A 70,969-nucleotide genomic window follows, 5' to 3' on the forward strand; every position below is an offset into this window, starting at 1 on the left:
TCGGAGGTTGTGGGATTTTAACCCCTTCAGGACTGGCATTCTTGTACTGCGTCTTCGCTTGAAGACCGCAGTTTTAAGATATTTAAATCCCGTGCTCGTGATTCGCTTCAAAGCGATCACGTGCACGGAACTGAGGGGGAGTGGCTGCTACGGATCGCTGGGGACGCCTGGGGACGCTGGTGAAACCCAACCAGGAAGTACCAGGTACGTCATCGGTACGGAAGGGGTTAAAATAAACTATTTTTTTCCTCCTAAAATAGCTGGAAATGGGAAATCTCACCAGAATTGCGCGGAACACGGTGGAGCTGATCCCTTCGGCCACCTCGAACTCCCCCTTGTCGTTGGGCCGCGTGAAGTTATGTTCTCTGCCCGACCCAAACATCCTGCGGAGCCAGCAAAAGCAGACGAGATTTCAATATTTACCCCCAAGTCTAAAATAAATGCCCCGCGGGGCAGCTCTTTACACGACTCGCACCCACTGACTGTTAGAGGGGGCCGCAGTGTGGCCCCCCACCAGGTGGAATTAAACACTAGAGAGCAGCGAGCGAAGGGTTCTACACGCACCTCCCCAGCATCGTGTTTGGCTGCGCCGTGAAAATAGACGGGTCGACGACAAATCTGGTGTTGTCCACGATGAGCGTGACCCGTTCGGACGTGCGCAGGCTGCGGCCGCCCTCCTTCGCGTTTTCGTACACAAACACCATCTCGCCGGCCGCCTTGCAGTTGCCGTCGGGACCGGACTGGCTGCCGGTTCTGCCGCTCAGGCCATTTGGAGAGATTTTCTGGGGACGGGGGCTGCCCGGCCGCGACGAACAGCATTCCTTCTCCCGATCTGAAAAAGGCAGGCAGAGCGTTGTTACTCGGGGTGTCCGGAGAGCTCGCCGGACGGACGGACGGACGGACAGAGAGGTTCCGGAAACATCTCTAAAGAAATTAGGTTTACAAAAACTAATCATGAAGAACACGAATCCGTCTGAAATGTGACGCAGCCGACAACATCCCCGACCCCCGCGTCACAACCCTGCCCCCGACCCACCCTTCTCTGTCACCGACTTACCCTTCTGTTACAGCCCCCTCCCCGTAAGACTTACCCCTGGTCTCTGCTCCAGTAACCCCCTATTCCCATAACCCCAGGCACTGCGCCGGGGGGGGGGCACACACAGGGGCGCGCAGGGACTTACCACCATGATTTTGCCGGGTAGGTGAGGTCACGTTCCGGATACATGGGGTCAGCTGGCTCTCGCCTCGTTCGTGGGAAGAATCTCGAGAGCGGTCGCTGGAACGGCGTCTGTCTCTGGAGCGCTCGTGGCCCCCGCTCGCTCCGTGCGTACTCATTTTCACCCGAACGCTTCCTGATCTAGGGCAACGGGAAGCACTACTGGAAAACAGAATGATCCGGGTTAGAACCAGAGCGGACAGAGAGACAGACGGACGCCGGGCACACGGGGCGGGGGGTCGAGGGGGTGGACGACTAGAGAGCGCCGGACCGAGACGGCTGCCGAGACATTCAGACACAAAGCGAACGCTGTCTCTGTGCGAGTGTCACATAATAGCACCGCGGGAGTTAAACCATACACTGCATGCGCATATTACACGTGTAATATTACTGTGATAACAAAGGGTTAAAACACCCCGACGACCGCCAAACATGGCACCACGATCACCCGGAACCGGCAGAACAAACAGCGGGCAAAGTTAGCGAAGACTCGCCCCGAATCTACACGCAAACACCCCGGCGACAGCACACGCGTAACCTTTTCAGTACCGAGGGCACGCAACACGCACCAATCCACACAGCATGGGTTAAAACGGGAACAAAAACACGCAGAACAAAAACGGTTCAACTTAAAACTGGGAATAAACCGCAGAGGACGTCGACCTCGGGCGGGCGGCCCCCCCCCCGGTACAGCTCGGGTAAGCGGGCACACAGCTCGGGTAAGCGGGCACACAGCTCGGGTAAGCGGGCACACGATGTCGTCTGGAGCGCAGGCTCTGTGGCCCTCAGCATCCCCGGCAAAATTCAGCATTTCTGCATCTTACCCTCGCCGGCCGGACGCTGCAGCTTCCACACAATCAGACGCCGGACCCCCCGGCTGACGTCTCCAGCCGCACCACCTGGCAGGGGCCACCGGCGCGCAGCCATTGGCGTGTCCTGCAGTGACAGCCAGCGGGGGAGGGGGCCGCCGCTCGGCAGGCTTTCCAGGACTACGGCGGCTACAAATTATCAGATTTCAGCCCAGAACAGAACAGCTGCCCTCGTAACTGGCAGATAAAAGCTGCGCTCATCTCCCACGGACCCCCGTACAGCGCTGTATAAATAACACAATATACAGCGCTATATAAATAATAACACCCTGTACAGCGCTGCGGAGTATGACGGTGATATATAAATAATAATAACACACATTGTACAGCGCTGCGGAGTATGACGGCGATATATAAATAATAATAACACACATTGTACAGCGCTGCGGAGTATGACGGCGATATATAAATAATAATAACACACATTGTACAGCGCTGCGGAGTATGACGGCGATATATAAATAATAATAACACACATTGTACAGCGCTGCGGCGTATGACAGCGATATAGAAATAATAATAACACACATTGTACAGCGCTGCGGAGTATGACGGCGATATATAAATAATAATAACACACATTGTACAGCGCTGCGGAGTATGACGGCGATATATAAATAATAATAACACACATTGTACAGCGCTGCGGAGTATGACGGCGATATATAAATAACATTGTACAGCGCTGCGGAGTATGATGGTGATATATAAATAATAACATTGTACAGCGCTGCGGAGTATGACGGCGATATATAAATAATAATAACATTGTACAGCGCTGCGGAGTATGACGGTGATATATAAATAACACACATTGTACAGCGCTGCGGAGTATGAGGGCGATATAAATAATAATAATAACACACATTGTACAGCGCTGTGGAGTATGACGGCGATATATAAATAATAATAACACATTGTACAGCGCTGCGGAGTATGACGGCGATATATAAATAATAACATTGTACAGCGCTGCGGAGTATGACGGCGACATATAAATAATAACACACATTGTACAGCGCTGAGGAGTATGACGGCGATATATAAATAATAATAATAACACACATTGTACAGCGCTGCGGAGTATGACGGCGATATATAAATAATAACACATTGTACAGCGCTGCGGAGTATGACGGCGATATATAAATAATAACACACATTGTACAGCGCTGAGGAGTATGACGGTGATATATAAATAATAATAAACACACATTGTACAGCGCTGCGGAGTATGACGGCGATATATAAATAATAATAATAACACACATTGTACAGCGCTGCAGAGTATGACGGCGATATATAAATAATAACACATTGTACAGCGCTGCGGAGTATGACGGCGATATATAAATAATAATAACATTGTACAGCGCTGCGGAGTATGACGGCGATATATATATAATAATAACACATTGTACAGCGCTGCGGAGTATGACGGCGATATATAAATAACATTGTACAGCGCTGCGGAGTATGACGGCGATATATAAATAATAACACATTGTACAGCGCTGCGGAGTATGAGTGCGATATATAAATAATAATAACATTGTACAGCGCTGCGGAGTATGACGGCGATATATAAATAATAATAACAACATTGTACAGCGCTGCGGAGTATGACGGCGATATATAAATAACACATTGTACAGCGCTGCGGAGTATGACGGAGATATATAAATAATAACATTGTACAGCGCTGCGGAGTATGACGGCGATATATAAATAATAATAACACATTGTACAGCGCTGCGGAGTATGACGGCGATATATAAATAATAATAATAATAATAACACATTGTACAGCGCTGCGGAGTATGACGGCGATATATAAATAATAATAACACATTGTACAGCGCTGCGGAGTATGACGGCGATATATAAATAATAACACATTGTACAGCACTGCGGAGTATGACGGCGATATATAAATAATAATAATAACACATTGTACAGCGCTGCGGAGTATGACGGCGATATATAAATAATAATAACATTGTACAGCGCTGCGGAGTATGACGCCGATATATAAATAATAATAACACACATTGTACAGCGCTGCGGAGTATGACGGCGATATATAAATAATAATAACATTGTACAGCGCTGCGGAGTATGAGGGCGATATATAAATAATAATAATAATAACATATTGTACAGCGCTGCGGAGTATGACACGACAAGCCCCCTCACCCCGACAGCCTAAAACACGTCATATCCGCTTAGGTGTGAATAGACTTAACTTCACGTTAGAGTGCCAGCTCCGCAGCCAACACTCTCCCCGTTCAGCGGCCCGCATTTTACACAAGCAGATCTGACAGCAATCAACTGGTCGTACGGCAGAGCCATCAATCACCGCCATGCCAGGCTTAATGCCCCGCTGACAGCGGACGCCCGATACACACCAGTCGCCAAGGAAACGGTTCAGTATAGCCAACCAGAAGGGATTTTATACTGAATGAGGTTGTCAGGAAACACGTGCCGCCCGGCAACCCCTCCGCTGTGTAAATGAAATACGTGCCAAGGGGCAGCCAATAACAAGATGAAGTATGAGGCGTACAGATGATGTCACAGACTCCGGGCACCTACCTTGAGTGTTTATACAGTTTACGGGGCCTATGAGACAATTTGCGATCGCAGTTCTCGGGATCACTGGAGTTACTGTCATAAGGATGAAGACGTCCAGCCATTCCACATCACCTACACGACACAGCGGGATGGAGCGTAAGTACGGGGCCAGGCGCGATCAGAAAAGCCAATCAACCCCTCCACCTTACCAGCCCCCCGCCATATTTAGCAGATCAGGGCCTAGTGGGTGTGAGGTTCAATCCCATGCGAGGAATCTCATGAAAAAATAAGCGCCCCCCCGGCGTCTCCATATCACCCGATCTATAGGCTCCCTGCCCGCTGTCAGACTCTGCTCTACCTAATCTAGTGCTTAGCGCTCGGTAGAAAGGATAGTAATAGCGCTCTATACATATAATACGATGTAACACCGGAGCGGATTCACTCCAAGGAGCCCAGAATGGATCAGTCCTGGCGGCCGGGAACTCCTGTGCTGCAGACATGGAGCGTCACACGTATCTCGCGTGAACCTTAGTGTGTGACGGCTGCCTGTCTCGCCTTCCCTTCCTTATTCACACAAAGAATAAGCGAGACCACCCCTTATCACCCCCAAGCCCCAGAGACACCGATCAGAAACGGGACGGATACCGATAACCGACACCACAGAGGGCCCCATGCCACAGAGGGCCCCACGCCACAGAGGGCCCGCATCCTTGCTGTAGGTGCTGACTCTCCTAGCAACAGGGGCGGGATACCAGCGGATCGGACCCCCCAGCTACAGGGCGGAGTCTCGGCGGATCAGACCCCCCACCAGCGTCTCCGCGACTAATACCCTTGTATATGTGCGATCTATTACAGTAATTATGGGAGAGGCAGATTCCGCTGTCCCTTCTCTGGTTAATACCGTAGCCCCCCCCCCCCCCACTAATGGCGTCAGACGTGCATCCAAATAACGAGCATTCCCGTACATTACACAGAAAGGTGAAATATTTACACAAACCCTGAACAGAAAGTGACATTTTACCACCAAGGAAAGTCGGCCCACGTGGACCGGCTATTCCCTGAGGGGGGCGGGGACGACTCTGAAAACCCAACCTCTCCTATCACTCCCAGCCAGCATCCTAATGCAGCCATGTGAACGTCCAACAACCTCTACAGATCACAGACCCGATCAGCTCATCCCCATCGCAGCCGTCCTCTCCCGTCTCACCTCCCTCAAACACCGAATAGATTGTAAGCTCCTGGGAGCGAGGCCCCCTTCTCCTTCTGTACCAGATTATCCTGTGACTTTATTCCAGCGCTATAAAAACATAATGTAACTGCAGCCCCCCCGATATTCTAACATTAAACTGCAGCCACCCCCCCCGATATTCTAACATTAAACTGCAGCCACCGCACCCCCCCAATATTCTAACATTAAACTGCAGCCACCGCCCCCCCAATATTCTAACATTAAACTGCAGCCGCCGCTCCCGATATTCTAACATTAAACTGCAGCCACCACTCTGTCCCCCCGATATTCTAACATTAAACTGCAGCCTCCCCCCCGACATTAAACTGCAGCCACCGCTCCCCCCCCAATATCCTAACATTAAACTGCAGCCACCACTCTGTCCCCCCGATATTCTAACATTAAACTGCAGCCTCCCCCCCGACATTAAACTGCAGCCACCGCTCCCCCCCCAATATCCTAACATTAAACTGCAGCCGCCGCTCTCCCCCCATATTCTAACATTAAACTGCAGCCACCACTCTGTCCCCCGATATTCTAACATTAAACTGCAGCCACCACTCTGTCCCCCCGATATTCTAACATTAAACTGCAGCCGCCGCTCCCCCCTGATATTCTAACATTAAACTGCAGCCGCCGTTCCCTACCGATATTCTAATATTAAACTGCAGCCGCTTCCCCCCCGATAGTCTAACATTAAACTGCAGCCGCCGCTCCCGATATTCTAACATTAAACTGCAGCCACTCTGTCCCCCCGATATTCTAACATTAAACTTGAGCCACCCTCCGACATTAAACTGCAGCCACCGCTCCCCCCCAATATTCTAACATTAAACTGCAGCCACCGCTCCCCCCCAATATTCTAACATTAAACTGCAGCCGCCACTCTGTCCCCCGATATTCTAACATTAAACTGCAGCCTCCCAACAACATTAAACTGCAGCCACCACTCTGTCCCCCCGATATTCTAGCATTAAACTGCAGCCACCGCTCCCCCCCATATTCTAACATTAAACTGCAGCCGCCGCTCCCCCCCATATTCTACCATTAAACTGCAGCCGCCGCTCCCGATATTCTAACATTAAACTGCAGCCTCCCCCCAACATTAAACTGCAGCCACCACTCTGCCCCCCCCCCCAATATTCTATGTTGGTTAAATCACTAGGAATTGTGATCCCCGGGAAGGGCCGCCCCTCCGCAGACCCTTATTTGATACTTTGTACCCCACAGGCCCCAACCCCGAGGCCCCAAACCATTAATTCCCTTGAGGGGCAGAATAGAGCGATTTCTACCCCTGGCCGCCTATTGTATTTCCGGCTCTCCCTGCAACCCCTTCCTGTCCCGTTAATGCCCCGCTCTGGGGTCAGGCTTACTGGTCTTCCGGTTTGAACCCTGTCAATAACCTTCCGCGCTTCCTGTCGCCGGTGACCGCTGTGATAATCCCTTTATCGGTGTTACCGGCGTCAGTACTGACAGGACCTGGTCTGACAGAACGCGGAACCGAGAACCACCCCCCCAACCGGCCTGTCACGGACACCCCCGGCCTCCACCTCCCGTACACGGCGTCCCGTTCTCTCCCCGCTGCTCTCACCTCCGCCTCCTCACGTCTCCATACACCGGACACCAAGATCCCGTAGCGGCCGCCGCTGTGACTCCGCCCACCACTCGTCACTACGAACACCGCGCTGGAATCTCGCGAGACTTAGGCGGCGCACGCGCACTTTTGGGCGGGAAACCTCGCGGGGCATAAGAATGTGCACCGACATCTCTGACTGACTGAGTTGTGGTACCGAGACCAATAGTGCCCGTTAATGTAAAGAGTACTAATACCGAGTGATACCCGCAGTAATAATAACTGATGTGAAGGAGTGCAGTATGATAATTATATTATTATTATTACACCATTCAGCGATAATAGCTGCATAAAGTGCTGAGTATTATTACTACACAGTCTGCTTTATGCTCCTTAAATGAAGGTAGTAAGCTGTCTCTTTTACCCCTTGTAGGCGGTGGTAACCTGTCTCCCCTTGTAGGCGGTGGTAACCTGTCTCCCCTTGTAGGCGGTGGTAACCTGTCTCCCCTTGTAGGCGGTGGTAACCTGTCTCCCCTTGTAGGCGGTGGTAACCTGTCTCCCCTTGTAGGCGGTGGTAACCTGTCTCCCCTTGTAGGCGGTGGTAACCTGTCTCCCCTTGTAGGCGGTGGTAACCTGTCTTTTATGTCTCTTGATGGCTTCTGATCTTTAGAGCGTGAGATGAAGTCATGAAATGTATGTATTCATATTTTATGAAATCGGATTAATGTTTTTTACCCGTTAGGACGTGGCGCCTCTTAAAGGGGTTGGAGCCCAACTGGCTGGGAAAAGGTTCTTTCTTTGGAGTATTTCACGGAAGCAGACGGTATGAGAACGTTTTCCTCGTCGTGAGAGAAAAGCTCGGTGTGTAAATTATGGTACATTGTAACAAATATGTGTAATATTACCCCTTATGTATATAACGTAGTCGCTGCACAGCCCCATCCCCCCGTAGAAAGGGCTACACATGGTGGGTTTTGTTTTCTCCAGTCACTCGGTTGGTCCCCGGTTTATGTTATGGAGCAGCCCGGTGGCCCCTGTGATACCAGCAGCCCCTGTGATGCCAGCAGCCCGGTGGCCCCTGTGATGCCAGCAGCCCGGTGGCCCCTGTGATGCCAGCAGCCCGGTGGCCCCTGTGATGCCAGCAGCCCGGTGGCCCCTGTGATGCCAGCAGCCCGGTGGCCCCTGTGATGCCAGCAGCCGGTCCTATCCTGTAATCAGTGATTTGGTGAAATGCCCCACATGCAGATCTCTGACAGCAGGCAGGGGAGGTTAGCTGTTGCCCTCTGCTGGGGTTTCTGTAAATGCCTGAGAATCACGGGACACTGAAAACGCTGCTTTATAATCTGTAGTGAGGAGTTCAAGTGGAGTGAGGCTCCGCGCGTTACAGGAACGCACTCACCTGGCGGGCCCCGGATAGGAATGACAGCTGCCGTTTTTTTGTGGCCCCGCTCGCTCAGATGCTGCCTGTATCGCCCGTTTGGACTTCGATTCTTGGCCCCGCTGTGATCTGCCGTAATCTCGCCTTTCATTCTGCAAGGCCGTATCAGCACCCGCTTATCTCTCTGCTGGAATCTTGCCAAGGCTTCACGTTGTTGGTTTATATGTCATCCAACCAGAAAAATAGTATTTTTGAAGGTCACATCCTAGGAGCCCCAACTCCAACAAGCTGTTACCGCTGATCTAAGGATTTTTTTCCCACCATACATTTATATCCTTCAGTTATTGTCTAGTAACTTTATATTTTATTCCTTTCACACAAGTGCTCACCTGTCCATGATCCTCTGCTGTGCGAGAAATTCGTTCTATTGGAGGTTAAAACACGGTACCGGGTGCAGCTTACTTAAACATGCCACAAATGGCATAAAACGTCCTTAATAAAACGCAAACAAATATAGCAAAATGCATCTTTTTTCGCAACAATACTGCGGCTTCCTGTACGGCGCGGCTGGCACCGGCCCTTAGTGTATGAAGTCCGTCTTAGAAAGGGGACACTCAGCGTTAACCAACACCGAATTTACTGCCTGTAAATAACACAAGCAACACATTTCTCCTGAATTCCAAAGATGCAGATTGCGACCCGGTATTAAGTGGCTGGCTGTTCTCGGTTAAACTGATCTCAAATCCATTTCACACTTTGGGGATCTCTTGATGTCCACCCCAAGTGTGAGTGTAGACGTGGACCTCCTTCCTCACCTGGACGTGAGGGCTGCCGGTTGGATCCCGCTGACAGTGTATGTCTGTATAGTCCTGCAACACAGCAGAGTACTTACTACATATGAGTGTTTTGGTATTATTGGTCGTAGACACATTACGGCTGTATATCTGTCTCTATGAAGCTGTCAATGTTTGTGTTCTGCGGTGCGTTGTAGCATGCCTTGTATATGGAAGGTTGTGTTCTGTGCTGCGTTGCAGAACACAACCTGCGTTGTTTTATATAGCACCATCAAATTCCGTAGCGCTGTACAATAGGTAGACAGGACATAACAAGTAGTATGTAACATAAATTGACTTACAGAGACCACAGGTGAGGAGGGCTCTGCTCAAAGGAGCTTACAATCTAGGTTGTTGGTTCTTTCGTGCAGAGGAAACTTGTCTTGCGTGTTGGATCCGGACTGTCCGTGAAGCTGTTAAGCACCTGTCTGTTCTCAGATGCTTTTTGTATGTAATCACACATTAATGTGCATACAACTCCCTCATGATTGTGTTTAGTCCACATGGGTGTCCATACTTGTCACTGATGTACATTACATTGTGTTATTTTGAGAGCAGCAGATTCCCTGTCCACCTAAATGAAGGACGTACTGTGTCACACAACTTCAGGGGTGTGGAATGACAACTATGGATGTTCAGCTAATGATGATCTATTGGCATTCCTCAGGGGCCATTTATCTCCAGGAGGAATGTGTACCCACTGTGTCCTTACAGCGCACAACATGAGCACACATGGACCCGCTGGCCGAACGCAGAATCAGAATGCCATGGAAAGCGACGTGTTTGTGGCCATCGCGGCTCTAATAACAGCAGGTACGGAAATCTTACTGAAGACAAGTTTAAAATGTTAGCAAAGCCATTTCTCCAATCCCTGATTGAATTAACATTTGATCTTGGTGAATTAATCCTGCCATTGGGCTTTTCATGTGTCGTTTTTAATTACTCTACTGGGGTCAGCAAAATCCAGCCTTATTTTCCTCAATATTTGGCTTCGTGCAAAGGGGCATCTGGCATCAGCGGAGGATGTCACCGACACATTTAGTGCGAGAAGCGAGGCTGAAGCAATATAAAGAAAGAAGATACAGCAGCCTCTGCACCCGGAGGGAAGAAGCAAGGACACCCGCGGAAAGGTTAGAAAAGCTCTGCAACTTACTGCTTCACCTAATGCCTACCTGCTAAACACACAACGCTGGGTATCCTACTGACTACATGGCTGCACCACCAAAAAAAACTCACAACCCCCTTTCTCTGATCTGATCCCTTAAACATTCTGTTCCCGCTCGGTCAGCACCCCTCTATATTGCTCCAGAAGACACCAAATAGCACACTGCAGTATGAGACAAAAGGGAATAGCAACCAAGCCACGGAAAACAAGAGCTCCCACCTCAGCGTCAGAGCCAGATACCGCCAATACAAGACACGGTAGCTCTTTGTGAAATAGAAGCGCAGACCTGGTCACGTCCAGCGGCTCAATACAGATTTCATATTGAAAACTTTTTGGGGGAATTTGCCAATAAACGTTCTTGACACAGTTTATTGAGTGCAGAAGATGTAAAAAGTACAAAACAATAAGTTATTTTCAATTATATACATATGAAAAATAAATAGTAAAGTGCTTTGAGAGTTAAAAATACATTAGCAAGCGAGTAGCTCTAACCATTACACGGGCTGAAGGCAGCGGCAGGTTTATACATAACGTCCTTCGTTTTTGGAGCAAAAAAAAAAAAAAGGGAAAATATGCCCACAACCTAAAATAATCACACGGTGTTTGCCCTGTTTATGTCTTCTATGGGCAGATGTGTACGTGAAGGTCTGGATTTTAGGAGGCGTATCCGTAGTTATGTTGTCCTTCAAGATCCAGCACCTAAAAAGCAAAGTTACCGTCTGTGTCCTGATCTCTTTGGTTAATCCGAAATAATCTGCGCTCATGGAACAACTGGCTTTAAAGCAAAGTCTGCATTAGGCTTTGCGTTGTTTCTGTTGGCTTTTCTCTGGTTTGTATGTTGGTTTGGATACGCAAAATGCTTTGTTTTGTTCTCTTTTTTCACTGGCTTTTGAGGCCTGTTTTCTGCCACCTTGGGGGTAGATTCCTGCGGGGTGCTGACAGAGGCCAGGTAGAGATTCTGCAGCTGCAGCTGGAGCCATTCCTGTCTTTGTAAGAAATGCGTCAAATCGCCATAATTGTGCATCAGCTGCACCTCGCTCACTGCGCGTCTCCTGCAGCAGACAACACAGGTTAGGACAGCAGAAAAGCATGCGACAGACACTCAGCCAAGTAACAGTGTGCACTCACTTTATAGGCTTCCCCTCACACTCCGTGAAGAAGGACACTCCACACAGGATCATTCCAATGGTAGTGAGATCTGCTATAAAGGACATAGTGACTGCAAGAAAATAATCAGATAATTCATTCCGGTGCTCTCAAGAAAAAAGCCTAATAACTAATAACATGTAAAGGTTAAGGGTGCATATCGGTCGTCAGTCAGGTGTCTCAGACTATAAAGGCAGAAACACCGAAACGCAGCGATTAGTTACGATCCCCAGCATGCACCTGACACCCTCTTCCCGATTGGTTGCTTATTTTTAAGTGATTTCAAATTATTATTATTGCTTTTTAGATCTTGCTAAACTCCAACTCCCACTGGCTGTAGGGAGCCCGTGTGCATCTGGCCCCAGACAGCCTTTCGGGGTAGGATGTGTTAAATGCGTTATTGGTAACTGCTGTAAGATTTTATTATTAATACTCGGTAAGGTGTGGGCCGTGTCCCTCGTTTCAGTGATTCAAGCTGTTTTTGCTCACAGGTTAGCAGGTATGAGGTTTCAGCGGGACATGGATTTGGGCTCAGTTTCCCAGCAGCAGTTATACCTGTAATGATTATTTTAAGTAACGCTAAAATAGCCTTTTATAGAAAAGAATACAGAAAGAAAAGTGTTACACGTGGATTCTGGGGCTTCCCAACCCTTTCAATGAAAGCATCTTTATAACATATCATTTTTTATATCTATTATATAATATATAATTATTATATGGTTTTAACTTCATCATCAGGTAGCTAAGAACTCAAGACCAAGCTTCACAATAAGTACAAGAGTTTAGATTAAACATACTTTATTAACATTGTAAAATGATAATACTGTGCATTGGTATAAAATGCTCCAAGACAACAGTTCTACTCATTCTACTACACCACTCATTCCAATTTGATTGTAAGCTCTCAGGGACACATTCTGTCCCTTTAATGCCCCACTATTTCTATTACATTTTGTCATGTCTGAATCAAATCCTAGCACCTGCCAGTAGCTTAGTCTGGAAACAACAGACGGTTCAGATCTTTATATTAAATTATTTCTACCCGAAAGGAGCATTTATGAAAGCAGAAAGACCCGTTCCACTCTTACTATCCCTCTGACTGCTAATTATCCGCAGATTAGCGTTAGGACTCTAGTCATGTAGGTAACATAATGGGACTTCACCTTTACAGGTAAAACCTTTAAATACAACATTCTGGTTAGAATATTACATCCTCCTGAATACAGTATCGTGACCCGTTCCAGCCGGTGGACAAACTCACCAGTATTTATGGTGCTGCGGGCAGGTTCCGGGTTTAGGTTAGTCCTGATCCGTGAGATATTGATGGATGGATAGTGCTCCGCATGTATGTGATTTAAAGCCCCATGCTAGCCAATCCAGGCAGCTGTATATTCATCCTGCCCATGTCACGCCCATGGGCTTTGAAGTCTGTACCTTATAGGGGCTAACTTATACACCCACCGGACCCCACAGCCCACCCCTGCAAGCCTTTAACTCATTCCAGTCTATGCAATATGTTCTTATTTCTGTCTCCAGAATGGAATAACATAGCAGGGGCGATAATGGAGTCCGTGGGGGTAAACTGTATATTATACAACAAAAAGCTCACATGAGGTGTGATGTTTGCTAATTAGTATCAGTAATGCCCACCGGACAAGCCCACTGAGTCACCCCACGCGTGGCGACTGAACTGTGATTAAAACGTTCTATTTGTCTGCAGGGTAATACGGGGTCCCTGTTACTCACTGCGTCGCTGGGGGGTTTCTTTTTCCCCTATCCCATCCTGTAATGCCCTTATGCTCCAAGGGTTTTCAATGTTTTCTCTGTGTTTTCTATATCTCCATGGTTTCGTCAATTATACACGCTGTAAAAACATATCGGCTAATATCTATTACATGTATGTTATACAAATGTATGAAGTTATCACGCGGGTGTATACTGTGCATCTTTGCATGGTAAATGTAATTCTCTGGAGACAGACTGCAGTAGTGATGAGTGCAGACACTCGGAGGGAATTGGGGCCTCGATTCGGCCCTCAAGTGTGTTACGTTACAATCCATTAAAGGCTATAATCCTAGCCGAGCACACTCATCTTCTGCCTTCTATTCATGGTGATGATACATCCATTGATGATGACGGTCACCATTGGCCGGTGGATGGTGATAATGTCTTTATGTGTAGGGGCCACGAGCTGTTGCCTGGGGAGATGTTTTGTCTCGGCTCCTGTGTGGTTTCAGACGGTCCTTCAGAACAATCAGGTTTGTAGGGATTATGTGTTTTGGGGGAATTTGGAGATAAATGGCTGGTCCTTTTCATTGTCTGTAATTCCATAATGGAAAAGTCCTTCACGTAGCTGCGTGCCGGTTCCAAGCCTGATTCCCTGAACGTTTCTCTAGGAAGCTGAGATGCTTTTACAACCCACGGCAGCCACATTTTATTCTTTCTACAAGAATTTTTATTGTCAGAGTGTAGATGAGGTCATCTGTCTCAGAAACCAGCACTGAGATCAGACGCGCCAGAAATAGTAACAGCGGTCATTTTTTTTACCATAAAATGTGTAGACTTGTTTGGGAAAAATGCTTTCCTGGCTAAAATGTGTAGCGGTTTGTATCAGGAATATTCACGTTGTGTTAGTTACATTCCTACTTCCAGTCTGAGGTTATTAGAAGGGAAATGACATTGTTGTGACCCCAAATTCAGTGATGATCCTCATTAGGATTCACGTGGAACGGTTTCATCCTCTGTTGGGCTCTTTGAGTTCTCACGTGTCTGGCATTTACTGGGGTCCTCACCGTCTGTCAGTCGAGCTCCGTGTTATATTATGATACATATTATTATGTGAGATTTGGGCCGACTCCTCAGAGCGGGTAAATTCCCTTATTAAGCGGCTGTAGAAGATGCGCCTCTGGTCCTCATCGCATTTTCCAGGACCCCCAGTGCTGATGCTCCTCACAGCATTAATGCCTCTACCTGCCTGCATAGTTGCCTCTTCCAATCCCACATGCCCCCTACTTTACAGTTAGTGCCCTTGATAAAGGGAAGTTAGTAGGATGAAACTGCAGCTCTCCTGCAAACTCGTGAATAAACCCCATTGAGCTCTGTGTGTGGTGTGTTCGTGGAGGGTGGTGGCAATGATGGTAGAATTTGCCCAGGTGTCGGTCCTGGTTGTGCTGTCGGGGTAATTATCGCTGGATGTTTTGTGTTTTTGTCAAGCATTGGCAATAATGGGTATTTCATAAAGAAATACATCCAAGGAACAGCAGCATCACGGAAACGTCATGGGGGCTTCGGACTCCTATCTTATGGGTGGGCTCCTGATGGCTTGAAGTGAGCTGTCCGCCATGTGCTATCCCCTGGTGTTATGGGGTTAATACGACAGACTGGAGCTCTCCAAGGCCTTGAGAGGGTCTGAAATGTTGAGGGATGAGTGCTTGTCGGATCCTCACCGTGTCAGAATGCAAGCATTCTCCGGCCGCATTTAGAAACGTTACATCATAGCAATGCCAGGTATCTCCCAGTGTCACCGCTGACAGCTCGTAAATATTCACCAAACAGGTCGTTTCATCACACGCAACGCCGGCCGAAGCCCAAATCACAGCGATTCCAGCCGCCGAACTTTATTATAACAAATAGCTACCATTCACAGAAACGGCTCACAGTCTCAGGGGGGTTTTACCTCTTTTTTTGTGAAATTCCGCAAATATGATTGAAAACCAACTGGCGTCTTGATAAACATTCCTGTGGTCTTGTCTTTGCAGTATTTGACCCCTGATTCTGTCGCTGACCACGCAGCCCGTGACTTTATATCAATAAATGTTTAGAAGGACACCTTGAGCCGAACATCTGCGCGGTACGAGGAACGGCGATGCCTTGGGACTTGTCCAGCTGTTTCGATAGACGCGTCTGAGACGTAGAGTTTATGGGGTGTTACTCATCTGGTTAATGGCCTCTGTCTTGTCTCTACATGTGAGCTTTAATCTGGCAAGGATTTCCTTGCTGTGTCTCGGTGGTCGTTCTGTGGGTTTGTGGCCGGTATGTATCAGTGAGACGTTCGTGTCACGCGCTTATAACAGGTATCTCCAAATTCCCCATCACATCATCAAAGCACTGGACGGGACATGATGGGCACCTCCCAACATCGTATGATCGCTGACGTGTGGAAACATGCCGCTCACACATCCTCCTGAGTGTGCAAAGGAGAGAGTAGAGGGATTGAGAAAGATTTTAGAGTGCAAGCTTTTGAAGCCACACTGATATGCAGCTTCTGCACCGGCCACTTCATGGATAGGGTTGTGGTGGTGGAGGCCAATATGTAGGGTGAGGAAAGATACGGAGTTCTACTGGACCAAAAAAAGCTACAAGCTACGTAAAACACTGAAAACGTAAAACAGGGCTCAGTAACCATAAAGCAGAAAATGTAATAGTTCACAAGAAATATTTCTCTTAAGTGTACAAGATTGGATTCTTTTAAACGAAACATCACAAGGCATCCAACGGACTTCCTAAAAATCTGAATAGTCGTTACTGCTGCCTAGATCTGCGTAGGAGCCCTGTGGCCCTGTAACGCTGCGTCCGACACGTTTCTGCATTCAGATACACAAAGAGGCAGTGCCTTTCATACGGTGTCGGGAGCTTTGGCTCTGATTTAGAGGTGAAAACCATGTTATTTAATTCCTCCACCCGGCACCTTCATGTTTAAGGCCTTGTTCACTAAGGAGGGTGCGTGCTGGCCCTGGTAAAGCCCCCGGAGGGAGTTAAGTTTAGTGAGGAATGCTGATTCTGATCATTCCTTCTCCATGCCAGCGCTTCCCGTGAATGTTATGTTCACTTACATGTATTTTAAGGATTGAACCCCTGGCACATTCCTCCTGTAAACGGGTGATTTATCCTTTGCTGGATACTGGAGGATGCTGTCACTTTCTATTTGTTGGTGGCCGTGTGACTAGCTCATACATACATGGTAGTGTAAGCACTGCGGCTTGTGGGAATTATCTAATGTGTCTTGGCGTGTCTGCTACGTGCTGTTTGTCTGAAACACGTTGCATCTAGTCCCATGTGCTGAGAATAAATATCTTCCATACACACAGAGTCTGGATCCCGGGGAGAGCTTTATGCGCATCACAGAGGCTCGTATGTGATTTCCGAGTGGTCTAATGAGACCCCCTGGAAGTCTGGCACGAATCAGCACTGGAGCTGGCGGCGCATGTTCACTGGTGAGCAGATGTGTTTGACCAAATACATCTACGAGCCAAGAAGCTTGAGGGGGGGATATTTATGCTTTACGGCCAGACACCAGTATAAGACAGCTCCGGACCCTGCGGCAGCTTTAACAATAACTTTATTCATAGCTGTCAATCTGAGATGGGTGGCAGCCTGTGGCAGAGCCAGCATTATCTGATCAATTTCCCCTCCTTTACAAAGGCTGCCTGGACCACTCAACAATAACCACAGATTCCTAAAGAATGAGGAATAATTTAACCCTGAGAAAAAGAAGTTAAGATGGCTGTATATATAATGTACTGTTTAATCAGTGAGCCGGCCCTGCATAACGTATAGATTATCAGTGAGCCGGCCCCCTGTATAATGTATAGATAAATCAGCCAGCCGGTCTCTGTATAATGTATAGATAAATCAGCCAGCCGGTCCCTGTGTAATGTATAGATAAATCAGCCAGCCGGTCCCTGTGTAATATATAGATAAATCAGCCGACCGGCCCCCTGTATAATGTATAGATAAATCAGCGAGCCGGGCCCCTGTATAATGTATAGATAAATCAGCGAGCCGGGCCCCTGTGTAATGTATAGATAAATCAGCCAGCCGGGCCCCTGTGTAATGTATAGATGAATCAGCCAGCCGGTCCCTGTGTAATGTATATAATGGTTATTTGCCCCCGGTTTCTGTGTTCTAAAACTGATATTGAAGTGGAAGCTCTTGTGTCACCATTTCCAGGGTCTGGAGGGCAGGCTGTGTTACTAGTCGGTTACCTGCCTTTTATTACTATGTTACTAGTCGGTTACCTGCCTTTTATTACTATGGTACTAGTCGGTTACCTTTCTTTTATTACTATGTTACTAGTCGGTTACCTGCCTTTTATTACTATGTTACTAGTCGGTTACCTTTCTTTTATTACTATGTTACTAGTCGGTTACCTTTCTTTTATTACTATGTTACTAGTCGGTTACCTGCCTTTTATTACTATGTTACTAGTCGGTTACCTGCCTTTTATTACTATGTTACTAGTCGGTTACCTTTCTTTTATTACTATGTTACTAGTCGGTTACCTTTCTTTTATTACTATGGTACTAGTCGGTTACCTTTCTTTTATTTCTATGTTACTAGTCGGTTACCTGCCTTTTATTACTATGTTACTAGTCGGTTACCTTTCTTTTATTACTATGTTACTAGTCAGTTACCTTTCTTTTATTACTATGTTACTAGTCGGTTACCTTTCTTTTATTACTATGTTACTAGTCGGTTACCTTTCTTTTATTACTATGGTACTAGTCGGTTACCTGCCTTTTATTACTATGTTACTAGTCGGTTACCTTTCTTTTATTACTATGTTACTAGTCAGTTACCTTTCTTTTATTACTATGGTACTAGTCGGTTACCTTTCTTTTATTACTATGGTACTAGTCGGTTACCTTTCTTTTATTTCTATGTTACTAGTCGGTTACCTGCCTTTTATTACTATGTTACTAGTCGGTTACCTTTCTTTTATTACTGTGGTACTAGTCGGTTACCTTTCTTTTATTACTATGTTACTAGTCGGTTACCTGCCTTTTATTACTATGTTACTAGTCGGTTACCTTTCTTTTATTACTATGGTACTAGTCGGTTACCTTTCTTTTATTACTATGGTACTAGTCGGTTACCTGCCTTTTATTACTATGTTACTAGTCGGTTACCTGCCTTTTATTACTATGTTACTAGTCGGTTACCTTTCTTTTATTACTATGTTACTAGTCGGTTACCTTTCTTTTATTACTATGGTACTATGTGGTGTTGTTTATCTAGGTTGTAAGTTCGTTTGCGGCGGGCCCTCCTCACCTGTGGTCTCTAAGTCAATTTGTTATGTTACATACTACTTGTTATGTCCTGTCTACCTATTGTACAGCGCTACGGAATTTGATGGCGCTATATAGAACAATAAATAATAATAATAATAATAATTGCTGGGCTCCTGTGCTTTCCTTTGCTGTCCCACAGTGGGCTTGTTATGGTGACACCCTGGCCTCAGATGGTGGCTTCAGGGAGCTCCACCAATCCAGCGGCAGCTTAGGCAGTGATGTGGTCTAGAGCACGCATGTGATTGGTGAGCTGCCTGCGTGTGTCACATGAGGGGTGTGAACCAAAGGAAAGGGGAAGGGAGGAATGTGAACGCGGACATCATTCTGCCAGCACAAAGGAGCTGCATGGAGACTGCCAGATAACAGCACAGGTAACAGCAGCTATGGCCCCAGGAGCTTGCAATCTAATCTCATGACTGCTATGCACAGTGAGGATCTTGTTTGCCCAGCTTCGGTAGAAGTGGGGGATATTGAGGTATATGGAATACCGGGGTATCCGGCACCCCCGGTAAAAGCTTTTGTTACATGTTTCATGATACACACATATGAGCTCCACACGTAATGCGTGTGAAAGGGTTCGCATGTGAAAGAGAGTCTGATGGGGGGGATGTCATTGTCATGATGTGTCTCCTGTGGGATGTTGGGAAGATAACCGGTCAGTGGTGGGGTGTGAATTGCTGGATGTGCTCTGCCCCTCCAAATACAGCTGTCCACCTCCGTGGCGGATTGTGCCTGGCGGGTGCTGCCATCAGATATCCAGCGGCATAAGGTACAGCGCATGTGCAGGGGCATTATAACCGCACCATTAGACTGCAAGCTCTGTGCCTCAAGGTCCCACTGTACCTGAAACATTGAGTGGGACGTTGGTGAGCGGTCATTACATGGAGAGGCCGGTGTCGGGGACTGTACGGCTTGAGACCGATGAGCCCTCGCCTCCGAGGCCTGGCGGTTAAACCCACGCCCTATAATGTGCTGATTTAGGTAAATGTTTAGGGAACGGCTTGGAGACCGTGGCCGTCTGACGCTGCATTAGAGGAAGAGAGAGCTTTCGTTCGAGATGACGCCTAATATATCTAAATATTCTACCAAACCTCCCACCGCACACCGGTACCCGTGATACGGGGCATCAGAGCTTGTGGGATGGCAGCAATTATTTGCCCCTGGTTGTGAAAGCACTAGAGATACATTGGTGAGGGCAGATTTGCCATTAATGAGCCGTATTATTTAGATGGGCTTTTATGCAGCATAGAGACTGATGTGCACGTGGATTGCCAGCTCTTCTGCAGAGATACACAATTCCTGTCTAAACTCTTTGCCAAATGGGCCAGAGGACCCTCTCATTGGCCAGCAGGGGGGGGTTGTAGGTGGCCAGAATGTAGCTGAAAAGTATACAGTGCTTTGTAGTGCGTGGAGCGTCAGCTGCAATGTTTATTGCTCTTATCTTGAGAATATTGCATCTTGGGGTCACAGATCACGTTCCAAGGTCTTTTATGCTGATATTTGGGAACGTCAGCGGGGTTCGTACGGCGGATGGTTTTCCCCTTCAGGGAGGTGAACCAGTCGGTAAAAAGACCCATTTTATTTCCTTTTTAGACGTGTTTAGGGCTGCGGGGTGCCGGCCCGTCAGTTATTTCGTCTAGTGGCCAAATTACTAAAGAAGTGTTACAAGCATGAAGGGGAAACGTCCGTGAAAACGCGACCCCCCTGGGATTTATCTATACATTATACCGGGGCCGGCTCACCGATTTAACTATACATTTTTATAGTTTTTATAGACTTCTAGGGGTCCTGCTGAGATGGTTTCAGGAAGCTCTAGCTTCCCTTCGGTACAGCTGCCTCAGGACAGTCCCCTGCTGTTTGTGCCGGGGGAAATATAGGTGGTCTGGGTCTTGTATCTGGATCCCACCCGTCTCCATGCCCCGTGTGAGGCTCTAGAATGTCCTCGGTAATATCAATTCACTCCTTTTTCTTTGCAGAGTAAAATGGGTGAACGCCGGCGAGGAACCGCACCGAAAGGAGGGCCGAAAAAAATCAGCAACGGGCAGAGCAAGGATCAGGGGCAATGGGGGCGAGCCTGGTAAGAGAAACCGAATCAGCCCCAAAGTGCGGATTGTACAGTTCATGTTTGTGATGGACCCTCTCAGGACCGCCGCCATATGTTTAAGGACTTGACGTGATTTTAAATCACCAAGAGGGCCCTGCGATCTCCTGTAGGACCTTAAAACACGTAACCCAATAAAGTGGTACATGTAAAGGGTTAAACACACATGATGTATCTCCCAGCTCTGCAGACAACCGACTGCTGGGTCATTATTCATATTGTTTGCTTAAATGTGTTTTTTCTTGTGTATTAACCCCATGTGTGCTGGCAGGGAAGTGGATTGGTTTTCCTTGGGCAGCGTGGTGTTCCTGCTGATGTTCGCCCCGCTGATCGTGTATTATTTCGTGATGTCATGTGACCAGTACCAGTGCTCCCTGTCCGCCCCTGTCCTGGACATATACTCAGGCAAAGCCCAACTCTCTGACATCTGGCAGAAGACTCCCCGCCTCAGCTGGACGGCAGTCCAGATCTACACCGTCTGGGTTCTATTCCAGGTGAGGATCCGGCACAGGCTGCTGCGGACTTGGAGAGTTAATTGTAAGCCTTTGGGCATCATCGTCGCCATAGAAATAAGTGAGATATTTAGACATTGGCGGCCGGGGTGGTAATGAAGCAGCGAATCTGAATAATATTGCTCTGTGTGCTAGGCGTTCCTTTACATGGCAATCCCTGATGTTTGCCACAAGTTCCTGCCCGGGTATGTTGGAGGCCTACAGGACGGAGCGCGCACCCCCGCCGGTGAGTACAGCGCTACGGAACATGATGGCGCTATATAAAACAAATAATACTATAATATAATACTATATACAGCAATATAGTACTATAATACTATATAATAAGAATATTACTAATCAAGTGCCTCCGGTAACAGGCATTTTACTGAGTAAAAGCCACAATTGGTGGCATTCAGGCCCTGATTGAACCAGAACCATGGTGCAATGCTCTGTCACGCGATTCAGCAACGGTGCAATGCTCTGTCACGCGATTCAGCAACGGTGCAATGCTCTGTCACGCGATTCAGCAACGGTGCAATGCTCTGTCACGCGATTCAGCAACGGCGCAATGCTCTGCTGTTACAGGTATAATTAACAAGTACGAAGTGAACGGTCTGCAGGCCTGGATCCTCACGCACATCCTCTGGTTTGCGAACGTTTATCACTTTCACTGGTTCTCCCCGACCATCATCATCGATAACTGGATCCCGCTGCTGTGGTGCGCCAATATTTTGGGATACGCCGTCTCCAGCTTTGTTCTGGTGAAAGCCTACTTCTTCCCGACATGCGCAGATGACTGGTACGTACCCCCCCGTCTTCTCGTTACACTCTGGTTATGGGGCCGGGTTTATTAGTGAAACATGCGCAGGGTGGCACTAAGCGCTTGTTACTGCAATGTGAGGCCCCTTTATAGGAAGCGCTGGTTTCAGGGGGTCGGTGGTCTTTATAACAACCATTTCTTGTTTTTCTCTGCTTTTAGCAAATTCACTGGAAACTTCTTCTATGACTACATGATGGGCATTGAATTTAACCCCCGCATCGGAAAGTGGTTCGATTTCAAGCTGTTTTTTAATGGCCGCCCTGGGATTGTTGCTTGGACCCTGATTAACCTCTCCTATGCCGCTAAGCAGCAGGATCTGTACGGCCAGGTCACCAACTCCATGATTCTTGTGAACCTTCTCCAGGTGAGCGTCGAGCGTCCAGCACAGAGAAAGCAATAGGAGGGCGTAAAATATATCGGTCTCCAAGTCTACCCCGCGAGTGCCAGACGTCCCCCGTCACTGGTCGGCAAATCCCAGGCTGTGATTAAAGGATATTCCCTAAATCAGTCAGATCCTCTGGACAGTTTACCTGAACTCCTGGCTTTTGGGGTGACCCCTGAGGCAGACCTCTGGGTCATTTTTTGGGGTTATGTATAGAGGTGTAACGAGCTCGCAGTAGAAGCAACGCCTACAATTTTACTGGGATGAATAAACAGAAGCAGCAGCTTTGGTACTAATACTATACTGCGACACACGTCAGTAACACGTCTGCGTCATGGCGTAACGATTACAATGCAGTATTGGGGAGACGCAGGCGCGCATTACGTTCTTGGCCTGGGGCAGTTTTAGGCACCCCGGTGCTTTTATTTTGTGTCGCTGATAATATTAACGCTTCTGATCACCCCATGTTTGCAGGCCATATACGTCGTGGACTTTTTCTGGAATGAGGCCTGGTACCTGAAAACTATAGACATCTGTCACGATCACTTCGGCTGGTATCTCGGATGGGGCGACTGTGTTTGGCTGCCATATCTCTACACTCTCCAGGTAATACGTCTGTCCGTCTACGTAATGAATTTATCAACAGATACAATCATTCTTAAAAGATATTGTGCCGCCATCTACAGAAACTCGACACAGGACTATAAAATACCCTAATAGCAGAGCTCAGGGCAGGGAGCCGAGCACCGCATCACCCACCCTATAAACTACCATAACAGAGCTCAGGGCAGGGAGCAGAGTGCCGCATCACCCACCCTATAAAATACCCTAATAGCAGAGCTCAGGGCAGGGAGCCGAGTGCCCCATCACCCACCCTATAAACTACCATAACAGAGCTCAGGGCAGGGAGCAGAGTGCCGCATCACCCACCCTATAAAATACCCTAATAGCAGAGCTCAGGGCAGGGAGCCGAGTGCCCCATCACCCACCCTATAAACTACCATAACAGAGCTCAGGGCAGGGAGCCGAGTGCTGCATCACCCACCGTATAAAATACCCTAATAGCAGAGCTCAGGGCAGGGGGCCGAGTGCCGCATCACCCACCCTGTAAAATACCCTAATAGCAGAGCTCAGGGCAGGGAGCCGAGCGCCGCATCACCCACCCTATAAAATACCCTAATAGCGGAGCTCAGGGCAGGGAGCCGAGTGGAGCTCCGCATCACCCACCCTATAAAATACCCTAATAGCAGAGCTCAGGGCAGGGGGCCGAGCGCCGCATCACCCACCCTATAAAATACCCTAATAGCGGAGCTGAGGGCAGGGAGCCGAGCGGAGCTCCGCATCACCCACCCTATAAAATACCCTAATAGTGGAGCTCAGGGCAGGGGGCCGAGTGCCACATCACCCACCCTGTAAAATACCCTAATAGCAGAGCTCAGGGCAGGGGGCCGAGCGCCGCATCACCCACCCTATAAAATACCCTAATAGCGGAGCTGAGGGCAGGGAGCCGAGCGGAGCTCCGCATCACCCACCCTATAAAATACCCTAGTAGCAGAGCTCAGGGCAGGGAGCCGAGCGCCGCATCACCCACCCTATAAAATACCCTAATAGCGGAGCTGAGGGCAGGGAGCCGAGCTCCGCATCACCCACCCTATAAAATACCCTAATAGCGGAGCTCAGGGCAGGGAGCCGAGCGGAGCTCCGCATCACCCACCCTATAAAATACCATAATAGCAGAGCCGCTGTGTACTATGGTGGCCGTGTTTTCCAGGCCATGCGTAATTTTCACGCGGTGCGGGTAACATGCTCCCCCTGCAGTGTGTGGGACTCACGGAAGCACTTTATGCGAATCGGTCAGTAATACGTGAAAATGATGTGTCGTGGGAAACGTGGCCGATGTGGTCACCCTAGTGCAAAGGTTTTCACTTACATACGTGTGGATGTGGATCTATGTACATGTTTCTACAATCATCAGAAATTGTGCCAGTAACGGCTTCCTTTCCGCCCGCAGGGTTTATATCTGGTGTATAATCCGGTTCAGCTGTCCATGCCGGCCGCCGTGGGAATTCTTCTCTTTGGTCTGGTCGGATACTATATTTTCCGGATGACGAACCATCAGAAAGACTTGTTCCGACGCACTGACGGCAACTGCAAAATATGGGGCCAGAGACCCAAATACATAGAGTGTTCGTACATGTCGGTGGACGGCAAGCGGCACCACAGCAAGCTGATGATCAGCGGGTTCTGGGGGGTGGCCCGCCACTTCAACTACACGGGGGATCTGATGGGATCCCTGGCCTACTGCCTGGCGTGCGGCTTTGACCACCTCCTGCCGTATTTCTACGTTATATACATGTTCATTTTACTCGCCCACCGCTGTATACGAGACGAGCATCGCTGCTCCAGCAAGTACGGCAAGGACTGGAAGCTGTACACGGACGCTGTGGCCTACAGACTGCTCCCCGGCGTCTTTTAGAGCGGCCTTCCAGAAGAGGCCGGCTTTGTACTTTTTGGACAGATTTGACAAGTTCTGATTTGGAACCCGTTGGCAGCAAATACTTGAATCTGTAACCTGCAGTCAGAGTGCTCGGGTGTCATGCCCATCACTCTCAGCAGTGTCAGGCCCATCACCCTCAGCAGTGTCAGGCCCATCACTCTCAGCTGTATCAGGTGTTTTTTTACCGTCGTATTTCCTCCTTGCCTGAATAAAGTTTTACACCTCCTGATCTGTGCTTCTGATTGGTGCATCGGGGGGTCCGAGCGGCGTGGTGCAGGACTGACCATTGGCTGTGGGGGGAGGGTGTATGTCACATGACCATCTACAGTGAACAACTCCCAATACCCGGCAAAGGAGGTATGATGTAAGACTAACAATCCCATCGGACCCGCTCGGGGCACAAGGGCCAGTCCCCGCAATCTTTAGAGAAAAGGATCTCCTGCAGACGCTCTCCGCTGCTGAACATGGTGTATGCGTTATTTAATGAGGGGCAGGTTGTTAGGGTAACGGGGCAGAATCAGCAACCAGTCCGGATTTTGTTTTTTAAATTGATATAATTTGAATTATTCCAAAATCACCCCGTCAGACACCAGCTGGGGGTGGATCTGCCCCCATACCCCTCCCTGCTGCTGCGGTGGGTGGTTGTAACACAGGCACACTACCCCACACCCCGGCTGCACCGTCACCGTCATTAACCCCTTCGCGACCTTTGCCGGTTCAGGACCGTCATGACATGAAGGTCACTAAATGACCTTTGACGGTCCTGAACCGTCAAAAAGTAAAATAAGCTTAGAAAGTGATCAACGATCACTTTCTTCGCTTAAACGGCGTTACTGTAATGCCTCGATGTCGAGGCATTCAGCAAGGCCGAGATCGGCATCGGGGGCCATGTCTGGCCCCTCCCGGAGGCGTCAACAGCCGCCATACATTGTATGGCGGCCGACGCCCGTTTTAAAAGCGTTTGATCGCCTCCTAAACTTAAATGGTGTCGCTGGAATGCCTCGATCAGGAGGCATCCAGCGACACCACACACTTACCTCTGGGTGGGCTGTGACCGCTCCGGAGAGCGGTCACAGCCGCCGCTGCCGGTGATCTTCGCCATCAAGCAAGATGGCGGCGGCCCGGGAAATAAAACAATAAAGACGAAAAAGTTCGCTAGAGGGTCTCCAGACCCTCTAGAGAACTGGCTCCACTTGCTGGTTGAATACAGGTACTGCATTCAACCATGCAAGTCAATGGAGCCCAGCTTTCTAATCACTATGTGATTAGTAAAATATTCAAAAAAAATAAAAATAAATAAAAAATGGAAAAAAAATTTAAAAAAAAATGTGCTAACATTTAAAAATTATGCAGTGATGTCACTAGATGAACCATCCAGTACCAGAAAAATGTGTAAAAAAAAATATAAAAAAAGTATTAAAAAAATAAAATAAAATTAAAAAATAAAGTTTATTATTTTGAGCAAGTGCTAAAATTTCTCAAAAATCTCAACAAAGAGTTAAAAAAAAGCACTTCAAATACCCAAGGGGTGTCTAATATATAAAAAAAATGGCTGATGGGGTAAATTGGAGTGGCCTAGCTCAAAGATAGGGCATAGGTACAGACTGACCAAAATGGAGAAAAAAAGCGCACTTCCCAAATGTGGCATTTTAAATCTGAAACAACCCGACAAACCCATGCATGTCGGGTATCACTGCACTCAGGAGATGTTCCTGAACACACATTGGGGTGTTGTTTGACAGTGGCATATACCAGGACCTGTATATCTATAACTAAAGTACAATTTGTGTGAAAAAAAAATAAAAAAAATTACTATTACAAAGTTTGACAAAGTGTAGTTCTATAATTGGTGCATGGAAAGGGTTAAAATAACAGCATTTGGAATACCCTGGGGTGTCTAGTTTTCAAAAATATATGGTTTGAATGGGTTAAATTGAGTTAACCGGCTTCAAAGATATTCCAAAGAGGAGAGGGAGGCACAATGACCAAATGACCACCTGAATTACGCATGCCCCAAAAGTAGCCTTTTACCAGCCAAACAATCTGACAAACCCATGCATGTGGGGTATCGCTGTACTCAGGAGATGTTGCTGAACACACATTGGGGTGTTGTTTGACAGTGACATATACCAGCACCTGTATATCTATAACTAAAGTACAATTTGTGTGGAAAAAAAAATAAAAAAAATCACTATTACAAAGTTTGACAAAGTGTAGTTGTATAATTGGTGCATGGAAAGGGTTAAAATAACAGCATTTGGAATACCCTGGGGTGTCTAGTTTTCAAAAATATATGGTTTGAATGGGTTAAATTGAGTTAACCGGCTTCAAAGATATTCCAAAGAGGAGATGGAGGCAGACTGACCAGATTTGTTAAAAAAGATTTGGAAATCATAAAACGCTGCTTGTACTTATTGCCCTATAACTTACAAAAAACAGCAAAAAAACATAAAAACATTGGGTATTTCTAAACTCAGGACAAGTAGTAGAATCTATTTAGCTAGTCTTTTTACTTGCTTTTTTAGGTGAGTAAAAGATTTTTCAAATAAAAGTCATAAAGTTTTTTTTTTCAATTTTTCACCATGTTTTTTTAATTTTTTTATAGTAAATAAGATGATACGATCAAAATAATGGTATCTAAAGAAAGCCCATCTTGTCCTGAAAAAAACAATATATAACTTATGTGGGTACACTAAATGGGTGAGGAGAAAATTACAGCTGAACACAAGCACCACAAAAGTGTCAAAACAGCCTCGGTCCCACAGGGTACAAAACGAAAAATGAGCCCGGTCCTTAAGGGGTTAAATGCTTAATTTTCGATGATTCTTATGAGGGTATAAATAGAAAATTAACCCTTAATATTTAATAAAGGGGTAACAGTTACTTCGCGCAACACACTCCCAATATCCAATCCCCAGAGCCCGCCACATGCGGCAGAATGCCCCGGAATGTGGAATATAACAGCCCCAGCTACTGGAGCTGCTACATCACTGTAACTCCCAGCACCCTCAGCAAACCAGGAACCCCAGAAAGTCTCCACAACTGGCACATCCTTATCTAGCAATCCAACCCCCATAACACTTAGCCAGGAACCCCTAAACACGCCAATTCCCAAATGTGGGGCTCAGGGGCCGCACCCACGAAAGAGCAGGATGATCCCGCCCTATTGGCCGCCTGGCACTAACCGACAGTCTGGAGGCGGGGTTATCCGCACGGATCCACCAATCACAGCGTGGAAGCGCAGTAACCAGGAAGCCGCTCGAGGTACCAGGAAGTGAGACCGTCAGGGATCATGAACTCCCCGGTAAGTGCACCCCATTAACTGCCTCCCGGGACATAGAACCCCAAAATAACAGCTCCACCCGGGAAACAGCCATGCCTTGTAACTGCCCCCCCCGGCCACATCCATAGTTCTTGCCCCATAGAGACAAGCACCAGATACCCCTCTCACCCCCTAGTAATTGCTCGTTTTATAACAAATCCAGGTAACGTGAGAGCCCTATAAACCAGGAGCTGATGCCCTGGCCTTTTATTATTATTGTTTATTGATCTGTATAGCGCCATCATACTCCGCAGCGCTGTACAGCGGCTCAGATTTCACGTTTGGGGCCGTTATCTGTGATTTGTGTTTTTCCAGTCATTTTAAAATACGATCGAAGTGGACGGTCTGATCTGCTCTGTTTGCCGTCACTTTCTGTTTTGGTAACTCCCAGCTCTCTAAGCCAGAACAATAAATCGTAACCCTACCGGCGGGGTCATTGTTCAGTATTTAGCCACAAATGTGGTGTAACAGAAAATAATTACAGCCCTGTTGTGGCAAACAGTAATTACCGGGCAGTTTGCGGGAATCGTTACTCTCCATGGCAATGGCGACCCGGCCGGAGTTTCTCATATAGTCAGGAAGTTGGAAGAGAAAGCGAAGTCCCGAAAAGAAAGCATTGAAACCAGATTTATTAGTGGCTCGCTGTGATGGGAGTGCTCCTGGCACACATGCAGTGGACGTGTGGCCCCCGGGTGCATCTCCTGACTCACAGGCCATGCTTTCGGTTCCGGAGGCTCTCAGAGTCGCTCAGGTTTTCTCTTTTTCCGTTTGTCCCAAACAGTGTAAAATGGCGCATGGACACAGTCACCAGCACGGCTGCCACCACCATGCGGGGAAGGCAGGGGCAGAGCAGAGTGCGGACGCGCAGCAGGACCCCCCGGATTACAGAAGCTGGGACATTGTGAAAGCCACGCAGTGAGTTACCTCAGAAGCTTGGGTATCAGATCTAGAACAGGGGCGGCTGAGATTCATATGAGTTTGGGTATTTCTTCCTTATTTTTTTGATAATTTTTAACCTACAAACATATGAAGGAGATGCGCCTTTTAAATAAAGACGACCCCCTGGGCCTGTCCTGGGAGATCATCTGTGCTGGGTGTGTTTATTCACATGAGAGCGCTAAACACAATCTAATCACCGGAGCAGGACTCGTAAAACCTGCTTCTTGGCCTTAAAAAACACAAGTGCGCCCCGCTTGTCCCTTCGCCCCGCTCTTGCACGATGTAGAAATAGGTAACAGATATAAGGTTAGTGATGCCCCAAAGCCGCCGTGCAAAGCGCTGTTTGCGTGTTGCTGATGTGTCCGTGTGTTTCCGTGAAGACACGGCTTGCTGGACCGGTGTAGGGAGCTGGTGGAGGCCGGATACGACGTGAGGCAGCCGGACGGGGAGAATGTGACCCTCCTGCACTGGGCAGCGATTAACAACAGGCTGGAGCTTGTCAGGTAAGGGCTGTAGGTGACAGAGGGCGCTGCCCGCCGGTACTCTGACTCCTGACGGCAGCTTCTCCTCTCTCTCCGCAGGTATTTTATATCAAAGGGGGCCATCGTCGATCAGTTGGGAGGGACTTTGAACTCCACGCCACTGCACTGGGCAGTCAGGTAACGCCGCGTTCCGCCTCTCTCTGGTGATGTTATTTATACATTTGGCAGGTTCGGAGGCGACTGATCGGGTTTGTGTTCTGCGTTGCAGGCAGGGGCACCTCCAGATGGTGATACTACTGATGAAATGTGGGGGCGACCCGTCTCTGATAGACGGTGAGGGATACGGCTGCATTCACCTGGCTGTGCTTTTCCAGCACCTGCCTGTTATTGCCTATCTGATCGCCAAAGGGCAGGTACGTGGAATGCGTCGGGTTCAGTGCGTCTCGTGCTTCATGTTCCGGGGCTGGGAACTGACTTTTTCCTTATCGCAGAGCATCGACACCCCGGATGTGAACGGAATGACCCCCCTCATGCTGTCGGCTCAAAGAATTATCGGGTACTCTGAGCTGTTCTTCGGGGTTTTTATAAAAACGGGACGTGATTATTTAGGAAATGTGTGTTTCACAGCTAACCGCGGGTGACGCCTCTTTAAGGTCGCTGGTAACCGCGGGTGACGCCTCTTTGAGGTCGCGGGTGACGCCTCTTTGAGGTCGCGGGTGACGCCTCTTTGAGGTCGCGGGTGACGCCTCTTTGAGGTCGCGGGTGACGCCTCTTTGAGGTCGCAGGTTGTACGTTGCACGATTGTCCGTCACGTTCCTGATGACAAACCCCTTTGTTTTCTTAGCGTCGAACCAACGAGTTTCCTGCTGAAGTTTAACCCTTCGCTCGGTGCTGTAGATAAAGCTGAACGAAACACGGCCCTTCACTGGGCCGCCCTGTCCGGGAACGTCAACGCCACGGACCTTCTGCTGGAAGCTGGGGCCGGTCTGGACACTGAGAACGCCAAGGTAAGGAGGGCGTTATATTTCTGCATGCGCCGCGTCGCCAAGCGGTGAATATCCGCCGGGCGCTGCGTGGCTGCTGCACGCGTGTTTTTCGCTGTACACGGCTGTGTCTCCGCAGGGACAAACGCCGCTCGACATCGCGTGTCAGAGCCGGAACCGCATCGTTATCCACATTCTTACAAACGAAACTCGAGCGAAATCCACGAGGAGCTTCGGGATGCTGAAATTTTTTCAGAAATACGAGGTGAGTCGATGCGGCCCCAATCCCTGCTTCAGCTCTCCGCCGTAACTCCCATCATCCTCGGCATTATGCGGGGTGTAGGACGTTAGTGTCGCCCCCTTCCTGCTTCACTGCACTGGATTTGGTTGGCAGATGGCGCTGATCGTCCTGCTCACCGTGTCGGTAATCGGAGCCCTCGGATATATCCTGGATCTGAACACAGACTCGTGGTTGATGAAGGGCGTCCTCGTGGCTCCCGTGGTGGCCGTGTCGCAGCTCCTCAGCAGGTGCGTTCCCCTGTGGCTCTGGGCGGTGATGGGGCGTGGCTCCGGGGACAGTGGGTGGGGATGGGGGGTGGGTACGGGCGTGGCTGTTATCACTGTTTCTGTGTTGCAGGCGGATGATGAATCACCGGAGCCAGCGCTATCTCCCCGCCATCTTTTTTAGCGGCTGTATTTTTTGGGCTTTTATTACGTGGTTCGTCTGCTTCCTGCCTGATATCCTTTTATGTTTTGTGTCCAAGTCGCGCATGCGCTGTTCTGTCACTTTTGACCCACCCCCTGTTTCTGGGCACTGATTGGATGAAAATATTTCATCGTTTATTTAATATCTCCATTTAACCCTTTTATGGGAGGGACCTCCTGGCCCAGCATTCATTTTGCTTGAATAGGGGCGGAGTCTGGGTTTAGGGGCTGCCGGTTTGTTTGGGGCATTTTCAGTTGTTTCTTCTCCTTAACGTGACTGAACATTTGGCACTGACTGCTCGTCAGGTACCGTTTATTCTCAGTGCCATCTCACTTCTTTACTTTTACTACAAGACGTGGAGGTCGGACCCGGGATTCGTGAAATCGTCCGAGGAGGAGACCAAGCAGGTGCAGAGCTGATTCCTGAACATTGTTTAACTATACATTATACAGGGGGCCGGTCACTGATTTATCTATACATTATACAGGGGCCGGGTCACTCATTTATCTATACATTATACAGGGGGCCGGCTCACTGATTTATCTATACATTACACAGGGGGCCGGCTCGCTGATTTATCTATACATTATACAGGGGGCCGGCTCGCTGATTTATCTATACATTATACAGGGGGCCGGCTCTTCATAACGGGGATGTTAGCTCTCCGGTTAGTGAATATGCCCCTACGGCTCTGCCTGTTGGTAATCAAATTCTGTGTTTATTTTCTCTCCAGACCATCATCAGTCTAGCGGAAGCCGGGTGCCTGGATCCCCGGATGTTCTGCGTCTCCTGCTTGGTAAGAACCCCGAATCCCCCCTCCCCCCCACAGGTACTGGGATCCAACCCATTTTGTATCCAGTTCAATAGGAATTAACCCCTGATTTCCCCGCAGGTGAGGAAGCCCGTAAGGTCCATGCACTGCCCTGTGTGCGGCTCCTGCGTGGCGCGGTTTGACCAGCACTGCCTGTGGACGGGTCGCTGCGTGGGTGAGTGGCAGGTGGCTGCGTGGGGGTTTGGGGGTCCGGCTCTTACGATCTCTATCTGCCCCGCCCGGTCACGCTCCGTTTCCCTGTGTTTTACCCCAGGTGCGGGTAATCAGCGTTACTACGTGCTGTTCCTCGGCTCCCTGGTCCTCGTCGGACACGGGCTGATTTTCTACACTTCTGTCTGTAAGTCCCAAAGCTGTAAAATTACCTATTTCCTGGTTGTGTTTTTGTGACAAACGCCGAATGAGTATTTTCTCCCGTTTTTAGACTGGGCTCAGCATTGTACTGCAACTATCCTCAGAGACGGCTTCTGGGCGTTCCTGGGTGCCGTCGTCGACTGCTCCCCGTGGGTTCTCTATATCTTTCTCATTGTTTGCTGCTTCACGATCTGGGCCACGCTCACGCTGTTGGTGCAGGTGTATCAGGTAACACTAACACTCTGGGCCTTAAACGATATCCACCCCACAATTAATATATTTATTGTAACGTGTTACTCAGGCGCAGTACTCGTGGCTCTGGAATGAGATCTGCTGCGCTTAATAATTTCCTGATTTCTATGAGAAACTTAACTGCCTCTTCTTTGCTGTCAGATTGTGTTGCTCGGTCTGACAACCCAGGAGAGACTCAACCTCCAGATACAGAACAGACACTCTCAGCACTGGGTCTCGCTGCGGAAAACGCCTTTCAAGTGAGTGAATGCTCCACGGCCGTCGCAGGCACAGGAATGACATCATACAATGATGTAAAAGTAGGGGAATCCCAGTATTACCCCAGGGTATATCAGATAGCTGGGGTCACCCCGAAATCCCCAATATTTCCAGAGCAGGGGCGCTCAGGTGCAAGTCATGAGATGTGAGTGATGGCGAAGAGTACACACTAACGATGGTGTTTCCCCCCCCCCCAGCCGTGGCTGTGTGCAGAACGTAGCCGATTTCTTCCACTGTCGGTGCTTTGGTTTGATCCGAGTTGATTCTGTGGACTGGACTAAGCAGTGCCATGCGGCCCAGACGAGAAGCGCCCAGTCCGTGTGAGGAAGAGGCGCCCATTATGAGGTTTGAGTTATTGCAGAACTGAGTGTGCGAGCCGGCCGGCAGTAACAGGCCCCCCGTGGACACATGCGGCCGATCTGCTACACGGGCCCCGCGTCTTTCCCACCTGCAGCGGCTCCGCTCTGAACGGGTCATGCGTACAAAACGGCTTTCTGGTGCTGGAGCCGCCGCCAGGATCAAAGATGGTGGCTGCATACTGTGTTTGAACTCAACAGCGCAAAATATCCGTCCTGGACCGGCTGCCTACAGACCTCACAGCCTCCCCGTCAGAGCTGCGTAAATCCCATCTGACGACAAGTCCCATCAGTCCTAAAAACTGCATTAAATGATGCGTTTGTTGTAAGTCTGTTTAATAAATACTTTCCTAAAGCTGTTCGTGACGCGTCACTAATCATCAGAAGGCGAGATATAGAATTCTATCACACTTTTATTTTGTGTAGCTTCTCACAGACGGGCTGCGCATGCAGACACATCATTGCCAATGACAGCATAGCACAGATGGAGCCTGCCGTACTAAGGGCGATGGCTACCGCGTCCAAACTGCACCGTTCCAGGAGGAAATAATTTATACTTTACGCGCTAAGCGGTGATCTCAGGAGAAAAAACATGGCTGACGTCGTCACGGGACCCGGACCCGGCCGCTCATCCTTCTCTCTGCTCCACTTGCGTGAGGCCCCCAAATCCGATGCCCTTTGGCCCAAAATTCTTAGCGTAGCAAACTGCAAAGAGACGGAGATGAGATGAGTAGCGAGTATCAGCAGAAAGCGCCGAGCCCTCCGGGTGAAAAAGCTGACAAACCTTTGCAGTAAATTTCTCCGTCCTTCTCGGTCACGGTCGTGGAATCGAGGCTTTTACCGCAAAACGCGCAGCGGAAGCAAGTTTTATGCCAGGGCTGGAAGAGAGGAACCCCGAGCGTCAGAGACGAGAAGAGGCTGCTATTCTGCAAAATGTCCTGCCGCGGGATAGGATATATACACGCACGCACGCACACATACATACATACATACATATACACGCACACACACTACCACTCACAAGTTTGGGGTCACTCAGCCATTTTTGTGGAAAAACAAGGACATTTCTGGCTGTAACATAATAACGAAAAGGGTTTCTAAAGATCAATTAGCATTTTAAACTTCAACTTGGATCAGCGAACACAACGTGCCATTGGAACACAGGAGTGATGGGAGTGATAAAGGGCCATTGGCACACAGGAGTGATAAAGGGCCATTGGCACACAGGAGTGATGGGAGTGATAAAGGGCCATTGGCACACAGGAGTGATGGGAGTGATAAAGGGCCATTGGCACACAGGAGTGGTAAAGGGCCATTGGAACACAGGAGTGATGGGAGTGATAAAGGGCCATTGGCACACAGGAGTGATGGGAGTGATAAAGGGCCATTGGAACACAGAAGTGATGGGAGTGATAAAGGGCCATTGGAACACAGAAGTGATGGGAGTGATAAAGGGCCATTGGAACACAGAAGTGATGGGAGTGATAAAGGGCCATTGGAACACAGAAGTGATGGGAGTGATAAAGGGCCTCTGTACGCCTATGAAGAGATTCCATTAAAAATCAGCCATTTCCAGCTACAATAGTCATTTACAACATCCAATTCATAATCCGTTTCATGTTATTTTAATGGATCATATATCTATATATCATCTACATTATATATATATTTAGTGTGTACATATAGCATATATATTATATAACTTCCTGCCACGGGGGGGGGTGTGTGTGTGTGTGTGTATATATATATATATATATATATATATATGTGTATGTATGTATGTATGTATGTGTGTGTGTAGCTATATTATATATATATATATATATATATATATATATATATATATATATATATATATATATATATATAATGTATTATACACGTACATCTGGAAGCTCCTGGTTTTGTTGCCTTAAAATGAATAAGTTGCAGAAACCACGCGTGGCGCGTTGGTTAAAATACGGTGCCCTTTATAACGGTTTATAGAGTGTGAGGCTGTACTGCACGTCTCCAGCAGGGGGTGACAGCGAACAGCTTTTATTTGTTGTCTACAAATCATCACCTAAAATGCAGCCGTCCCCAAGATGCTGAAACCCCCCAAATGGAGCAAATAACCCGTGCATTGCTACTGAGGCAGGGACACGTGGGGCAGCACACGGCAAAGACACGGAACAGACATATAACTTACCCTTCCACCTCCCATCACTTTCTCTGCAGCATACACGGATTTGCCACATCTGGGGCATTTCTCTGTGGCTCCAAACTTTTGTGAAAACTTGGAAGAATGGGTGGTTGTGGGGGATCCACGAACCGGGTGGGTTCTGGGAAAACAACGGCGAGAGCGTCCATCACACAGCGAGAGACTCCGCCGGGATCTTCCCTGAAACGGCGGATAAATAGTCCGCACCCCGCGCGGCGTTACCCCGAGACAAACACTTTACTCACTGTGCCACCTCGATGCCGAAGCGCTCGCCCGTGTCCGTGCTCAGACACCCGGCTCCCTGCCCGTGGCCGTACCCTTTGGGTCCGTACTTCCTTCCATAGCAGGACTTGCAGTAGATTTCAGACTCGTGGGCTGCTACGGTGGTGCTGTCCAGCGCTTTCCTGCAAGCCACTAGAGAAGAGAGTTCAGATCAGCCGGGGCCGAGCATCGGCCCCTGCGCTCCGTCACGCAGTTTATTTGCCTCATTTCAGGGCAGTTTTCGGTCCACGTTCTGCACACGGAGTTAACACGCGTGAATTCTGAGGACACGTTGAGACGTCTCCGTGAGCTTCATGGTTTCTGAGACGCCACAAAGCGCAGGTTTTCGCAGCCCAGAGATTCAGACTCTCAGCTAATCGTCTAAACCTGGAACGGCAGATAAAGGGCTTCTATTCCGGGAAATGTGGTTATTGGCCACGCCACATGGATCTGAAGCCTTTGACGGGTTATTGTGTCACCCAACAGCAATAGCTCCTGAATCTCCATCAAGGATCTGATATCGGGGGAACGGCAGCCAACCGGCTGTCAGGGCTGAGATTTGGGGCTAAAGTCCACTTTAATAATAACGTCAGTTGTCTGGGAGACTGTTGTGACAACAGGGCTCTGGTTCAATCATTTTAATTAAGATCCCAAACTCAGAGCATAAGGAGCCTGCGCCTACATCAATTCGTGGCTACTAAAAAGCCTACAGTTTGAAGCGCGATTAGTACAAATTAACGGAACTGAAAGTTTATTTCTTCCTTCATGCTACAGTTTGACCCTCCCACAGTCATGTCAGGAGATCCTGAAAGCCGACATGCTGAGGGCTGCCAAGCTCTGCTCCAGTACTTACTGCACACGAAACACGGCTTGTGGAAGCTTCTGCCATTACACTGGATCTCCTCGGCGTGGTACACGGTCCGCTCACACGCAGCACACTTCGCTCCACCGCCCAGGTTTGGCATAATACCGGCGTAGTCACCAACTAAAGAGCAAAGGAGGACACGGTAAACATGACAGGCGGACACGGGACATAGCGTCGGCCCCCTTTACACCCTGAAGGTTCCCTGGTAACAGCCCCACTTTCCACAGATGATCACCTGGTATTTGCCCCCTGTGATTGACAGACCGGCACAAGCCCCACCGGTCCCATTTCCACTAATTATATATATATATATATATATATATATATATATATATATATATATGAGATAATAAATACTGTATAAGAGAGCTGGAGTAATCCAGTGATCCACCGCCGGGACCAAATCCACCCATATTATACAATTAAAAGCTGGATCATTCTCCAGAATCACTAGTTCAGACCGGGGAGGAATAAACCCCCAGGTTCTACATCCCCATCACTCTTTACAGATAAACAAACACTCTGTTGGCTCCATGGAAAGGACCGGACGCCGTTAGTTTCGGGATGAGAGAACTACTTACCAGCCCAGTGGACAGCTCGGACCGAACGCTCTGCGAGTGTGAGCTCTGGGGGGCTCTCCGGACCCTTTAAATTCCCCAGAAAGGGCATTCCTCGGGCGATGAGTGATGGGCAGGAACATCTCTGAAATCACAGGCCGAAAATAACTCCCTAATACTCACCAAGTGTGAGCGAGATAACAATGCCTGGAATCGGGACCGGCCCTTCCAGACACCGGATCCGGTTTCACGTGCAATGATTAACCCCTACATGCCCAACACCACCAAGTGACAGGTGGCATACTGTTTAACCCCTTAAACCTAGTGCTACAGGAGGCATTGGACAGGCAACAGAAAACAATGTATGCCAGGCTTAATACAGCGGGGGCAATAAAAAGTCAATATCCACTGGGGGGGGGGGCATCTGGGAAATTAACCCTTTACTCTAATCACCGGCACCCTGCTGGACTAAGTCAGTATAAAAAGCTCTGATTACAGAGGGGATCTGTTTATTCCTTCCCACGGGTCTATGAATCATTCCTATAAACCGAACGCACACCGAAGCCTCCGGCCCAGCTGCTCGGTTATAATGAACATGTAATTACAAAGTGCCAACAATGTACTCTGTGCTATACAAAGTAAAAAGTAAAACATCACTTCTGTCCCGTAAATCACACGAGTGACCTTTCTCCCCCCGCTGGAAATAATTACTACATAAACCCCGGACTGCGCAGAGACAAAGCCTTTCTAAATGAGGATTTCGAATAAGGAACGTCCGGGAAAGAACAGAAACACATCCCTGTAACACGCGTGTCTGCGCTTTCATGATGTTCTGACACATTAGTCTTTACTGGTCTTTAATGTACAGCTAGGATGTGACGGGAGCTGCCAGGCGGCGCGGGCACATCACGGGCACAGCCATGAAGTAAACACCAGCCAACTAATTGGGAAAAGAAAATCAAACACAAAACGATCGAATTTACATAAAGTCCATCTCACGTTGGGGGTAAAAGGCGCTCGGTTATCCGGCTCCATGCGCTGGTGAGAATCCTGAGCTCATGGAAACCTCTTATCATTCATTCCACACATTCCAGGCGTCACGCAGATCGGTGGGACCAGACGCTACGGAGCAGCCACCGCAGCCTTAAAGCCAACCCGACGCGGTTACATAAAGCAGAAAATTCCAGCAGCCCCACTTTATTAACTCATTGGGGCCGACAGGCGTTACCGGGGCCGACAGGCGTTACCGGGGCCGACAGGCGTTACCGGGGCCGACAGGCGTTACCGGGGCCGACAGGCGTTACCGGGGCCGACAGGCGTTACCGGGGCCGACGAGTGAAAAAATGTCACCTGCTTCCGCCAGTGGTGTCCAATCGGTAGATATAATCCACCGGCGCCACGCAAGAAAAAAAAAGCAGCTACATTCCTATAAACCCCTCTAATGGCAAACTCAGCCCTTAACGATTTCACAGAAACACCAACCAGTAGCGATTACAGAAGACATCCACACATGATACACGTATGTAATCTGCTGAAGCTCACATAGTTACACCACCCATTAGAGAGAGACAGAGAGCGAGTGAATGTAACAGTCACAGTTTAAAGATTTATTCAAAATATTTTATATAAATAAATTTTTGTCAATCTTGATTAAACGTTAATAGAAACAAAAACAAACATTGGGCAGAAATCATACAAATTAACCCAGGAGCACCCTTTAAATCACCGCACCTATACATCGCTTTAGGTTCATTGTGCAAACGGCTTCCTGTACAGAACAACCTATACAGCCACGTATACCACGAGGAGCGAACCCGGAACGCGTGGCTTATGGATTCCATTCGTGTCGGCAACTTAATCCCTCCGCAGTCAGAACCACCGACTACTGCAATACTCCTGAAAACTTTTCAAGGGATGTTTTATTGAAAAGAAGTCTTTAGAAATGTTAGAGAACCTTAAAGAAAAAACATCCTTCCTCCCCCAACAATTTCACCTTATTTACAGAAAAGATATTGCAGGAACGCGCTAACCTTCTCTTCTCCCATAGCGTCGGCCACATATACCGACACATAGTAACAAGGCAGGCTTATTGCAATTTAACACTTTACTTCCGGTCTCCCCTGGCACTATCACACAACGCTTTGTCCCCGTTCCAGTAGTTAATCCTCGGCCCCCACGTCCAGTTTCCTCTGCGAGTTGAGGATTGTCCCTGCCGGAGCACCGTCTACGGACGGCGGATTGATTGGGGAGGAGGTCACGCCACCCGGGGTCTGAAAGAAGCTGTCTCGTAGTGTCTGAGCGCTTTTGGGTGTCACAGGAACGCCAGGCTGTTAAAGATACAAAGCGTAAGACCGGTTAGTATTTATCAAGCTTCACCTCCGTGCCAAACAACTACTTACGCCCCACTTTATCGGAAATGTAAAATGTGTATGGATTACTGAAAGAATACCGGCAAACCTCAGAAGTTACTGCCATATAATCATTCCTAGACATTTCTTGGTATATACAGGTTAACTCGCCCCATCACAAATCACCAGCAACCGTGCCAAACGCACGTGAGCTGAGCCGTGTTTTGCACATACGGCATTCGCAGGCTTGGGAACCAACGATCTACGCGGTGTCTGCAGAGGGACAGCCGTACCTGCTGCAAAGTTAATAGCGTGAGCGGCTGCCCGCGGTACGGAACCGGCGAGAGATGTTTAAACTGCAGGATTTGCGCAGCAGACAGCTCTTCTGTGCCCTTCCGGCATCTCGGTGACGCGGCGTGAGACTGGGGGCTGAGCGTGGAGATCACATCTTGGTTCTGGAGGGTGAAGTTGAAGGTTGCCGGACTAACACTTTGGGTCGATGTATTTGGACCAGCAGCCGGAGACTGGCGGGCCGGACTTAAAACAGGAAGGGCCGCTACGGAACCCGGAGAAAACACGATCTTCAGCGGTATGACTCCTGCAGGCAGGGACAGAGGGGGGCGTTACTGACAAAGCAGTGACATCACACATAGACCAACCAATGCAGCCTCTGGATTTCCAGGACTTTCTAGTTTGGGGTCTTTGCAACCATCAGTGATTAAGAGACAAACAGACAGATAAGCTCAGCTCCGGCATGCGCATGCTTTTTCCATACCTGCTAACGGAGAGCTAAATACTGATTGTTCGGAGGATGATGCACTCTCTTTTCCTGCCTCTGTGCCGAGGCTCGCCAGCTGCACCGGAATCAGGTAACCGGAGGGATACAATCTCTGGAAGGTAAACCGGAAAACAGGTTATCCCTCACATAAGACCATGAGGTGCCCATCCCTCTGCTCCGTGTTCTTATTGGTTACAATATGTTCACCAATAGCAGCAGTAGTCCTTATATTTTGCATTTATCCAGTCTTTCAATATTTTTTTAATGTGTAATTATTGAGAAATTCAACATTGTACAGATGTCATTTTTAGGAATTCACACTATTTTCACCCTTTTTCTTACACCTCTGCTGACACATTACTCCAGCCCGGCTGTGCACTTATCAGCCCCCCATGACACTTTAACAACGGAGAGAGCGAGAGTGAGAGTGATGCCCACCTCTGGAGAATCCCCCTGAACAGGAGACCCCTTTAGTTTCTTGGACGTGGAACCAGATTCCAGATCCAGGGGTCTCTTGGAGAATTTCTCCTGTGAAGACTCGTTGCGGGCAGGTCGGTGATCAGCTGGCGACATGCTTAACGTTTTAGTCACAATCCTTGGCGACAAGTTACCCTCATCTTCCAAAAACGTTTTATGAGCGCAGAGAACACGATGTCCTTCAGCACTTGGGCTCCGTGTTCCTGCTTGTGTTGGATTTAAATACACTGCGTACGAGCCCTTGGCATTCGGATGGATTAAAGGCAGAGCCTGGCAGAAGGTTGGACGCCAGGAAGGGGACTGCTCTGGTTTGGAGTTCCCTGCTGGATTCACTAAGACTTTCACATTGTTGTTTAACCCGGACATCATCCTATCCTCACTGCAAAAAAACAAATGAAATCAAGTAAATATTACCCGATAATGGTCAATAAACCGCCCGCCGACTACAAAGAACTACATTCGGTCCTCTTCACCAAGGAAAGGGTTTTCTTGACATCCAACAGGTCAGGGCAGTGAAGCACCGAGTATCCTCTCAGTTAACAAGTTTTTGTACCCTCGTTGCAGTTACACAAACGCCCGCAGGGAACACACACACAACCCCAGGGCGTTCACTCACCTCGACTTATCCAACTGACGCTTGCAGATCGCCGCGAGCTGCGCCATCTTGCTGATGCTGGATGCAGAACTCGCATCTACAACTCCTTTCACAAAACACACAGAAAAGGGAGCCTCGGTCAGATACTCAGTATCGATTTATTCTGTCGAAAGTCACAAGGATTTGATAAAATGAAGGAGCCAAACACTCCACTTTCCCAACACCATTAACACTACCACGCAGACACGTCGATGGGTTTAGACCAAAACGTCACTAGAAAGCCAGATGTTCCTTAACCCCTTCATGACAAAGGCTGATTTTACTTTTTGTACCCTTCGTGACAATGGCCGTTTTAACATTTCTGCGCTGCTCGTGTTTAGCTGTAATTTTCTTCTTTCCCGTTTACTGAACCCACACACATTAGATATTGTTTTTTTTTCAGGACAAGAAGGGCTTTCTTTAGATGACATTGTTTTGATTGTATCATATTATTTACTATTAAAAAAAAGTATAAAATATGGTGAAAAATGTAGAAAAAAAATGACTGTTTCTAACTTTTAGTTGAAAAATCTTTTACTCATCTATAAAAGGTAATAAAAAAACCTGCTAAATAGATTCTACTATTTGTCCTGAGTTTAGAAATACCCAATGTTTTTATGTTTTTTTGCTTTTTTCTGCACGTTATGGAGCAATAAGTACAGGTAGCGTTTTGCTATTTCAAAGCCATTTTTTCCAAATCTGGTAATTCTTCCCCCCATGTGCCATTTCGGGTATCTTTGAAGCCGGCCAATGCAATTTACCCCATCAAATCATATATTTTTGAAAACTAGACAGCCCAGGGTATTCCAAATGCTGGTAGTTTAACCCTTTCCAAGCACTTATTCTACCATCGGCCTTTGTCAAACTTTATGGTAGTAATTTTTTTGCATTTGTTTTTTCACACACATTTTACTTTAGGTATAAATAAACAGGTTCTGGTATATGTCACTATCATAAAACACCCCAATATGTGTTTAGCAACATCTCCTGAGTACAGCGATACCTCACATGAATGATTTTGCCTGGCTGTTTGGGGGCAAAAGGGCCACATTTGGGGCATGCACATTTTTCAATGTTGAACTTTGGCATTTGGGGATCCACTGCCCATGCCCTATTTGGTACATCTTTGAGCCGGGCCATTTCAGTATGCCCAATAAAGCCATATATTTTTGAAAACTAGACACCACAGGGTATTTTAACTCTTTCCATGCACCATATCTACCACCAGTCTTTGTCAAACTTTGTGGTAGTCATTTTTTTGCATTTGTTTTTTCACACACATTTTACTTTAGGTATAAATAAACAGGTTCTCGTATATGTCACTATCACAAAACACCCCAATATGTGTTCAGCAACATCTCCTGAGCGCAGTGATACCCCACATGAATGATTTTGCCTGGCTGTTCGGGGGCAAAAGGGCCACATTTGGGGCATGCACATTTTTCAATGTTGAACTTTGGCATTTGGGGATCCACTGCCCATGCCCTATTTGGTACATCTTTGAGCCGGGCCATTTCAGTGTGCCCAACAAAACCATATATTTTTGAAAACTAGACACCACAGGGTATTTTAAATTCTGGTATTTTAACTCTTTGCATGCACACATTTTACCACCAGCATTTTTTCAAAGTTTGCAGTAGTATTTTTGTGTGTATTTTTCCCACACACACCTACTTTATGTATGAATTTACAGCTCCTGGTATATGCCGCTGTAACACGACACCCCAATATGTGTTCAGCAACATCTCCTGAGTACAGTGATACCCCACATGCATGGGTTTGTCATTTTTGTGGGAACTAAAAGGCCACATTTGGTATGTGTGTATTTTTCTAATTGGAAATTAGATGTGTGGCCATCCTTCCCCCCCGTGTTAATTGGGACCTTGTTCAACCCGGCCAATTCAATTTACCCCATCAAATCATACATTTTTTAAAAGTAGACACCCCATGGGCATTTAATATGCCAGTATTTTAACTCTTTCCATGCGAGAATTGTTTTAAGCTAATATGCTAATTTTAGGACTTGCTCACAAAAATATATTTTTTTATATATATATATATTTTTATTTTTTTTTTGCCTTTTTTTTAACATTTTTCTTCAACTTGAAGGTTCCCCTGATAGTGACATCAGTGGGAAATTATTTTTACATTTTACTGGTTTTTTTCTAATTATTTTTAATTGAATTTTATTTTTAATTTATTTTTTCTAATCACACTGATTAGAAAGCTGGGCTCCATTGACTTGCATGGTTGAATGCAGTACCTATATTCAACCTGCAAGTGGAGCCAGAGTTCTCTAGAGGGTCTGGAGACCGTCTAGCGAACTTTTTAGTCTTTATTGTTTTTTTTTTCCCGGGCCGCCGCCATCTTGCTGATGGCGAAGATCACCAGCAGCTGCGGCTGTGACCGCTCTCCGGAACGGTCACAGCCCACCCAAAGGTAAGTGTTTGGTGTCGCTGGATGCCTCCTGATCGAGGCATTCCAGCGACACCATTTAAGTTTAGGAGGCGATCGTTGATCACCTCCTAAACGCTTTTAAAACGGGCGTCCGCCGCCATACAAAGTATGGCGGATGTTGACGCCCCGGGGAGGGGCCAGAGATGGCCCCTTTGTGCCGATAATGGCGTTGCTGAATGCCTCGAGGTTGAGGCATTACAGCAACACCGTTTCGGTGCAGAAAGCGTTTCTGGCACGTCATTTGTCGTTATCGACTTGAATTTCCGTGACGTGCCCGGACCGGAAATTGTCATCAAGGGGTTAAAGCCCTGCATTCTTTCATATATATTATATACATTAGGTGTGAAACACGAGTGACAGGATCATGTTTTAACCTACGTGGACTCATAGAGGGGCTCTAAGGATCACAGTTCCTTACAGGACTCGCTTGTAATGCAGTCACAGAATTCTGTGGCATCTGTGGTACCAAACGTGAACCGCGCTTCCTAAGTGTTTTAAATCCAGACTGCCGGACATAGTTTTTAAAGCCAGTCAGGACAGCACCCCTCCCATTGAGTTTGGGTGCTGTTTGGGTAGTGTTTGCGCAGGCTGAGAAACTGCCTGGGGCAGAAAGCCTGATCCCTGCCCTGCCATTTGGGAGCGTGATCCCTATTGAAGGGGGTAAAAGGTACAGATTAAATCTCAAAATAAGAAGCACACATTGGCCACTATGTGTTTGCAGTGATTGTTTAATCCTGTATCACCATAACAAGGAGCAGAAGCGTTATACCAGCAAGGGGTCTTACCAGAGGATCCAGTCTCCTGCCGGCTCGTCTTCACCGGACTGGAGGGAGCGGAGTTGATCTTTCTCCGGTCATTCTCGATGCTTTTCGCCAGTTTTATCAGCGACGGATGGCGTGTAAAGTTCTGCTTGCCCCGAGAAGCAAAAAGATTTTTGGCACAATTCTCCTTTGGAGATCTCAGGTTTATGGCCGGAGATGCAGGTGAAGACGGGGAAAATATGTTTTCAATGTCTGAAAAAAGTAAGTCACACATGAAACAGTAAACGCCAAATCATACACTTATCCTTAGAAGTTTCTGCTGATTCGAACGGAATAATCATACCAACCTACAGACTGAGTGTAATTGTTAGAGCGCTTAACCCAACGGCATTAAACACATTCTGTCATTAGGAGAAACGTCTCCCTCGGGTTCTGCTGACGAGACAACCGACACTTTCTCACCAGAAGGCTTCCCAATGCTAAACACCACGGCCATTCACACAAACCTTGGCCGTCAGCAGAGGCGCCAGGCCCAATCCACTGGAACGCTGGTTTCCGGCCTCGCTCTTCTGTCACGTGGACCTTCTTTATCAAATGCAGACTGCTCAGCACGTTCGCGATATCATACAAACGCCTAATTTTTGCTACGGAAGAAAAAAATAAAGCGTTCAATAAACATGTTTTTGCTTATAAACAAACGGTATTCGTACTTACTAGGCCTGGGAGACGTTTGCCCCAGGGGCTCTTTAAACAGGTTATCAGGCCGGTGTATTTCCTAACTTACAGCACACGCTCTTCTGTCAGTTATCTCTGTAAAGGATACCTTTTTCAAGTAAAAAGAAAAAAGGGTTAAAGTCAAATTACTTACTTTTAAATTTGCTTTTATCCAAATCCTCGAGCTGATCTTCTCCAATTAAAATTTTTGCAGCTATTTCTAAGCTGACGACTTGAGGCGTTGACACCAGAAAGAGCATTACAAACCGCTGGCTCATCACCCTCAAAGACTTCTCCTTCCGGCTGTTCACCGACGCTGCTTGAAAAATAAAAGAGACAAAGCTCTAAAGGTTAAACGTGAAGCGCAGAACCGGGAAGTCTCCTTGTAAAGTCTGCACGTTCCGTTCTACTCACCAGCTCTAAACTCCATCCCGGGAAGCTCCACAAAGCTAACGTCGGCCTGCTTGGAGAGTGGCCTCACCGCGTCCGATTTAATGCCGTCTCGCTCCTCAAACTCCCCCTGCTCTCCCCTCCTAAGGAGCAGAATCTGTGCCGCATACTGATTTTCCTCTGCAACGTTTTTCAATGTTTCAAAGGTTTTTTGGAGGTTCATTCGGCCGTGCCAGAGGTATTTATTTTTGGCCAGACGGCTGACCATGTGGAGACTCTCCAGAACATTCACGATGTCATATATACGCCTCCGCTCAACATCTGCAAACAGGCAGAAAAGAAATGAATGGGACCTGGCGACAGCCGGGCAATACAAGTCACTGAGGGGTTTTACAGAAAAGTAAAGCTCTAGGACATCACAAAAATGACCCCAAAACCACAGAGAATTTCCTCTGCATTACAGGAACTGAAGCTAAAGAACCATTAAATGATTTCATAGGAAGAAACAAGCGCCTCTCGCCGCTCACAAACAACCACACCAGAGAAAAATCACCTTCTAATGTGCAAAATAACACAAAAATGTTATACTGGTGGTAGGTAGCGGGACACATCATGTACCTTACACATACACTACCGCTCTCCGGTGTTTGTTGAACAACCCTTGTAGGTGCAGAGAATGGACAGCAGTGCTGTCACCACAGCGGCCATTAAATTATATATACACATACATATAGTACCAGCATTCTAGGGCAGGAGTGTCCAACCTGCGACCCTCCAGCTTCTGCAGGACTACATCTCCCATACTCCTCAGCCAGCCCCTTAGCTGAAAGAGCACTATGGGAGATGTAGTCCTGCTGCAGCTGGAGGGCCACAGGTTGGACGCCCCTGTACTAGGGGAAACCCTTGACTTTCCCCAGGAACCCACCTGTCATCAGTCCTTTCTATATAACAGCACAGGCGGGGAGGGGGAGTGTGACAGATGTTAAGGTGAGGAATTTCACTAGCAAGTGTGAGTGAGTGCTGGACCCCGAGAGGCCACTTCAAACATTGCTCAGCTGTTCACATTCCCTCCCAAAGTCTCCTCCAAGACAGCCCCGCGGCAGCTGAATAAACTGCTCAAATCCTCGAGCCGAAGACCCACCACATGTAAACCCCACCAAACGAGTGTCACTCACGTAATTCTCCTGCTACTTCGTCCAAACAAATGCAGTTGTTGACGGCCGGGTTGGGGTAATCCGGATACCGCGCCAGGAATTTATGGCAAAGCAGACCCAGACTCTTCTCCTTACGGCTCGGCTGCGATTTCTCCAGCTCATCACCAGAAAGCTGCTCCTAGAGGAAGATGGCGGATATCACCTTCAGAACGTGTTCCCGCATTACTTTAACGCAGCATCGCCCTAGCAGCACACCCAAGGGGGGCTTATATACATTAAATGGTATGAAGCCCCACACGGTCATCTCATATTACCCACAATCATCCTGATACATGCCACGGAACGGACACCGAAGGGGCAAAAGTGTAGAACCAAGCACCAAAAGGGGGTCACGGGGATTTCATGATATCTATGGAGCCCAAAAAGAGCAGCACCAGTGAAGGGTTAATCGCCCTCCACTTGAACCTTTCTCCGCTCGCCCACATCCCTTTACACAACGCGTTCGGAGGGCTGCATGATGTGATTTTACCCCTTTCAGATCACACGATTTCAGGGGTCTCATCTCTAGCAGGAGCAGCGCTGTCGGTCTTGCTGGGGGCAGGTTACGGGATCGCGCAGTGTGTGTAGGGGGGGGTGAGCCTGCGCCCCGGGGGGGGGGGGGGGGGGTGTGTGTGTGTGTTACCTCCTGCATTTCGCGCTCCCTGTTCCGGATATCTGGGCTGGCCGCGCTGATCAGCATTTTAAGGTTGGCTGTTGGGGTCCAGGGGTCCGCAGTAACGGCCGCATCGCGGGACTTTGTCGGTGTTTGTAAATTGGATGACGGACGCTGGATCTCTCCTAGTACCGGGCGAGAGGGAGACGTGCGCCGGGCCGGGGATGAAGATCTCTGTTTACTCGGAGGGAACACACAATTTTCCTGGGGGGAAAAAAAACACCAAAAATTCATCAAATGCAGCTTTAGAAGCAAAAACCTAGAAATGGTCGACAGCCTCAGCGCCAAATACCAACCTTCTCAGCCTCCATCTCTCTATCCTTCATACAGCAGGAGAGGATTCACTCAGAGGCCTGGAAACAACACAGGAATCAGTCAGTGCAAATCCCCAGTGAGTGCAAGCCCTTGAGACTGGCTCTCAGGCATGTCTGTGTCGCCCGGTGAGGGCACTTTTTGGTGCTCAGTAGGGCAGGAGACTCATTCTATATGCATCGAATCATAATGCCTATATTATACTGTACATCGCCGAGTACCCGTTCCCGCCTAAAAAATAACTATACACACAGACCCAGAGGTCACGGGGGGGAGGGCGAGATCACGTGACGGGGGGAGGGCGAGATCACGTGACGGGGGGAGGGCGAGATCACGTGACGGGGGGGGAGGGCGAGATCACGTGACGGGGGGGGGAGGGCGAGATCACGTGACGGGGGGGGGTTGAACTCGGGCTTCCTACTGCTCTGCCTAACTTGCTTACAGAGTGAGACGCACTAACCCATGAACGCTACGCCCCGCCCACCAAACCTCTGCTCCACTCACAGGCCTGCGAGTGCGCGCGGCCTACACACCGCGTTTCCGTACTTCAAAAAAGGCGGAGAGAGGTACGCGGGAAACCCCTCCCCTCAACGGCATCAGTTACGCCCCTAACCAAAAGATCTACGCCCCCCCTACACGACACCCTACTGCCACAAAGTCTTCTGCCGTATTTAGCAAATTAATACGTTTTATTGGCATGAAAAAAAAAATCATAAATAAAAATAAATGTAAAGTCACATGAGCTTTCAACACATCAGGAGTCTCTCTTTCAGATGGTAAGAACTCTGTATACTGAACAGCACATAAACCCCCCAACCCAGCACCTATAGCATGTATACATGGCACGGTATATACCGAGTCCTGCAGCCACTGTAGGATCCTATACCTACTACACGTATGTATAGAAATTATATATATATATATATATATATATATATATATAGTTAGTATGTAGGGGTAATTCCGGTGCGAAGTCTGAACTGTGGCCTTATCACCATAGCAACCAATGGGATCTTCCAGCTGAACTTTTGAAACTTTGCACCCTGGATGTCGCAGCCATACGCAGCCCGCTACGCATTCGCAGCCTAAGACAGCCATATGTGGAGGATGTCGCCTATATACATGCAGCCTGCGGTATACAGGGTATTACACACATGAGCGTCCAATCACATGTAACGGTCTGCATTCTTGTACATCTATGAGAACGTGTCTGTATGTCGTAAATATGACGCTAATTGGGGAGCTTAATAAGTGATCTGATCACCATAGCAACCACAAAGCTGGTCCAGTCAGCATGCAGATTCCATAGGTTGCTATGGTGGTAAGATCTGCCTTTTTATTAATTGGCAGTACAGGCGCTGCCCATGTGTATACGGTGCCATACTGTGCTTATGCACTGCGGGATTTCTGGAAATATCTCTCCGAGGAGCCAGGGCCACAAACCGCACCTAGAGCCGGGGGCCACAGGCTGCACCGGCAGAATCTGCACTGAAAACCCGTGTTTATATATATATATATTCTAACATACAGATATAGTTGAGCTGGTGCATATATATATATAAAAACATACATATCTGTTATATAGAGCATACAGATACAGTGCCATATAGAGCTGGTATAAAGAACATACAGATACAATGCCATATAGGGTTGTTTTATATAGGGCATAAAATGACACAGCCCCTATAGAGCTGTTGTATATAGGATACAGATAGTGTCTTAGCCCCTATAAAGCTATTATATATATATAGAAGATACAGATGGTGCCTTAGCCCCTATAGAGCTGTTACATATAGGAGATAGTGTCAGCCCCTATAGAGCTATTATATATAGGGTTCAAAGATAGTGCCATAGCCCAGATAGAGCACAAATATATAGCAGTATAATAGCCCCTATGGTGTTATGTAGGAGATAACGTGCTAAATTGTTATATAAGGGGCATTATCACGCCCAGCTCCTCACAGCACTGTATATCCCTCCTGATCATATACTCAGCGGCCTATAATGTTACCTCCCCTGCCGAGTACCGTATTTCGGGGGTCTCTCTTTCGTCCCCGCCGTGTTTTGGGGCCCCGATTCCCGCGCTCCACTCCGGGTTTGAATCACGGGCGCCAATTCCTCCAAAAGTTCCTTGCAGCTTCCCTCTTTCGGCCAATGGCGGAGAGAACCAATCAGCGATAAGCGACTCAGCAATTCTGACCATTCAGAGACGCGAATACTCCAGAGGGTGGAGCTTGACATTTAATCAGTGAAGGAAGGAAATACACACAATATTGTTGCAGTGCTGGACTGTATGTAGCTTTGTCAGTGTGCTCTGCACTGGAGAGCGGCATGCAGCGGTGCGCCCTCTGCACTGGAGAGCGGCATGCGCCGGTGCGCCCTCTGCACTGGAGAACGGCATGCCGCGGTGCGCCCTCTGCACTGGAGAGCGGCATGCCGCGGTGCGCCCTCTGCACTGGAGAGCGGCATGCAGCGGTGCGCCCTCTGCACTGGAGAGCGGCATGCAGCGGTGCGCCCTCTGCACTGGAGAGCGGCATGCGCCGGTGCGCCCTCTGCACTGGAGAGCGGCATGCGCCGGTGCGCCCTCTGCACTGGAGAGCGGCATGCGCCGGTGCGCCCTCTGCACTGGAGAGCGGCATGCGCCGGGGGTATCCCTCTCGTCACACTGCGAATGGACTCACCCGATTCTCACCCTCTCCAGCTCCCAGGGGCCGCTCTGTGTATGGGTGGTATAGAGGATCACGCCCTGAGCCGGCCGCTCCGCATCTCATGCCTCCACGTATACACAAGCTTTCCTGTTGCATGACGCTGCGGCATCTGTGCAGAAACATGCAATAGAGCGATACAGATAAACACGATGACGTCCTCTAATAATAAGCCGCCCGCAGGGGCCGGCTGGTCCCTCATTATTAGCTGGAGGTCTCTAAATGTTTTGGGGCAGAAAACTATTATTTGATATAATTACCCCTATCCTATAGCCTTATAGGTTGGACAGACGGACGGTTTCTTCAGGATGCTGGCTGAGGGTATTAGGAGGGTATTCTGGGGTATTGGAGCAGCACGGGTAACATCCCGGAGACATGGGGGAGGGAAGAGGTGCTTGCGCCTGAAGAGAGACACAAGTGATGGGCAGAGAGAGGAGGCAGAGACGGGAATAAACTCCACGTGGTGTCATCGCTCTGCTGCGGCTGGCACCAGCCAATCAGATTCCTCTCTATCTGGGAGATCTATGTGTATCTATGGGGTAACCGTGTCTCGGAGAGCTGTCCTCACCGGGTTATCCCTCTGCCTGCGGCATTCTCTGCTGCTTACTAGGGGGCGATAGAGCGCCAGGTTCTGGCAAAGCACTCTGACCTGGAGAGAACTGCACCCAGCGTCTGTCACTCACCCAGCACCTGTCACCCACGCATAGTCTGTCACTCACCCACCACCTGTCACCCACTCATAGTTTGTTTCTCACCCAGCGCCTGTCACTCACTCATAGTCTGTCACTCACCCAGAGCCTGTCACTGACTCATAGTCTGTCACTCACCCAACGCCTGTCACCACCTCATACTCTGTTTCTCACCCAGCACCTGTCACTCACTCATAGTCTGTCACTCACCCAACGCCTGTCACCACCTCATACTCTGTTTCTCACCCAGCACCTGTCACTCACTCATAGTCTGTCACTCACCCAGAGCCTGTCACTCACTCATAGCCTCTTACTCACCCAGTGCCTGTCACTCACTCATAGTCTGTCACTCACCCAGCATTTGTCATTCACTCATAGTCTGTCACTCACCCAGTGTCTGTCACTCACTCAGTCTGTCACTCACTTGCTACTTGTCACTCAGTGGCCGTCACTCACTCAGGACTTGTCACTCACTCGTCTATCACTCGGTGGCTGTCACTCACCCAGTTTCTGCTTCTCTATTACTCATTCCAAGTTTGTCATCCATTTAGTAATGTATAGAGCGTTCCTATTGGTCAAGGAATTGTCACGTGACTGAACACGCGCGCTCGGATTCGCTGCCGCGGGAAAGCGGGCGAAACTTCAGTGTCTGAGGTACCGGATTCAGAGGAAGAGGAGCTCGAGGCTGAGGCCCAAGATCGGTGGGAGCCAAAGGGGCCCCGGGGTGCAACCTTAAATTCTCTTCCCTTACTCACCGTCCCCTCATATCTCCCTCACTTACATTCCCCTCCCTCTCACTCAATTACATTCCCTCACTCACCGTCCCCTTATATATTCCTCACTCAATCACCTCCCCTCATGTACCCAGCACTGGGGTATAACACCTCTGTACCCAGGGAACCCCAAAATAACCCAATCCATAATTACCCAGCACAGGGGTATAACACTTCTGCACCCAGGGGAACCCCAAAATAACACTATCTATCAGTACCCAGCACTGGGGTATAACACCTCTGTACCCAGGGAACCCCAAAATAACCCAATCCGTAATTACCCAGCACAGGGGTATAACACTTCCGTACCCAGGGAACCCAAAATAATGCTATCCATCAATACCCAGCACAGGGGTGTAACACCTCCGTACCCAGGGAACCCAAAATAATGCTATCCATCAATACCCAGCACAGGGTGTAACACCTCCGTACCCAGGGAACCCAAAATAATGCTATCCATCAATACCCAGCACAGGGTGTAACACCTCCGTACCCAGGGAACCCAAAATAATGCTATCCATCAATACCCAGCACAGGGTGTAACACCTCCGTACCCAGGGGAACCCCAAAATAACGCTATCCATCAGTACCCAGCACAGGGGTATAACACCTCCGTACCCAGGGAACCCCAAAATAACCCAATCCATAATTACCCAGCACAGGGGTATAACACTTCCGTACCCAGGGAACCCCAAAATAATGCTATCCATCAGTACCCAGCACAGGGGTGTAACACCTCCGTACCCAGGGAACCCCAAAGTAACCCAATTCATAATTACCCAGCACAGGGGTGTTACACCTCCGTACCCAGGGAACCCCAAGATAACACTATCCATCAGTGCCAACCACAGGGTGTAACACCTCCGTACCCAAGGGAACCCCAAAATAACTCAATCCATCAGTACCAAGCACAGGGGTGTAACACCTCTGCACCCAGGGGAACCCCAAAATAACACCATGAGTGCCTTTGGGAGGTGTCATACATCATGCTCTGTATATTTGGGGGTAATTTCCAGTCTCTACCTGTTAGGGGTTTCCTGGACCGTTCAGGTTCATTCAGTTTCTTCCCTCGCCGCTGTCTGCATATTTGAAAACATTCAGTAGAATGGAGATAATTGGCGGTAATTACCGGGTATTTATTTGCTAATTGCTGTAATTGACATATTTCTGTATTATTTTTGCCATGTTTGTAAACTCGCGGGATGTCTCCGTGCAGGGAGCGGGGTGAATGCGTTCTTGTATCACACTTACTGGCAATTGTTGATTTCTTTTAGGGTTACGCTGACAGAAAGAGAAGCTTTCGAGGCCCCCAGAAGCCCAGTAAGCTGCCTGGGAGTTCAGTGGGGCATCGCCGGGTCCAGGCAGCCAGGAGTTAAATGTCTGAGCGATTTGTATGCAGAGAGGCAGGTCCTGCTGGGCTGAGGCAGAAGCCCATTCATTGATTCACTCGCTCAGCCGCGGAAGCCCCCTGTTCGCCTGGGAAGTTTGCATCTGTGCTGGTCGCTGGCATCAAATGGGAAGCGCATGGTCAGATCACGAGGAGCGGGCTCGGCGATTGTAACCTTTCTCATACAAGGACTTTAATGGGTTAAGCTGTATGTGAGCTACGGGGAAGCAGGTACTCTGATTTTTCCTTTGTCTTTAGGTAATGACATTTACCCACGTGATGTGCAGAGGTCCCCATAAAACCATACTTTAGTGTAAGAAAATTCCTTTAAATGGATGTTAATTCACCTTCCTGGGAAGCGGAAGCTCCCGAGATTCTCATTTGATTTATACTTTTATATCCGTCCCCTTCATACAGATTCAGGGATCTTATTTTATTTATACTTTTATAATATGTATATATTCTTTTATATCCGTCCCCTTCATACAGATTCAGGGATCTTATTTTATTTATACTTTTATAATATGTATATATTCTTTTATATCCGTTCCCTTCATACAGATTTAGGGTTCTCCTTTATTTCTTTTATACTTTTATATTGGTTGCGTTATTTAAATGCGGTTAATGCTCATTTTCCGTCGGTGAGCGGATATTTTCCTGCTAATGCTTTCTTTCTGTAAAAATCTGCTTTTTCAGGTACCTTCACACCGTATGGAACAGAGGAAAGCCGTAGCTGCCCCCCGCTGTGCAGGGTTAGCATCTCATGAGACACGTTTGAATAGATTGCAGGCAGTTCGCAGATAACGGAAGCCTTGGAGAAGGTACACGCTTGCGGCTTCCCGGTTGAGCTGCCGTGGATCCCACAATGTGATTGGTGGCTCGGAGCTGAACAGACTGATGGCTGCAGGTGTGTTAGGGGGTCTCTGGAAGGCACACGCGTGGTGGATTTGTACTGGGGATACGATTCACGATCATCCCAATGGCATGTAACCGAGCGCTGCTGGGAGGCCAAGACCCCGGAGATCAGAGGGAATATATGCCTTTACTTTGTGGATTTCCTGAGGAAAACAGGGGAATCCCAATCATCTGGAAATGGAATCCGAGGCTAAGCATTATTCCAGAAAGAGAGCCGTGGCACACGGACTGGAGGACCAGAAGAGGGTATGTCACAGCTGTGTTGTGTGTCTGTGTATTGTATTGTGTAAACTTGGTGCCACACATGGCAGATAGCCGTTTGCTTGCGCAGGGCATTAACCCATTGTGTCCTTCATGCCTAGTATGCCAATCATTGCAATTGTTGCTGTTTGAACTGTAACCATAGTAACTGCACATAGAGGAGATTCTCCTTAGGTGCTCAAAAGGAATCCCGAAGCTTTCACTGCCGGGTTTCTAACACGTGCCGGAGTTTGCCTGTTTTAAGGTCTACTTACTAGAGATCAGGGCTGTGACGGTGTGTAGAGGTTCATGATTTACATGGCACGATGGCTCAAAGATACTTTTAAAACTCTTAAGTTCTGATGTCCTCTGGGCCACATCTGGTTCTTGGACCCGGCGGGACAGCCTCGGTGTAGATTGAAGGGTCTAGTTTGTGCTGAAGATGCTCCGATATCCTAGTTGAAATGTGACAGATTACCGAACGCGTTGCCATTGATGAGCGGAAGTGTTTGATGGAGGCAGATTGGAAATGGGTTTTCAGCAGTAAATGAGGGCAGTAAAGTGGAGTAGTGGGTGCAGGGATGTGTGGGCTTCCCTGCTGGCTTTCGGACTCTTTGTGTAGTTAATATGCTGATAACACACAGAGACACCCCTCTCCATCAAGGCGAGAGCTTCCTCCGCTGGGAGTCGGCGCATGCTGCTGGTAAAGGCAAAGCTCTCTATTGAATTTGTGCTTGTCCTTAAAACAATGACAATGTGACTAATCACGGCAGTGACAGATGCCTGAGATTAACAGTAATTAAAAAGAGCAACCATCTCCCTTATCAGTGCGAGGCTTATAGTATTGATCAGGGCTGCGGGTTCCTGCTTTGGCCGGACGGGGAATATCATTTTCCCATCTGGCAAAGTTTATGATGCGTGGAGGTCGCCTCCGGCTTCTTGCAGCTGATATCGAGTGCATTGTGTAACCTGCTGCGGAGAATCAAATGCATGCATAGCCCCATATTATTATTATTATTATTTATTTATTGTTTTTTATAGCGCCATCAAATTCCGTAGTGCTGTACAACGGGTCAGTATATGCCCAATCAGTGCATTCATTCATTTTATACGGAAAACCTAGTGATGATAAACTCGTAATAAAACTCAGCTGAAAGAGGTTAGGATTTGGGATCAGAAGGTTCTGTGAGCCGGGATCTGTACCAGCCGGATCCTGCCTCTTCCAGGTCTCCCTGGTTTATTGAATGGAAAGCGGTTACTTTTGCCTTCCTGCCCTTTCCGGGGTTGACAGCGTCTAGCAGGCTGTGGACCGAGGTCGGGAGGGCTTTGTTTTAAATCATTTTGGAATCTCAGCACAAGCTGCATTGTAATGAATGTCTGTTCTGCCGCTTCCCATCTGCTCCGCGCTTTGGTGACATCATTCTGGCTGCATGTGGTGGGTGGTCACACTCAGCTGACACGCATGTTAACATGAACTCCTCGATGTGTGATCCTCATGTTAATGACCCTCTCTGGGTCCCCAAACAAATCTGCCCTATAGAGAAAGCACCTTGATGCATCTTTTAATAATGGAAATAAAAGTCTGGGACTCAGTGATCGTTTATATTATTTTTATAACTCCTGAGACACTAAAATTTAAATATGACACAAAGAAGCTGAAACTGAGAGGGTGATGGAGAAGTGGAATAGCCTTCCAGTAGAAGTGGTAAAGGTTAATCCAGTGAAGAAATGTAAACACGCATTAGACCACGTTCACTCGTGTCGAGGCGCCTGCGTTGTGTTGAGTTGTGAAGCTGAATTTTCTTTGGTTGTCTGGTTTTCAGGCTCTGTTACTAGAAATTATTTTACGCTCCATGCAGTCGTTTGACCTCTGTCCATCGTAAACGGTTTATCGGACCTCTAGCATGTGTTTTTTAAAGCTACCGCCATTAAACTAACAGAAGGCTGGCTCCAGCTTGTTCAGGTCATCTGCTAATGGATTAAGAAGGAATCAATACTTCGAAGGATACATCCCCCATAAAATATTAATCCTCCTGCTTGTCTGTAAGAACATCTGGGGTCAGGTAAGGCCACCGTCACCGCTCTGCAGCGTCCTGGGTGAGCTTTGCCGGCGGAGAGTGGCACTGTCACCGCTCTGCAGCGCCCTGGGTGAGTGTTGCCGGCTGAGAGTGGCACTGTCACCGCTCTGCAGCGCCCTGGGTGAGCGTCGCCGGCTGAGAGTGGCACTGTCACCGCTCTGCAGCCTCCTGGGTGAGCGTCGCCGGCTGAGAGTGGCACTGTCACCTCTCTGCAACGTTCTGGGTAAGCGTCGCTGGCTGAGAGTGGCACTGTCACCGCTCTGCAGCGTCCTGGGTGACCGTCGCCGGCGGAGAGTGGCGCTGTCACCGCTCTGCAGCGTCCTGGGTGACCGTCGCCGGCTGAGAGTGGCACTGTCACTGCTCTGCAGTGTCCTGGGTGACCGTCACCAGTGGAGAGTGGCACTGTCACCGCTCTGCAGCGTCCTGGGTGAGCGTCGCCGGCTGAGAGTGGCGCTGTCACCGCTCTGTGGCTTTGTGGGTGAGCATCGCCGGCTGAGAGTGGCACTGTCACCGCTCTGCAGTGTACTGGGTCAGGTGAGGATTGGTGGCGCTTTCAGGGCACCGTCCTGGGCAGATGTGGATTCCTAGTACAAAGTCTATTGTGTGTTGTGTGTAGTAGTTGCTGTGATGCTTTTCACAGAATTGTGAAATTGTGAGTGGCTGATACAAAACTGAAAGCGACGATTAAATACCTGCTTGTGATCCAGCCCACATCTTACACAGACTGACGAAGCGAATTTCTATGTAGCACGCGTGTCCTGGTGACACAGCTTCATTACCCCTTTGGGTGAGAGGAGAGAATTTCAGGATGGGTTTGCCTCATGCAGTCCCCCCCGCTGCACATTTGCGTTTTATGTTAAATCTTTGAGTTACTCCATATAGACTGAGGATAACCCGATGAGCCGAGGAACATATGAATTACACGCCACCATCTTTAAAGTTTTCCTAAAAGTACAGACCTCGAGTGCCCATCCTCTCGTGTATTGGAGCCAACGTGCCGCCAACTGCCTGACTGGGACAGTAGGAGGCCGCACTCATTGTACACGCCAGATTTCTGGCCTCATTACACGGAGAGATTTGTCTCTTATGATATTCAGCTTTTAATTAACTTTTGTGTAGTAATGTCCGGTAAGCGCTTTAATTTTATCACAAAGCGCTGTAAATGCTTTTATCTGGCTTTTAATTCTCCATGTATGTTTCACCACCATATTATCTCCCCACATAGGCTGAGCGTGGAAAACCGCATTAGCCGAACATACCATCTTGCATAAATATTTGCAGATATGGAGAGAGCCGGCACCCTCAGGCAATACATTTGTTAATGTATCACGTCTGCTTCCTTAATCCTGCACATCTACGAGCATTTAATGGAGATGTTTCAGAGCCCCGATTTGGTTGCCACTTCACGTGTAAGAAAATTCTGCCGGCTTGTGTCCTCCTGGCACATGGCTTAAATTCTCGCACATCTGTCAGGTGGAGGATAACACGCGTGCCGAGGACCCCCGTCAGACACACAGCAGTCTCGTTACTAACACTCATAAGTCACAGGTCTTTATCCCAAATAATTCAGAAGGCGTTGTATGGAAATCCGCCGTTTACCACGCTGTATGGTAACCGTCGGACGCTCGCACCCAGTTTCATCTCCGTTACCTGCTTTTATCAGAATTAGACCCTTCCTCCCAGAAATGTCAGGTTTATCCCCTGGTTGCTGGTTGTTTGTGCACCGATAGCGCGGCTGATGGAGTTTGTTGGTGACCTGACAGTGATTGACAAATATTCGTAGAATATACTGCAGACGCTAACCCCATTTTTGCTTTTCCATAGTCATGAAGGTATGACGTTTATTATTATTATTATTATTATTATTTTTATTATATTTTAAACCCACCACCACCATGAAGGGGAGTTTGGGGCTGTAACATTTACCATGAGAATTGCTTTGAAAATGTTAAATGGAACGTGGAAATTGTTTTTGGTGGAATCTGCAGGTAAAGTGTTTAAGCCGCGTTACTCGGATGAATGAAAGTTCGGTGGTTTTGAACCCTTCCCGTATGGAAAAGCGCCATTGGCTGTTGCCTGCCAGCGCTGTTTGTCTTGCTGTACTTGTTTCTTGTGTGTGATGTTGTCGTTTCCAGTGGGTGATCGTTGCTGTTGATGGGCCTTCAGATTAGTGGAAATGTCGTTGGTGTCGTGAATGTAACTGTACGGCCCCTGAGTGTGAAGTGCGGAGCCCTCGTGGTAGCGGCTGAGCGGCGCGTCCCGCGGTTGGGATGACATTACTGTTCGTATGATCACATAGTTCAGACCCTCATTAATATTATCAGGAAGTTATTATTCATCTATAAAATTACAAACGTAAAAAAAAAAGTGTGGCGAGCCCTGACCGATGGAGCTTACAATCTAATCACAGTTTGATCAGAGTACAAAACAAGTTATTGGGCCAACGCAGAAAAATAAACCTCTCGGACCTTTACGTTCAGGAGTGTGATGTTTAAATGCTTGAATTTTTATATTTGATTTAATCCTGGATTACAATCATTGGAATTCCGGAAATCTTTCGCCGCGCGGCCAGTTGTTGGACGGCTTCGGTGGATATCGTTACACGTATTTGTTGTTTCGGTGCATTTAGCGGCGCTCCCGCATGAAGCGATAATACACACTAATTTCATTTGCGGATATGTTGCACGTCGACAGAAAGCGGCTCAGATGGGAATGATTTGTGTGCAGACAGATGGTGAGGATAAGATCGGGCGACGTTCACGTTATAATAGTATCATTTGATACCATTAGATGCCATCGATACAGGAATTACCTCTAATTACACTCGCCTCTCGGGATCAGGTAACAGCAACACACATCTGAGGTCAAAGGCTGACTTCTCCAGGGACATCTACTGCCGGCGTCTAGGGGTTTGAGGGGTTAATGGGCTTTTCACGGTCTGAACTGGTTTCACTGGACGTGTAGACTCCGTGTACCCGGAGATGTCTCCCGGCCGTTGGGACCGTGAAATTACTCTAAATTCATGTCTCGGCGTGCATGCGATTAACATCAGATAAAACACGCAAGCTATGCCTACATACAAACCCAACACGGATGGTGGAAACGGAAAGTCACGCCAATGTCACGAGACGCGTGTCTCTGTTTAAATGTAAAATTGGATCAAAGAAGGACTGGCTGAACGCACTGTATTTGGACCGTTCAGAAACCACCAATTGCCCCAAGTGAGGGCAGCAATAACGTCCTCCATTACACGTCTCCTGCGTCTCGCATTATATGAGGCGTGTGCACTTAAATCATGTGCAGTGAATCATGTTTAGCACGCGCATCGGTCCAGCGTCCGCGCTCCACACACGAACGCTCCGGCTGCATCATTGTGTAGGTGTTGGGACCCTCGTACCCCTAGCCTTTGAGACCGTGTCCTCTGGATATTAATGTTTGGAGCATTTATTATGCGGTTGATGACAGGACTGGCTTCTCCTCTACGCCTCTAGGGAGGGTTAGACGTCCAGCGTCTCCCTGGTGATTGGGCAGATGTATGAACTCTGATAAGATCACCTGATGTAAAGGCCCCCCGTCTCTCAGTAAACGCGGACCCTCTGTGCAGATGCTCGCTTCTTTTGTTATGTAAATCCTGCATTTCCCGCTGAGACCCCGGAGATCAGCTGCTGGTGGCTGCTCGTGTGCGATTAGGGATCGTGCAGGATAAGGAAAGAGGTCGCCCGGCTTGCATTGGGGCAAACGTGACTCGGGGTCCCAAGAGAGACCCGAGCCCATTCATGAGTGCGGATTTCTGGACACGGCGCACATAGACCCTTTGAAGATCCAAGAGCTTGGTATCCAGGCAACCAAGACCATTTTACTACCCCGAGGTAGGGGCCGTTTGTCGAATGGGAGGCCGGGGCTGGATTTATTCCCAAGGTTCTCTCCGATTCCGGCACCGAACTCCTCTCTGTCTGTGAGGGTGACATCGTGCGGAAAGGAGTGTGACCGCCGGGTGATAGGAAGGTGCAGGCTGCCCAGTAGCCCAGGGGTTAACAGAACCTCTGTGAGGTTCTTCAAACATTAATTTGCCCCTTATAGTCAAAGGATCAGGTCTGGGGGGTGAATGCATTGTCAGAGTTTATATACGTATATATTCGTATATGATGTACGTGGGCCCGGTGCCGGTAACATTCAGGAATCCACCGACAAAAAATGAACATATCAGCGAGTTAAAAATGCAGAGCGTGCGCATTTCCTGCGACGAACGCGAATGCAAACTTCATCTGCATAATAAACCTCTTCACCAGACCAGAAGTGATGACTTTAATCCCCGTGTGGGTTCATGCGCGGGCTCTGTGCAGTCATGCGGATATCCCCGCACCGCCACGGGTCAGAAAAGCAGGTTGGGGACTCCTAGTCCTTCGGTGAGACCCCGGTGCCAGGCCATCGCTGCCCCTGTGTCCCACCCGACGGCGCGGGTTCTGTACACGGACCTTGCTGGTTCTAACCCCAGCCCTAGATCTGACCGTCTGTGGCCAACGCAGGAGAGGTCTGAGGGATTTCAGGATGCCTGTGAGGGTCAGATGTGTTCAGATTAGTTTAATGCCTTTTGCTGCATTGCAGATTTATTGGAGCTAAGAAAAGACGGCCTCTGCCTGTCGGTGGAAATCTGGAGTGCGGCGAGATCTTGGCTGCCTTTTTGGAAAGTTCTCCCCGAGCCCCCGTAAAGGAGATCGCCGCTCTCTCCGCGGAGTACGTGGAATAGGTTTGCTGATGGGGGTCTCTCATGTTCTTTGTCTCTGTGATATTGGAAACGCACTAACAGCGTCATACAGACTGCTGAAAATCACTAGACCCCCGGCCGGCCGCGGGGGCAGGAGGGCTCAATAATATATAATATATATATATATATATATATATATATATATATATATATAGTATAATCGAATATATATAGGCCGTCCGCAGGGACAGGAGGTCTGAATAATATATATATAAATAATAGAATATATATATATAGGCTGTCCGCAGGGGCAGGAGGTCTGAATAATATATATATATATATATATATATATATATATATATAAAAAATAGAATATATATAGGCCGTCCGCGGGGGCAGGAGGGCTGAATAATATATTATATATATATATATATATATATATATATATATATAGTATAATCGAATATATATATATATAGGCCGTCCGCAGGGACAGGAGGTCTGAATAATATATATATATATAAATAATAGAATATATATAGGCCGTCCGCGGGGGCATGAGGGCTGAATAATATATAATATATATAGTATAATCGAATATATATAGGCCGTCCGCGGGGACAGGAGGTCTGAATAATATATATATATATAAATAATAGAATATATATAGGCCGTCCGCAGGGGCAGGAGGTCTGAACAATATATATATATATATATAAATAGAATACATATAGGCTGTCCGTGGGGGCAGGAGGTCTGAATAATATATATATATATATATATATATATATATATATATATAAGAATATATATATAGGGCGTCCGCGGGGGCAGAAGGTCTGAATAATATATATAATAGGTATATCGAATATATAGCCTCTCTGTATTCACTGTGCTCTGTGAAACGCGCCGGCCGATCTCTACAGACCCTGCACGAGGGGTTAATCCTGGGATTAGCATCATCTTCTGGGCTGCTGGATCTCGGATCTGGCCACTTTCTGTGATCAAGTGATCTTCCTAGGCTGGTTTGGTAACTCGGAAAGCCACGTAATGTTATCAGTTATTGATTTATGTAGCTCCATCGTATGGCACAGTGCTGTACGCTGGGACATCACAGACACACGGTGCTGTACGCTGGGACATCACAGACAGGAGACTCCGAGACACGGTGCTGTACGCTGGGACATCGCAGACAGGAGACTCTGAGACACGGTGCTGTACGCTGGGACATCGCAGACAGGAGACTCTGAGACACGGTGCTGTACGCTGGGACATCGCAGACAGGAGACTCTGAGACACGGTGCTGTACGCTGGGACATCGCAGACAGGAGACTCTGAGACACGGTACTGTACACAGGGACATCGCAGACAGGAGACTCTGAGACACGGTGCTGTACGCTGGGACATCGCAGACAGGAGACTCTGAGACACGGTACTGTACGCTGGGACATCGCAGACAGGAGACTCTGAGACACGGTGCTGTACGCTGGGACATCGCAGACAGGAGACTCTGAGACACGGTGCTGTACGCTGGGACATCGCAGACAGGAGACTCTGAGACACGGTACTGTACACAGGGACATCGCAGACAGGAGACTCTGAGACACGGTGCTGTACGCTGGGACATCGCAGACAGGAGACTCTGAGACACGGTACTGTACGCTGGGACATCGCAGACAGGAGACTCTGAGACACGGTGCTGTACGCTGGGACATCGCAGACAGGAGACTCTGAGACACGGCGCTGTACGCTGGGACATCACAGACAGGAGACTCTGAGACACGGTACTGTACGCTGGGACATCACAGACAGGAGACACGGTGCTTCAGGTAATGGGGGTCCTCTGGTCAACGTTGCGTACAGGATCCCACCGTGTGTTCGGCCGGCATTTTTCATCGCTTTATATAGAAGACGCCGCAGAGTTCACGTCTGCATATGGAAAATATACAGGACAGCCCTGCGTGTGAGAGAAAGCAAGAGCAGCGGAGGAACGCAGGAGAAGAAAAGAGAGAGAGAGAGAGACTCTCAACACATGCACAGTGAGTGGCAGGCACACACACATGCACATACACTCACATACATGCACATACACTCACATACATGCACACACAAACACTAAGACATGCTTGTAGTATTTGTGGTACGTTATAATGATGCCCAGCATGGTCTGGCAAACAGCGGATTTATTCTTCTGTGGCCCTTCGATGAAGCAGCAGAATAAACGCATATTTTGGCCGATGTATTTCATGTTGGGAAATGACAATTAGTAACTAGAAGTGGCTGCTGATAAAGGTTACGTTTGATGCAAATCACTGACATTTAAATAAAATCACAAGCCTTTAAACTGTGATGTCTTAGGGCAGGGGCGTCCAACGTGCGGCCCTCCAGCTGCTGCAGGACTACATCTCCCATACTCCTCAGCCAGCCCCTTAGCTGAAAGAGCATTATGGGAGATGTAGTCCTGCAGCAGCTGGAGGGCCGCATGTTGGACGCCCCTGTCTTAGGGTGACATTTGGGCTCCTGATTTACCTGGCGATTAGCTGCGTGTAATGGCGTGAATCTGCTCCGGCGCGTCAAATGCGTGTTCTGCACCCGGCGTGTACCGTGCCGAGTGACACTCCTGGCTGTCGCACCAAATTCCTCCTCTGGATCGGAAGGAGACGGCTCTGTCTCACACGTCAGCCCTCTTCGCACAGAATGTTCTGTTAACAGAACCAGCGAACGAAGAAAGAAACGGCAAAGCTGGACATTAAAAATGAACCATAAACTACCGCAAAAAAAGTTACTGTACGTTAAAGGCGTCCGCTCAGAAAACCCGCCGTAAAAATCGTTTTTAAAATAGATCTTCGGTATAGAAATATTTCTGTAAAGCCGATTGTTTCCTTGGTTCTGCTGCTAACGCTCAGGCCATTTACAGCAACCCCTTTGTTCGCGTACCGCACTATGGGGTATATGTAGAGGAATGCCTGGTTTGGGACAATTAATTGGCGTTATTAACATGCTGCGCAGGGAGTGAGAACGCCGTCTGACTGCCCAGAGTGCCGATATTCTGCACTGCATTTTTGCGTAATTTCTTTTTTTAATAGAAATAAATCATCAAGAAACCCATGGTTTCCATGGCAACGGATGGTATCTACTGATGGAGACTGAAGGAAGAGACATTTTTAATATTGATACACGTTGTACGACAGCCACATTGCGCATGTTCTGCCTTCATTATGCCGATGTGCGTTTATCTCTGGATAGAGTCATTGTCGTTCACGTTGACCAGGCAGAGGACCCTCTCTCTCCGATGTGGATTGTCAGTTAGCCGATATTTGTCCAATTCTAAGCAAAGAATGATCAGAAGTATGGAATCCAAGTGATGCCACAATTTCCGGATCCACTCCAATAAACAATACTGTTCTGATGAATGCCCCTCATCCAAAAGAACCCCTGGACCTGCTTAACAAGCTGATAGCCCCAAAAACATGGAAACCCACAATTCCCCATAGATACGAGCTGTTGGACCCGTCTAATCTATTTGTTTTTTGTTGCAGCTGTAAGAGCTCAATCTCACTTGTCAGCATGTGAACCATGCGTGTAAAGTGTATATTTACGGTGTTAGATATTAGTTTACAGTTATACGTGTAAAGTGTATGTTTTACGGTGTTAGATATTAGTTTACAGTTATACGTGTAAAGTGTATGTTTTACGGTGTTAGATATTAGTTTACAGTTATACGTGTAAAGTGTATGTTTTACGGTGTTATTAGTTAACGGTTATACGTGTAAAGTGTATGTTTTACGGTGTTATTAGTTTATGGGTATACGTGTAAAGTATAAATTATACGTGTAAAGTGTAAATTTGTGACAGTAGAATTGACCTGCCGTGTGTCCCACCAGTTTGCGATGTGGTTTGGTGGGTCGTATCCCGCTGAGTCTAATGTTTAGGAGAAGGAGTAAGTGTGAAGTCATATAGCTACGGGCTGGGCTGCTGCTGGAAATGCTTACACATATATCTAGATAACGGAGAGCGGTCTGTACAGAGACAGGCCTGAACAGGCGAGCCTCCCCGGGGCTTCCAAGTAACAGAATGGAGACCGTTTACGGCGCTGACCCTACGTGGCCGATTGGATTACAGGAGGATTATGTTGTAATGGGATAAAAAAGTAAAAAACATTGTATGTCAACAGAAGGAGGGAAAAAAGATTTGGCGGGGTGAAAAAATGAATTCTAGAATTATATTATTGGGTTTGTCTTCACGGGGTCAAAAGGTATAGGCGACGGGCAGACACCTGGACAAAGACATCTAGAGTGTACGAGGTGCCAAACCGCCAGATTGTTCTTTGAGTTTAATTCCCCTATTTTGAATGGGAGGTAGTCTTTCCTGGGTACACCTGTGACTGTGCTGAATAAAACATACGTGGCATAAAACAGCATATACCCGCTGAGTAAAAACATATATAATTCACCCTTCCTTCTAGTGTCACGTTTCCATCGGCTGGTAAATGTTAGTGGTGTTTTTTGTGTATGTGTATCGCGCAAAGGGCAGGTGGCCGTGGCGGGTAAAATGTTTTCCCCTGGAACTCAGCTCTCTGCTTTCTATTGATGTCTGTGGATATGACTCCTGAGACTCGCTGTCTGTAGGTATATGGAGAGAGGAGTATGCCTATAATACGGCATCCCAGTATATAATGTAAAATCCCATTATAAAAGCACAGTATATGATTCTGGTATATAATATAAAATCATATTATATAAGCATAGTATATGACCCCGATATATAATATGAAATCATATAATATAAGCACAGTGTATGATTCCGATATATAATATAAAATCTAGGGCTGAAACAACGAATCGATAAAATCGATAATAATCGATAATGGAAATCGTTGTCGACGATTTCCGTTATCGATTAATCGAGTGATCGATTTGTTGTTGGAGCACTCGGCTCCTTTTACTTACCTCCGCGAGCGTTCCCCGCTTCTGCTACACGCTCTGCAGTCTCCGCCTTCTTTTAGCTACGTGACGGATGTGACGCGCTTCAATCAAGAGTTCAATAAAGTTTTAAACTTGAAGGTTGGAAGTGGAATGAGTCCGTAGCGGAGGTAAGTATTCTTTGTCTATGTGCGAATGTCTATGTGCGAATCGCTCTGTGCGAATGTGTGGGTACACGGCAGAGTGGAGGTGGGGGTGCACGGCAGAGTGGAGGTGGGGGTCCACGGCAGAGTGGAGGTGGGGTCCACGGCGGGGTGGGGGTGGGGTTTCAGGGGATGCAGGGTGTGAGTGTGGGTGCAGGGCAGAGTGGGGGTGGGGGGGCAGGCCAGGGTAGGATACTGGGTGCAGGGCAGAGTGGGGGTGGGGATGCAGGGCAGGGTGTGAGTGTGGGTGCAGGGCAGGGTGTGAGTGTGGGTGCAGGGCTGGGTGGGGGGGCAGGGCAGGAGACTGGGTGCAGGGCAGAGTGGGGGTGGGGATGCAGGGTGTGAGTGTGGGTGCAGGGCAGAGTGGAGGTGGGGGTCCACGGCAGAGTGGAGGTGGGGGTCCACGGCGGGGTGGGGGTGGGGTTTCAGGGGATGCAGGGTGTGAGTGTGGGTGCAGGGCAGAGTGGGGGTGGGGGGGCAGGCCAGGGTAGGATACTGGGTGCAGGGCAGAGTGGGGGTGGGGATGCAGGGCAGGGTGTGAGTGTGGGTGCAGGGCAGGGTGTGAGTGTGGGTGCAGGGCTGGGTGGGGGGGCAGGGCAGGAGACTGGGTGCAGGGCAGAGTGGGGGTGGGGATGCAGGGTGTGAGTGTGGGTGCAGGGCAGAGTGGGGGTGGGGGGGGATGCAGGGCAGGGTGTGAGTGTGGGTGCAGGGCAGAGTGTGGGTGCAGGGCAGAGTGTGGGGGCAGGGCAGAGTTGGAGACTGGGTGCAGGGGCACAGTGCAAAGTGCCAGTGCTGGGTGCAAAGTGCTGGGTGCAGGGTGCAAAGTGCGTGGTTTAGGTATTAAAACTAGTTTGATAAATATTGTGTTTGGGTTCTCGTAACAAAATAAGAATGTTAATGTAAATTTTAAGTTGTTTTTTTAACATCCAGTTCATTAAATTTTAAATAAACGAAAAGTTTGCATATTTTTTTTTTATCCGATTAATCGATTAATCGAAAAAATAATCGGCCAACTAATCGATTATTAAAATAATCGTTAGTTGCAGCACTAATAAAATCATATTATATAAGCACAGTATATGACCCCGGGTATATAATATAAAATCATATTATATAAGCACAGTCTATGATCCCGTTATATAATATAAAATCATATTACATGAGCACAGCCTATGGCCCCCGGTATATAATATAAAATCATATTATATAAGCAAAGTATATGTCCCCGGGTATATAATATTAAATCATATTATATAAGCACAGTATATGACCCCCGTTGTATAATATAAAATCATATCATATAAGCACAGTGTATGACCCCGGGTATATAATATAAAATCATATTATATAAGCACAGTATATGACCCCCGGTGTATAATATAAAATCATATTATATGAGTACAGTCTATGGTCCCGGTATATAATATGAAATCATATTACATGAGCACAGTCTATGATCCCGTTATATAATATGAAATCATATTATATAAGCACAGTATATGACCACGGTGTATAATATAAATCATATCATATAAGCACAGTGTATGACCCCGGGTATATAATATAAAATCATATTATATAATCACAATCTATGATCTATGAAATCATATTACATGAGCACAGCCTATGCCCCCGGGTATATAATATAAAATCATATTATATAAGCAAAGTATATGCCCCCGGGTATATAATATTAAATCATATTATATAAGCACAGTATATGACCCCCGGTGTATAATATAAAATCATATTACATGAGCACAGTCTATGATCCCAGTATATAATATGAAATCATATTACATGAGCACAGTCTATGATCCCGTTATATAATATGAAATCATATTACATGAGCACAGTCTATGATCCCGTTATATAATATGAAATCATATTATATAAGCACAGTCTATGATCCCGTTATAGAATATAAAATCATATTACATGAGCACAGCCTATGGCCCCGGTATATAATATAAAACCATATTATATAAGCAAAGTATATGCCCCCGGGTATATAATATTAAGTCATATTATATAAGCACACTATATGACCCCCGGTGTATAATATAAAATCATATCATATAAGCACAGTGTATGACCCCGGGTATATAATATAAAATCATATTATATAAGCAGAGTATATGACCCCCGGTGTATAATATAAAATCATATTACATGAGCACAGTCTATGATCCCGGTATATAATATGAAATCATATTACATGAGCACAGTCTATGATCCTGTTATATAATATAAAATCATATTACAAGAGCACAGCCTATGGCCCCGGTATATAATATAAAATCATATTATATAAGCAGAGTATATGACCCCCGGTGTATAATATAAAATCATATTACATGAGCACAGTCTATGATCCCGTTATATAATATGAAATCATATTATATAAGCACAGTCTATGATCCCGTTATAGAATATAAAATCATATTACATGAGCACAGCCTATGGCCCCGGTATATAATATAAAACCATATTATATACGCAAAGTATATGCCCCCGGGTATATAATATTAAGTCATATTATATAAGCACACTATATGACCCCCGGTGTATAATATAAAATCATATCATATAAGCACAGTGTATGACCCCGGGTATATAATATAAAATCATATTATATAAGCAGAGTATATGACCCCCGGTGTATAATATAAAATCATATTACATGAGCACAGTCTATGATCCCGGTATATAATATGGAATCATATTACATGAGCACAGTCTATGATCCTGTTATATAATATAAAATCATATTACAAGAGCACAGCCTATGGCCCCGGTATATAATATAAAATCATATTATATAAGCAGAGTATATGACCCCCGGTGTATAATATAAAATCATATTACATGAGCACAGTCTATGATCCCGGTATATAATATGAAATCATATTACATGAGCACAGTCTATGATCCCGTTATATAATATAAAATCATATTATCTAAGCACAGTATATGACCCCGGTGTATAATATAAAATCATATCATATAAGCACAGTGTATGACCCCGGGTATATAATATAAAATCATATTACATGAGCACAGCCTATGACCCCGGTGTATAATATAAAATCATATTATATGAGCACAGCCTATGATCCCGGTGTGTAATATAAAATCATATTATATGAGCACAGTCTATGATCCCGGTATATATAATAAGTCTCATTACCCCTGACTGGAGCCTTAGCCCCTTCCTCCCTGGGAATGAGTTTCCTCGCTTCCCTTGAGGCTTCCGTTCCATATCAGTGCCGAGTATCACGTAGGAGCTGACGGGGAGAATCATTTGTGGCAGGTGTTTGATGAGCCTCTCGTCCTGTAAATCACTGAGGATGCGGCACATTGACGTGAAAATGCTGGTGCTTTGGCAGTAATTCACCTCTAAGTGCTGCTGAGAGTGAAGCTGTTTGGGGTGCAAGATGCTCCCCTCCCGGGGGGGAATAAGGTTTCAGAGCGGAGAGGCCACTCACGCAGCTGGTGCTAAATGTGCAGACAAATCATGTCCACTCACTCCGCAGGGAGTGGAGGTTCCCGGGCTCCGCCACTCATTTTCATACTCGGTGGAAAATCATATTTTATTTTTTAATATTGTGGGTCGGGTCAAAGAGCGATCAGGAGGGAAAGTTTGTAAAATGATCTTATTTCCATAGCAACCACTGGGATGTTTCTATTATTGAACCATTCCCCTGGTTGCTATGGGGATAAGACCACATTTTATAGTTTGCATAGAAACCACTTTTTCTGCGTAACTGCCCTTGTGACCTACCCACAGCTTGGGGAATGGTTAGAGGTGGTAAGGGGCAATTACCCCAGGAATGTGCTTTAGTGTGGATATGAGGCTCTGCAAACCGGAGCTGGATGTGCCTGGTGCCCGCTGGGAGCCCACGGGA

At 47.7% G+C, this 70,969-nt stretch overlaps 5 protein-coding genes across 5 annotated transcripts in view; 2 read left to right on the forward strand and 3 right to left on the reverse strand.

Moving 5' to 3' along the window:
* LOC149271687 (BTB/POZ domain-containing protein 10-like) overlaps positions 1-4,778 on the reverse strand; it is a 7,025-nt gene extending 2,247 nt beyond the window's left edge. Inside the window, exons 1-4 of the mRNA XM_089507197.1 lie at positions 4,678-4,778; positions 1,182-1,378; positions 565-832; positions 281-383 (exon numbers count right to left, since the gene is read on the reverse strand). Coding sequence (XP_089363323.1) covers positions 281-383; positions 565-832; positions 1,182-1,378; positions 4,678-4,778 — 669 coding nt within the window. The remainder of the gene's footprint in view (positions 1-280; positions 384-564; positions 833-1,181; positions 1,379-4,677) is intronic.
* Positions 4,779-21,031: 16,253 nt separating this feature from the next.
* Positions 21,032-25,322, forward strand: LOC149271688 (7-dehydrocholesterol reductase). Its single transcript, XM_089507204.1, has 7 exons — positions 21,032-21,126; positions 21,422-21,644; positions 21,798-21,888; positions 22,230-22,443; positions 22,624-22,828; positions 23,321-23,452; positions 24,858-25,322. The coding sequence occupies exons 1-7, from the start codon at positions 21,032-21,034 to the stop codon at positions 25,320-25,322; spliced, it is 1,425 nt and encodes a 474-aa protein (XP_089363330.1).
* A 4,229-nt stretch (positions 25,323-29,551) lies between these two features.
* On the forward strand, positions 29,552-33,792 carry LOC149271689 (palmitoyltransferase ZDHHC13-like). Its single transcript, XM_089507198.1, has 16 exons — positions 29,552-29,580; positions 29,985-30,107; positions 30,186-30,263; positions 30,355-30,499; positions 30,578-30,642; positions 30,931-31,093; positions 31,209-31,334; positions 31,464-31,597; positions 31,707-31,807; positions 32,058-32,182; positions 32,509-32,571; positions 32,668-32,761; positions 32,861-32,944; positions 33,029-33,186; positions 33,352-33,449; positions 33,666-33,792. Exons 4-16 carry the CDS (start codon positions 30,371-30,373, stop codon positions 33,790-33,792), a joined length of 1,467 nt encoding a protein of 488 aa, XP_089363324.1. The 5' UTR covers positions 29,552-29,580; positions 29,985-30,107; positions 30,186-30,263; positions 30,355-30,370.
* A 574-nt stretch (positions 33,793-34,366) lies between these two features.
* LOC149271690 (cysteine and glycine-rich protein 3-like) lies at positions 34,367-37,744 on the reverse strand. The gene is made up of 6 exons (XM_089507203.1): positions 37,732-37,744; positions 37,139-37,270; positions 36,270-36,438; positions 36,013-36,145; positions 34,609-34,702; positions 34,367-34,529 (listed from the first exon to the last, which is right to left on the reverse strand). The coding sequence occupies exons 2-6, from the start codon at positions 37,248-37,250 to the stop codon at positions 34,453-34,455; spliced, it is 585 nt and encodes a 194-aa protein (XP_089363329.1). The 5' UTR covers positions 37,251-37,270; positions 37,732-37,744; the 3' UTR covers positions 34,367-34,452.
* Positions 37,745-39,866: 2,122 nt separating this feature from the next.
* On the reverse strand, positions 39,867-50,647 carry LOC149271691 (transcription factor E2F8-like). Its single transcript, XM_089507199.1, has 12 exons — positions 50,456-50,647; positions 48,103-48,336; positions 47,442-47,598; positions 46,291-46,587; positions 46,031-46,192; positions 45,675-45,806; positions 45,211-45,414; positions 41,927-42,002; positions 41,272-41,689; positions 40,831-40,945; positions 40,349-40,653; positions 39,867-40,034 (listed from the first exon to the last, which is right to left on the reverse strand). The coding sequence occupies exons 1-12, from the start codon at positions 50,645-50,647 to the stop codon at positions 39,867-39,869; spliced, it is 2,460 nt and encodes an 819-aa protein (XP_089363325.1).
* Between the last annotated feature and the right edge of the window lie 20,322 nt (positions 50,648-70,969).

This window comes from Sceloporus occidentalis, unplaced genomic scaffold (assembly GCF_023333645.1).
Source record: "Sceloporus occidentalis isolate IW3139 unplaced genomic scaffold, rSceOcc1.0.p SCAF_473, whole genome shotgun sequence".
NCBI classification, from domain to species: domain Eukaryota; kingdom Metazoa; phylum Chordata; class Lepidosauria; order Squamata; family Phrynosomatidae; genus Sceloporus; species Sceloporus occidentalis.

What these genes read in the sequence shown, in the direction of transcription:
- LOC149271688 (XM_089507204.1), top strand. Translation starts at nt 21,032, where the DNA reads ATGGGTGAACGCCGGCGAGGAACCGCACCGAAAGGAGGGCCGAAAAAA. An exon ending in CCGTCTGGGTTCTATTCCAG is followed by an intron (nt 21,645 to 21,797) that starts GTGAGGATCCGG and finishes TCTGTGTGCTAG; the next exon opens with GCGTTCCTTTACATGGCAAT. An exon ending in CATATCTCTACACTCTCCAG is followed by an intron (nt 23,453 to 24,857) that starts GTAATACGTCTG and finishes TTCCGCCCGCAG; the next exon opens with GGTTTATATCTGGTGTATAA.
- LOC149271689 (XM_089507198.1), top strand. Translation starts at nt 30,371, where the DNA reads ATGGTGATACTACTGATGAAATGTGGGGGCGACCCGTCTCTGATAGAC. An exon ending in CCGAGGAGGAGACCAAGCAG is followed by an intron (nt 32,183 to 32,508) that starts GTGCAGAGCTGA and finishes TTTTCTCTCCAG; the next exon opens with ACCATCATCAGTCTAGCGGA. An exon ending in TGTTGGTGCAGGTGTATCAG is followed by an intron (nt 33,187 to 33,351) that starts GTAACACTAACA and finishes CTTTGCTGTCAG; the next exon opens with ATTGTGTTGCTCGGTCTGAC.
- LOC149271690 (XM_089507203.1), bottom strand. Translation starts at nt 37,250, where the DNA reads ATGCCAAACCTGGGCGGTGGAGCGAAGTGTGCTGCGTGTGAGCGGACC. An exon ending in CAAGCCGTGTTTCGTGTGCA is followed by an intron (nt 36,439 to 37,138) that starts GTAAGTACTGGA and finishes TCTCTTCTCTAG; the next exon opens with TGGCTTGCAGGAAAGCGCTG. An exon ending in AAGTGATGGGAGGTGGAAGG is followed by an intron (nt 34,703 to 36,012) that starts GTAAGTTATATG and finishes CCTCTCTTCCAG; the next exon opens with CCCTGGCATAAAACTTGCTT.
- LOC149271691 (XM_089507199.1), bottom strand. Translation starts at nt 50,647, where the DNA reads ATGGTCAGAATTGCTGAGTCGCTTATCGCTGATTGGTTCTCTCCGCCA. An exon ending in TACGGTACTCGGCAGGGGAG is followed by an intron (nt 48,337 to 50,455) that starts GTAACATTATAG and finishes TTTTCCCCCCAG; the next exon opens with GAAAATTGTGTGTTCCCTCC. An exon ending in ATTTAGCTCTCCGTTAGCAG is followed by an intron (nt 40,654 to 40,830) that starts GTATGGAAAAAG and finishes CCCTGCCTGCAG; the next exon opens with GAGTCATACCGCTGAAGATC.